Source organism: Phocoena phocoena, chromosome 15, assembly GCF_963924675.1.
Source record: "Phocoena phocoena chromosome 15, mPhoPho1.1, whole genome shotgun sequence".
NCBI classification, from domain to species: Eukaryota; Metazoa; Chordata; class Mammalia; order Artiodactyla; family Phocoenidae; genus Phocoena; species Phocoena phocoena.
The window spans coordinates 79,267,798-79,339,543 of record NC_089233.1 but is presented as its reverse complement, the minus strand read 5'-3'; the positions used below and the strand labels follow the sequence as shown (position 1 = coordinate 79,339,543).

General features: G+C 44.8%; 1 protein-coding gene across 2 annotated transcripts; it reads left to right on the top strand.

The window, feature by feature from the left end:
• The first annotated feature begins 15,662 nt into the window (after positions 1–15,662).
• Positions 15,663–39,926, top strand: ZNF217 (zinc finger protein 217). Of its 2 annotated transcripts, XM_065893110.1 has the most exons (6): positions 15,663–15,866; positions 26,835–28,602; positions 32,308–32,424; positions 32,752–34,266; positions 35,706–35,837; positions 37,734–39,926. In XM_065893110.1, the coding sequence occupies exons 2-5, from the start codon at positions 27,210–27,212 to the stop codon at positions 35,813–35,815; spliced, it is 3,135 nt and encodes a 1,044-aa protein (XP_065749182.1). In that variant the 5' UTR covers positions 15,663–15,866; positions 26,835–27,209; the 3' UTR covers positions 35,816–35,837; positions 37,734–39,926. The 2 variants fall into 2 exon arrangements, with proteins under 2 accessions (XP_065749182.1, XP_065749183.1); XM_065893111.1 differs by lacking the exons at positions 15,663–15,866; positions 35,706–35,837 and having other exon boundaries at positions 27,210–28,602; positions 37,734–37,777.
• The last annotated feature ends 31,820 nt before the right edge of the window (positions 39,927–71,746 follow it).

The window sequence follows — 71,746 nt, the reverse complement described above, 5'->3', positions numbered from 1 at the left end:
ACATAGTGACAAATCATTATAGCAAATTCAATTGTATCTGTTTGGAGAAATTTATGTGACAGAGTGTTTGGTTTTTTTTTTTTTTGAAAGTAGAGAGAAAGAAAAACTATCTCATTACTGTTGTGTTTATGGGTGAGGAAAAAAAAAAAAAGAAGGAACTTGGTAAGAAAATACTTAGCAAGATGGTCTTTAAAAGCCCAGGATCTGAATCTTTAATTCTTTGCTTTTTCTTTTCTTTTTCTTTTTCTTTTTTTTAAAGTTCAGGAAAGATGGTCCTATTATCCTGATTTACTTTTATACTGTTTTCATCCCACTCAACGGCGCTGAAGCTGTTCCTCAAAGCAAGTGGGAACAAAACATAATCTCTTAAAATATTTTTAAGAGGACATGCAGGCTTGGTATTTGTAAAAATATGTCAACAAAATGTGCTAACGACGTTTGAAAAAAAGTTGTCAAAGAGGCCAAGGAGATTAGTTAAGTAGAAGGGCTGATTTAGGACAGGGAGACGGATGGCTAATGTCGTTTTGGCTGACATTTACTGAGTCAGTTTTAAGGTTTTTAAGGTCTCATCACCATCAGCCCATTTAACCCTTAAAGGCGCCTGATGCACTGGGGACTGCTATTCCCATTTTACAGGTGAGGTAGAGAGGCTAAATCATCGGGCTGAGGTCCCCCAGCAGCTGAGCAGTGGAGTCAGGATTTGGATCCAGGAAGCCTCTGGAGACTGTACTTTATTCAGTTCCGGTTTCTGGGAAAACTTGCTGTGTTAGTGTTGGGAGCTGCTGCAAGTGAAGTGGTGAAGTAGCTGGTTTGGGATTAACTATGCTCCAGAAATTTAGGGCAACTGTCTGATCTTTAGTCTAGACCCAGGGATTTTTTTGGTCACTCTGTGCCTGTCAAGTGTATGGTTCAGACCTTAATCTCCTCTCCAGCACTTCTCCCAAATCCCAATATCCTATTGGAGGGCGTGGCTTGAGAGGGCACACCTAAAGTCAGGAGATTCTTCTGTTCCACATCCTTTCCTGCTGCCGCTCACCTCTGACCTCCTCCTTCAGGGGTCGCTCAGGCCTTGCTTGACCTTCAGTTTGGAGAAGATGCCCAAGGAACACTGAAAGGTGGGTTGTCTCCGAACTTCCTGGAGGATCACCCAGATTGAGGTATGTATCCTTTTTTCCAGGGAATTCCACGTACTTAGTCTACATTGGGTGGGCGCTCAGATGATTGAAAGTGCCTCAGTTCTGGAGAGGACAAATCCCTCACCTCTATAAACACACTTCTCTTCTCCAACCCATGAATAAGTACCCTGGCAGGGTCCTGCAGTGGGTGAGCTTCTGTGACCCTGGTCAATAATCTTCATAATAATAGTGTGTCTTAAAAAAAAAAAAAAAAAAAAAAAAAATAGTGTGTCTTAATTAAATGTTTACCATGTGCCAAATTCTCTGCAAAACATTTTACAGGTGAGGATTTATTTATTCCTCTTAAATACACTTGTCAGTGAGTATTCTTACCTCCATCGGTAAAATGGGGAGAACAGAGGCAAAGAGAGCTTAAGTGAGGTGGCAAAGGTGGCACGGCTGGGTAGTCCAGAGTCTTGGTTTGAACCCAGTTTTATGAGCTCAGCCCTTTAACCACTATCCATATGACTGCTCGGAGTTGCAGGTTTCTAATCTGGGCGAAGAGGGTACTGACTCTGCCTGGGTATCCAGTAATGGTGCATACAATGTGCTTGGCCTATAATAAGTACTTAATCAAGGATCCCTATTATTACCCTCTAGTCTCCTAAGGCCAAGGTAAACAACTTAGGGTGAAAAAGAATGGCGTGTGGCAGCATGGCGTTTGGAATTAGACGGGGCGAGAATTGCACTTTTATTTTTTTTTATTTTTATTTTTTGCCGTACGCAGGCCTCTCGCTGTTGTGGCCTCTCGTGTTGCGGAGCACAGGCTCCGGATGCGCAGGCTCAGCGGCCATGGCTCACGGGCCCAGCCGCTCCGTGGCATGTGGGATCTTCCCGGACCGGGGCACGAACCCGTGTCCCCTGCATCGGCAGGTGGACTCTCAACCACTGCGCCACCAGGGAAGCCCCATTTTATTTTTGTTGTAGCACCTCTAGGAAGTCAGAGAAGTTAGTAAGTCAGAAAGCAAGTTAATCTCTGATGGCTATAGTTTCCTCATCTGGCAAATGAATTTAAATATACTTAATTTATATATACATTTACATTTCTATATATTTACATAAATATAGATAGGTTATCAGGAGAACTAAGTAACAGCTTGATTGGATACAGTAGATGTGGAGTCAAGACTCTGGCACATAGCAGGGGCTCAATAAATTATTTTATTTCTCCCTTCTTCTTATCCTTCTTATCTCTTCTATTGCTATTGTGCTCGTTATTGTTGTTGTTATTGTAAACGTAGCCTGAAAATATGAACACACTTAAATATCTGAGTGATTTCAGCAAAGGAGACTATCTGCTTTACTACTTTGGAAGTGCTCTTAATTTTATCATCTGTTTAATAAGCCTCTTAATACCCCCAGCCAGGTCATCATTCCTCTGCTCAAACCACTCCGTGGCCCTCAGGCTCATTCAGATAAAATCCTATCTTTACAAAGTCCCAAAGGCCCCAGGCAATTTATATGCATCCCCTCCATTCTCATTTTCTGAGTTGTCTCTTCTTACTTCACTCCAGCCACTCGGCCACCATGCTAGCTGCCTGGTAGTTCCTTGAGTCACTGGATACACACTTCAAGGTCTTTGCAGGCCAGCCTTTTAGCCTCTTTTCCCAGAACCCCACATGGCTCCCACTGCAGCCCTATTCAGATCTTTACTCAGACATCTCCACCTATGAAGTCAACCTGCAGTAGACTTTTTTTTTTTCTTTTGGCCACTTCTTGGCATGCGGAACTTCCCTGACCAGGTATCGAACCCTCACCCCCTGCAGAGGAAGCGCGGTCTTAACCACTGGTCTGCCAGGGAAGGCCTGGACTAGCCTATTTAATATCCCCCCGCCTCCCACACCTACCCGTTCCATTTCCTGACCCCTTCGCTCCCCTTATTTTTCTCCATAGTACTTACTTAACACACTAGGCTATTAAATGTTCACTTTGTGAGGATAGGCGTTTTGATTGGTTTGCTTTCCTGCGGCATTCCCAGCACCTAGAACAGTGCCTGGTACACAGTAGGTGCTTAGTAAATGTTGTTGAGTAAGAGAGTAAATGCATGAGTGAATGAAAGAATTCAGGGAGCATATTTATTTAATTAAATAGAACAGCTAAATATTGAGACACTTCCTGTGTGCCAGCAGCTGTGACATGGAGGAAACTGGCCTTCCCTTCAAGGAGCGTGTGATTCATTCAGGTGGGCTAAGCATAATCCAGCAGATGTCACAAAGCAGGGGTGAACAGACAGTGACTGAACAAAGAGAGGGCGGTGGCATTTGGAGTGGTCCTTGGGGAGTGGGCAGGATGGCTACAGATTGGCTTTTGCACATACATGGCACATGTATTTGGAGAGATTCAGAGTGACAGTGGGACAGGAAGCCGTCGCAGAGCAAGGAGACAGGTAAGCAGAGAATGGTTTATCAAATGTTTATCAGAATGCAGTAGATGGAGATACTAAACATTTTATTCTCCGTTTTTTTTTTTATTTCCCAGTGTATTCAACACAGTTTGGAATTTCTTTTTAGTAGGCATATGAGTATGCTTTACATGTAAAGAAATTAAAATATTTAGCTATCACCAAACTGTCCTGGATCCTTGCCCACACTTGAGAATTAACCAGCTTTTATTTGTGTATTTCCATATATATATTTCTTATTTATTTATTGAGATATAACTGACATATAACATTATATTAGTTTCAGGTGGTACAGCATAATGATTCAGTATTTGTATATATTGAGAAATGATCAGCATATATATGTTTCGTATGATGTGTGTGTACATATATATTTACATTAATATATGCATACATATATACATATGTATACATACGTATGTGTATACATAAACATGTCTGTGTATATTAATGTAAATATAGGTGTACATGTATATGTATATGTAAATATATTTATATATAATATACACACATAAATATTATATACATGTATTTCCTTGGAAATATATTTACATTAATATACACATACATATACCCATATGTACACATACATATATGTATACATAAACATGCATTGCATATTAAAGTAAATATAGGTGTACATGTATACGTATATATGTATATGTAAATATATTTATATAATACACACATAAATATTATATACATATACATGTATTTACTTTGGAAAATATATTATTGTGCGTGTCTTTTTTTTTTTTTTTTTTTTTTGCCGTACGCGGGCCTCTCACTGTTATGGCCTCTCCCGTTGCGGAGCACAGCCTCCGGACGCACAGGCTCAGCGGCCATGGCTGACGGGCCCAGCTGCTCCGCAGCATGTGGGATCTTCCCGGACCGGGGCACGAACCCGTTTCCCCTGCGTCAGCAGGCAGACTCTCAACCACTGCGCCACCAGGGAAGCCCCTGTGTGTGTCTTTTTAAACCAAAATGGCATATGTTTTTGCAGCCTTGTTTTCTTACTCCACAATGTCTTGGTGATGTAGCCACACAACTTCATTCTTTCCAACTGCTGTCTATATTCTTCAGTTCGGATATACTGTAGTTTATGTGGCCATTTTCCTTTTTGTGAACACATAGGTTGTTTCTAATTTTTCACTGTTTTAAAATGCTGCAATGAACATCCTTGTGTATGCTTCTTTAAGTACCCGAGTGATTATTTCTCCAGGGTAGGTACTGTAATTATATGCTTTTCTGTTTATTTATGTTTTAATTTGTTAAATGTCTATTTCTCCTATTAAAATGTAAGCTCCATGAAGGTAGGAATCCAATTTGTTTTGTATCTCATTCTTTAGTTACTATCTAGCCAAGTGCCTGGGACAGAGGAGTGCTCCCAAATAAATATTTATGGAATGAATCTGGCAGAAAGCTTGGCTGTGGCCGTAGTTTTTCATCCTAAGAGAGGGAGGTATGGCTTCTTTTGGTAAAATTAGAGATTTTTGCACGGGACAGTGGCAGGATGGTTATTTGTGGGGTTCGGGAAAAAGTATTCTGGGTTAGGAAGAAGACAGGTACAGGAGGACCGGTTAAGAGATTACTACACAGATCAGAATGAAACAAGAAACAAGGCCTGTGGAAATAAGAAGGAAAGGGTGCATTGAGAGATTTTGAGAGGACAGCATCTGTAAGATTTGCTAGCTGCTGAGCTCTGACAGGCAATGTGAAGGAAGGCATGGATGTTTGAGACCTAGTCTAGGATATTTTCATCTTACAAACCTATATTGCTTCCCAACTCTGTGAAAAGCACTCTGCTAATTGCTGTTTGGGATATACTTTGCGTGACCTTTCTCCCCTACCTTCAAAGGAGATTTGCAGACTGTTGGGGAAGACAGGCCGAGTTCACAGGGACACCAGGAACGCCAGGGAGTGACTGAAATGGGAGGGGACTAGCCCCGGGGCAATGGAGTAAAATTTGGCTGGTCCAGAATGCGGGGGAGGGGAGGCACATTGGGTGAGGAGGTTTCAACTTTGCCCCGGAGCCACACACGGCTGACTGGTGAATATTCAGGAAATAGGGTGTCAGGCAATGCGCATCAGTGCTGATTTTTATTTATTTATTTAATTTATTTTTGGCTGCATTGAGTCTTCGTTGCTGCGCGGGGGCTTTCTCTAGTGGCGGTGGGCAGGGTCTACTCTTTGTTGCGGTGCGCGGGCTTCTCACTGTGGTGGCTTCTTTAGTTGCAGAGCACGGGCTCTAGGTGCGCAGGCTCAGTAGTTGTGGCTCGCGGGCTTAGTTGCTCCGCGGCATGTGGGATCTTCCCGGACCAGAGCTCGAACCCGTGTCCCCTGCATTGGCAGGCAGATTCTTAACCCCTGCGCCACCAGGGAAGCCCCAGTGTTGATTTTTAGAGGTGACAGAGTTGAGGTTTGACATTGGGTTCAAATGGCCCATTGGCTTTAGTCTGTAAGATAGGGAATCAAACTGTTAGCTGTGTGACCTCAGTCAGCCTACTTAACTCTTCTAAGCCTCAGTTTCCTCTTTTTTAAGGAAAGGCAGTAATAACTCAAGGGGTGATGATTGATCAGATTACAGCTGGTGCCAGGCACGGCGATCAGTGACTGCTGTGATTCTGTGATCCTACCCTTGGCAGAAGGAAAATGGGGGCTTGAAGCAAGAGGACTGTAACTTCTTCATGTTTGCTATGGCTTCTTTGTTTAACCAGGATGAGATCCTTCAGGAGATAATCTCTCAAGGAAGAAACACTTGAAATTCAATAGTTCTTTCGGTTTTACTACTATTTTTGTTCCCGTTGGCATCCCAGCGCTTTTGGAATAAAGTCCAAAGTCTTCACAGGGCCCACCAGATCCTGCCAGAAATTTTGTCTTTATTTTAAGACACGTTGGGAGTTTGGGGCAGGGCCCTGATGTGATCAGATTTGACTTTTGAAAAGATCAGTGCAGATTGTGAAGAGCTCAGTGTGACAGAGATGTGATCGTCTGCATCTCTCCTGGATTGGCAGCTCTGCAAGCTCAGAGTCCACTTTCCTCATAGCTGTATCCCTGGTATGTGGGAAAAATGCTGGGCCCATTACTAGGAGAATGTAATGTGATAGTAGATGGCAGGCACCTGGCGCACAGCATTCGCCCTCATTTTGCATCCGGTATTTTAATGAGCAGCTATTATGTGCCAGACATGGTTCAAGGTCCTGGGGATACACCATGAGGTGTTGGGGTGAGGCTTGGCCGGTGTCTGCACAGGAAAGGAGGCCATTGTGATGAAAGACAGTGAGGGAGGGGGAAAGGGTGGGAGAGGAGCTGAGGTGGAGACCTAGGCAGGGGACCTGGGTATGAGGAAAGTCGTGTATCTGTAGGTAAGGACAGAGGCCCTAGAGGCAAGCGCTGGATTTAGACTCCTGGCTCTGCTGCTTATTGCCAGCTACTTAATCTCGTTGTGCTCACGTTCTTTGTCTATAAAAATGGAAAAATATAGGCCCTGCCTCGCAGGGTCGTTAGGTGGATTAAATGAGTTACCAAATGAAAAGCACACATGAACTCAGTCAACGTTAGAGCTTATCAGCTAAGCCTCTAGGCAAGCTGGCCCTGTTTCTGGCATAGAAGATTTTTGAACTGTCAGTGGTTTAGTCCACCCAACCCATCCCAAGGCAGAGAAATGCAGGAGGCTCTGCTGGGTGTGAGTTTGGACAAGTCCCCACTCCTGATGGAGTTAACAGTCTGATTCAGACCAAAAAATGAACGAAAATAAAATTCCTAATCAACCAACTATATAAACCATTCACTACACCAGTTATCTCATCCAAAAGGGAGAGAAAAGTGAGTTCAAAGACTCTGAATGCGCTTTTAGCAAAGTGCGGGACCTCTTGGGTTTCAGGTCTGATGTAAAGGTCATCAGGGGATCTGAGTTCCAGGTGTACCCAAAGATGAGTCCAGACACAAGTGGAGCCCCCTGCCGAGTTGACACTCAGCAGTCAAGACAAGAGTCATGGTAAAAACAACCCTTTGCTGTTATACAGCACAGAGCTTCCCCTTGGTATGACGGGGGCAACCCCACTGTCCAATGAGGCAGGTCGAACAGAGGTTAGAAGCCCCATTTTACAGATGAGAAAACTGAGCCAAGACCCCAGTGACTGGCCTGAACACCCAAACTTCAGGTCCCTTTTGGCTGGATCTCACTGCGGCTGAGTTCTGGGCATTAGTATTATTTCTATATTCATTTGTGTTGAACACATTTATTGATCCCTGCTATAGATAGGCATCATACTAAGACTTGGAGATACAGCAGAGAACAAATCACAGTATCATGTATTTCTATGGAGTTTAGACTCTAGTGGGAGGAGGACAGGCAGAAATAATTACTATAATGTGTGATGAGTATAATTGCATTGGTTTGAGCTCGGGGGGTACCTGGCAGGGATGCATGATCCAATGTCGGTGGCTGACCCAGCTCTCTACCCACGCTTTCTTCTCCATCTACATTCCCTTCCTGGAGAGTCTCATGCAATTCTGTGATCTTATGTATTCATTAGTGGTGGAGGACTGTGGGAGAAGGTCTGAGGTTGAAATCTAGAAATAATTTCTGGACATCTAAATGGAGCTGGAGTAGACAGCTGGAAATATATTTTGGGATTTAAGGGGAGAGGTCTGGGTGGGAAATATATAAATTTAGGAGCCTTATAGATGGTATTTTGAGCCATTGGACTGGATGAAATACTTAGGGAATGAGTAGGAAAAAGACTAGGCTCCAGCACTGGGCCCTGGGGCACTTCAGAGCCTGGAAGTCTGGGGAAAAGAACCAGCAGAGGGGATGAAGGAGCAGCCAGTGAGGACTGGTGGAAATCAGCAAAGCGCGGCGTCCCAAATCAGGGGAAACGTGTTTCAAGGAAGAGGACAGGGTTGACTCTGTCGAGGGCTGCAGATACAGCAAATAGAATGAGAGCAGAGAATTGGCCATCTTTTTTAAATTAATTAATTTATTTATTTATTTTTGGCTGTGTTGGGTCTTTGTTGCCGTGCACACGAGCTTTCTCTAGTTGCGGCGAGCGGGGGCTACTCTTCGCTGTGGTGCGCGGGCTTCTCATTGCAGTGGCTTCTCTTTGTTGCGGAGCATGGGCTCTAGTCGCGTGGGCTTTAGTGTGGCATGCGGGCTCAGTAGTTGTGTCTCTAGACTGCAGGCTCAGTAGTTGTGACACACGGGCTTAGTTGCTCCATGGCATGTGGGATTCTCCTGGACCAGGGCTCGAACCCGGGTGCCCTGCACTGGCAGGCAGATTCTTAACCACTGCGCCACCAGGGAAGTCCCTGACCATTTTTGATATCCTACTGCTACCAGGGTCAAAAACCAGTCCTTGGGACTTCCCTGGCGGTCCAGTGGTTAAGACTCTGTGCTTCCACTGCAGGGGGCATGGATTCTATCCCTGGTCTGGGAACTGAGATACCACATGCCTTGTGATCAGGCCAAAAAAAACAAACAAAAAAACCCAGTCCTTCCCTCTGTCTTTACAAGGTCCTGCCTTATTATTTCCTTGCTCCCCTGTCCTCACCCGCTGGGCCCCGATGCACTGGCCTCCTTGCAGTGCTTTCCCCAGGTCAGCCTGTCTTCTGCCCTTAGCCTTCTCACCTTCTGCTTCCTGCCTTAGTATGCTTTGCCACCGGACTTCCTGGAGGTCTCTGCTCCTCAGGGAGCCCCAGTCCAAAAAACAGCAGGCACCTTCCCCTCTCCGCTGAGCCTGTGTGTTGTCTGCCTCCCTCTAGAAGGTAAGCTCCAAAACGGAAAGAACTGCGTTTGCTTTGCTTACTGTAAGCTCTAGCTCCAGTGCCTAGAACAGTGCCAGGCCTGCAAAACTCTGGGCTTACAAGCTTTACAGTGTGCCTCAATTTTCCCAAGAGTCTTATGAAAACAGAAATACTATTTATATAAATAATATAATTATATTATTATATAGTTCTTCCAGTTTTATTGAGATATGATTTACATATAGCACTGTATAAGTTTAAGGTATACAATGGAGTAATTTGGTGTATGTATACATTTTGAAATGGTGACCACAATACATTTAGTTAACATGAATCATTTCACATAGTTACAAATATTTTTTTTCCTTGCGATGAGAACTTTTAAGATCTACTTTCTTCTACTAGAATATATTGATATTATATAGCACAGGGAATATAGCCAACAATATAATAAATTTTTTTTTTAATTTAAAAATTAAAAAAAATTTTTTGGCCACGCCACACGGCATGGGATCTTAGTTCCCTGACCAGGGATGGAACCCGTGCCCACTGCATTGGAAGCACAGAGTCTTAACCACTGGACCACCAGGGAAGTCCCTATAATAACCTTAAATAGAGTATAATCTACAAAAATTTTGAATCACTATGTCATATACCTGAAACTAATATATTATAATACTGTAAATCAACTATACTTTTTTGGGGGCGGGCCACACCAAGAGGCTTGCAGGATCATAGTTCCCTGACCAGGGATTGAACCCAGGCCACCTTAGTGAAAGTGCTGAGTCATAACCACTGGACCGCCAGGGAAGTCCCTAAATCAACTATAATTTAAAAAATTAAAAAAAAAAAATTTACCTCACCCTTATCCGCCTCCTCCATCTTCTTCTTCTTCTTCTTTTAAATTTATTTTTGGCTGTGTTGGGTCTTCATTTCTGTGCGCAGGCTTTCTTTAGTTGCGGCAAGCGGGGGCCACTTTTCATCGTGGTGCGCGGGCCTCTCACTGTCGTGGCCTGTCTTGTTGCAGAGCACAGGCTGCAGACGCGCAGGCTCAGTAGTTGTTGCTCACGGGCCTAGTTGCTCCGCGGCATGTGGGATCTTCCCAGACCAAGGCTCGAACCCGTGTCCTCTGCATCGGCAGGCAGATTTTCAACCACTGCTCCACCAGGGAAGCCCCCATCTTCTTCTTTTTCTTCTTTATCACACATTTTATGGATCAGGAATTGAAACCCATGAAGATTAAATAGTATTCTAGGATTAATGCAGCTGTCAAGAGGTTGGAGCAGGAACGTTTGAGCCCAAGATTGGATTATTGGAGAGAAGACCTTCCAACACCTTGTCAGAGGGCCTCCCCCCAGAGAGCCCAGAGTTTAAACCTCTCAGGGGGAATAGAAGCTGATTTCCTGAAAGACTGGAGAGGTAGAACTAGGCAAAGGGAAACGCAGGGCTGGAGCCTCTGGGTCAGAGAGAAGGCCTTGTGGCTGGAGCTTAGAGCTCTAAGCAGAGGGCTTGCCAAGACTTGAGGCTGGAGACTTAGGCAGGGGCCAGATCTACAGGGTTGGCAGGCAGGCTCTGGAGTTTGTTCTTTTTCCTGAGGCAATAGGAAGCCATTAAGCAGGGTGGTGACACGATCTGATTTACACTGTAAAAGATCTCTTGGGCTATCGGTGAAGAACATAACTAAGGCAAACCTAGAAAGGAAGAAGCTTGGAGACACCTTGGTATATTTGGAGGAGTGAGAGATCGTGGTCCTGTGCAGTAGCCTTGTGTTAGAGATTTGAGATATATTAAGATAGAAATTATAGGCCCTGCTGATGGATTAAAGGTGTGTGTGTGTGTGTGTGTGTGTGAGAGAGAGAGAGAGAGAGAGAGAGATACGGGAGGTGGGGCTGGAGATGAAATATCATAGTTTGACTTCCAGGTTTTGGCTTACGTGGGTGGCTGGAAGATGGTTCCATTTATTGAGATGATGAGGAGAATTGCATTTCAATAGATGTTAGTTACTTTTCTCTTCTGTCACCTCCCGCTCACCCCACAGCTCCCCATTTGGAATATTAGATGAGTACAAAAGCTTTAAAGAGGTGCTCCAAAAGTTACATGACCCATGTAATTTATTTTTCTTCTAGTTTTATTGCGATATATTCAACATATGCCATTGCGTAAGGTTAGGGCGTACGGCATAACGATTGACTTTTCACAATCACGAAATGATGACCATAATAAGTTTAGCGAACATCCATCATCTCATATAGACACACACAAAAAAAGAACAACTTTTTCTCCTTGTGATGAGTACTCAGGATTTACTCTCAGCTTTCATATATAACATACAGTGGTGTTGATTATACTAATCATGTTGCATATTGCATCCCTAGTACTTTATATATATAAATATATATATTTTAATTGAGGTATAGTTGATGTACAGTGTTATATAAGTTTCAGGTGTACAACAGTGATTCAAAAAATTTAAAGGTCCATTTACAGTTACTATAAAATACTGGCTCTATTCCCTGTGTTTACAATATATCCTTGTAGCTTATTTATTTTATACATAGTAGTTTGTATCTCTTAATCCCCTCCCTCTATCTTGCCCCTCCCCCTCTTCCCTTTGCCTACTGATAACCACTAGTTTGTTCTCTATATCTGAGTGTTTCTTTTTTGTTAATATTCTCTAGTTTGTTTTATTTGTGACCCGTGTACTTTTTAAAGAAAGTTTACAGTGACAGTTTGAGTGGAGTCAGCCTTGGAAAACCATCCAGGATATTGGAGAAGATGCATAGAAGTTGTGTTTGTAAAGTGGGGCAGGGTACTACTCACCGAACTTGCCAATGGGACAGACACAGCCATGATTGGTTAGTCAAGCTGGGATTGCATCTAAACCTCTATTTATACTGAGCCTTATTCTTGGCCCCTCCCTTTTTTGGTTTGCTTATAAAAACCAGCAATCACATCTCTTCCAGTATTGTTCCGAGTCAGGTGGACCGGCCAACTCAGGGAGAGAAAGCCTCCTGGTTCCAGACCCTGCCTCCACTTCTGCAAGGTAATTTCTGCTACTTATTTTTATCATGTATTATTATGATGTTTTGTAGGGCGTTTAAAATTGTGAGATGACTTGAATGGGATGAATAAACTTAACAGGAAAGAGAGAAGTTTAGTGTTCTCTGGAGTCGCTGGTGATCCCTACTTCATTTAGTGCATTCTGTCCTGTTAAAAGAGCTGCCCTTCTTCATTTCCTTCTCAAATGTCCCTTGTAGTTTGCAGAGCTGGCAGGTTTGCCTAACTTTTTCATTTTCTTTTCCTGCTAACTCCTCACTGCAGTTTTTCAGGTTTTCCTGCTCTGAACACTGAATTCTTTTAAGTCTGTGTTGGCTCCGTTTCAGCTCCAGGGATTTACATACAGTTTCCAAATCGTTTCTCTATAATAGTTCCACAGTAAAATAAATACTTGCGAAAATAAGAAGATCATAACGGCATCCTCCTCTGCTAATGAAGGCTAACTCTCAAAAGATGATTCCAATGAATGTTAAATATAGCAAATTAGAAGGGTTTTTTGTTGTTAGATCTGCGAATGCGGTGGCAGGCAGGAGCTGGAGAGAAAATCAGAAGTTAACTAAAGCCAGAGGGCTCCTATCACTGGGATTAGATCAGAGATAATGGTGCGATTTTATAAGCATACACTGGGAAATAGATCTTAAGGAGGGCTGGTCTGTTTGGATAATTGTGAAAAATGAGGTGTAGGTGATGTGCGTCGCATTAAAAAGAGGTGAAGTGGGGTCTTTCGCTCTCTCCCCGAATAACGTGTGCCGAGCATCAGCTCACATTTGAAGGGACATTTCTGGTTCCATTGTTTGTGTCGCCTGCGTCTCTGCAGCACCTGACTCCTTTAGAGATAGTCTAGCTGGGGTTGGGGGGGGCGGGGGGAAGGGGGGGCGAAACAGGATTATGCGTGGGCGGAGCTAAGTATATGGAGACCAACGTTCGATTTTCGATTTTCATTTCATACGATAATAATGAGTTCCTGGCTTTACTACAAAACCGAATGTTCCTGGCGTCCTCCTGTTGCTTTTGGAGTTTTCATTCTTAATTGTTTTAACTATACACGCTTTCCAAGTAAATCTTAAGTGTGAGTCTCCACCTTCTAAGGGGCCGGAATGTGTCCCACAGACGCCCTTACAGCACATTCAGATCACTCTATGTCCATTTAAAAAAACAGTATGTGTTTGCAACCCAGCACTCAGCCATTGGCAGAATTTTTCAACGACTTCCCAGTTTTGTTGGCACGTCTCCAGGAATAAGGTTCTTTGTAATTCTTTGCTCAAACGTAAGATCGCCTATAAAACGCTTAGCGGATAGAACAGTTAATAAAATTACTTTCAATTTGAAAATCTACAAGGTAATATGGTTTTTTTGTTGTTGTTCTATTTTTTATTTTTTGCCGGGCCGGGGTGGGGGGGGGGAGGAGAGAGAAACAGTAACTAACAAACCATATGATGCTGTTATGCTCACAAAGTGGTAGTTTTGTGAGGGCATAGGGAAAAGTACCATTTTTTGCTCAGAAAATAATTCAGTAGCAACAAGGTCTGAGGGCCAGGAGCCTCATTGTTCTTAGTGAAACGATTATTTGTCAAAACATTTGATTGTTTCCCTATTCCTACTGAAAAGTTTGGACTTTTATTTTGCTCAATTTTGACACTAGGATTTTTAACTATCAGTGCTATTGTGTTTACAGCTTTCAAGGTTTCAGAGTTCAAAGGTTATCTATTAACATGTAGAGTGAGGCTACACTTATGTGAAGACTCAGTTTGGTTTCACTTGTTCATAGTTTCTTTGTTTTGTAGTAGTGCCCGAAGTCATTTGTTTTGGTAAGTTAAATGAAGTTTCTTGTTTAGGAAGAGTGTGTCTATGGACTGTATTTTGGTATGTGACTGTAAGACTTTAAAAAATATTTTAAACAAAGATTTTCATCTTCCCTGAGAAAAGGAACTCTAGTACTAGAAGTGATCAATATCAATGTACTTGAGTGAGGAAAAAAAAAAAGAGTTCTGGCTTAAGAATCTACTTCTGGAACTGCTAATTAATTAAGTGTGAGTAAGTAATTGGTTCACTTCCTTTTTAAAAAAGACTAACCAGACCATATGTGGGGTTAGTAGTTATATATAAAATGACAGCAAAACATCACACTTGGCAAATTCTTCCCCTTTGCTGAGAAACTGTCTCTCAAGTTCCATTTCCTACTTATTAAGGATTGCACTGCTCACCAGCGGAGCATTTATGTAGGGCTTTTTTTGTCCTGATTTATTAAAAATATACTTTAAGGGCCTTTCTTGATATGTTTTAAGTTTTTCCATTTTGGACACACCAAAGGCCAATAAAAAAAACACAACAAAACAAACTTGGCTATTTTGTGGTGACTTAACGTAGCACCCTTTACTTTTGCATTCGTTTGCATCTTGGGGCAGAGAACTTGGTGGATATGATTGTTGCTTCTTTGGTTCCTCCTTGGGGCTTACTTAAAATGGGGGAATATCACTGGCCTTCGGAATCATAACCTTTTCTTTTTTAGTGAGCAAATAAAAAGAATAGTTGCGAAACGCTTTCAATTAAGGGGAGGGGGAAGGCTAGTTTTTTTTTTTTTTTTTCCTCCAGTTTTAAGCCTGGTTTCATCCACGTGGATTTCTATCAAAGCCAAGTGGATTCTTGGCATCTAGGCCAAGTTTAGAAACCTCAAGTTATAGCAGCGCAAGCTCAGCCCTTTCAGAAAAATAGGAACAACTAAAAGTAGTTTTACGGAGATACTAATTTAAAAAATATTTTAATCATCTTATCTTATCGACCTTTCTCATGCTTGAAGAAAATCTGAAAAAATGTTGTTTGTGCACAGTTGCCTTCTAACCTACCCAAATGGGGGTAAAGGCTTTTCGTTTGTTGGTAATGCAGGATGACCCAGGAGTTCGGGCGACCAGCCCCTCCCCTCGCCTGGGCACACCTTGCATGGGAGGGGGAAGCGGCGAGGCAGAGGCCTGGAACTGCGCTTGCGCGCTGCCCTCGTGGCCCCCTCCCCGCGTACCTGTCACTGGAACCGCCGGGGCGCGCGCGGGCCACGTGAAGCCGGATGGCGGGAGGCGGGGGTTGTGGGGGTGGTGAAAGGCGCGCGCGTGCGCGGGAGTGGCAGGGCGAGAACAGGGAGTGCGCGCGCTCGGCCGCTCGCTCGCGTCCGGGAGGCGGGGGTCCGTGGCGGTGGGCGGGGCAGGGGCGCGCCTGCGCAGATCACGTGGACGTGGGGGCGTGGCAGAGGGCGTGGCCGGGCGGCCGGTGAAGGCAGGAGGCGGGGCGTCTCCGAGCGGCCGGGCCGAGGGAGGGCGCAACAGCTGCTCCCTGAGCACTTTCTGACCGAACAGTCCCCCTGCGCCTGACGCGCCGCGCCCCGGCGGCTCTAGGGACCCCCCGCGCCTGCACTGTCCTCGCGCAGACGAGTAGGGGGCGCCCGCGCCTTTGACCCCCGTGAGCACCCCCGCCCCGCTCACCTTAGCCCCGCGCCTGAGGTGAGCCCGGCCCCCAAATCCTCCAGGCGGGGGTGGGGGTGGGGGACGCTCCTTTTGGGGGGGTCTTCAAGGCGCGAAGCCCCGAGGCGCCCTGGGGGATGGCCTCGCTTCTCGCGCAGTGGCCCCCAGTCTCTTTTGGGGGGCCGGTGCGGGCGCGGAATCCGGGAGGTGTCCGCACAAAAGGCCGAGAGAAACTCCCCGTCGCCTCCCCTCCCTCTTGCCTTCCCCGCCCCCTCCCCTCCTCGCCTGCTCCCTCCTCATTCAAACCTCGGCTCGCTCGTGTGGTGTCAGTTCAGTCCCGGCCGCCGCCGAGCGAGGAAATGGCCGAGGAGCCGGAGCCGCAGGTAAAGGGGGCGCGCCCCCCGCCCCCGCGGGGCCCCAGGGGGCTCCTCGTCTCGCCCCTCCGGCGTCCCCCGAGCCAGCCCTCGAGTTTCTCGTGCTCGTTATCTCGTCCCCTCCCCGGACGGCTCCCCCGCCCCGCCGGCCCCCCCCCCCCACCATTCCTACTCTCTATTTCGCTCCTCTAGGGCGCCCCCTCCCCTCCTGGCTTCTGAGCGATTCCACTGGCGAGAAGGTGTCGGGCGAGCCCCCGGTGTGCACAGACTGTGTTTGACCATCACACTTACTCTGGGAAACAGTCTAGATGGCTTGGGGGCGGAGAAGTGCCCCGTTCCCTGGGTCGGGAGCCAGGGGCCCGCCGGAGGGAGCTCGGGGGCTGCGTGGGGGGCTGTTTCTGAAAAGTTGGGTGGCTCCGCCGGGCAGGTCTCCCCGTTTGCCAACTCTGCCGTGGGGCGCGGGCGGAGGGGAGCGGGCCGGCGCGGGGTCCCCTGCTATGGCCCGAGAGGGGCCGGGGCAAGTTGGAAACAGCCAAAACAATGCGTCCTTACAGGCATCCCCCGCAAACAATGGCCGGGACCGTCCGCACGGGCCGGGCGGAGGGCGCGTCTACAGGGGCCAAGGGAGGGGCTTGGCCTCGCCGCGGACCCGGCCGCGCGCCCCAGCCAGCCCTCCGGGCGCCCCCAAATCCGTCCCCGGGAGCCCCGGTCCTCTGCCCACCCCTGAGCAGGCGGTGCACCGGGCTGCGTTTCCTGTATGTGTGATAAGGGTTTTTTTTCCCCCCCCTTTAATTTTAAAATATTTTTTTAACTTTTTTTTTTAATAACCCTTAAATGCTTTAAGAATATATCACTCAATTCTAGTGGGAAACGCAAAGCCAGCTGGAAGCAGAACTAGGAACTCTAAAGGGCAGGAGGGATTGAAATGTTAGCCTAAAAGTGTTTCTTTTTTTTTTTTAAAAGGGAAGTTTCTGCCAGGAGGCGCAGAGTGGCGAGACCGCTCAGTTTCAGATGTAGAGCCCTCTTCACTCTTGATTTGGCCCCAAAATGCGAGCCGCACGGGATGGGGAGGGAGAGGGGGAGGAGGGCGCTGCTGGGGGCCCCGGGAGGCTGGATTTGGGATGGCCCGGGCGGTCTTGCTCCGAGGGGGCCAGACCTGGCCTGCGGGGTGCGCAGGCCGCGGTACCTGCGCCCCGGGGGTCGGAATAGAAGTTCAAGTCCCGCGTTGGAGCCCACATTTTAGGATTCAGGGTAGGGCCACCGAGGACGGGAAGCCGCATTCTTGGGCGGGTGGGTGGGGGTGGGGTGGGTGGGTGGAGGCAGTTTCCCCCCAGGGCTTATTAAAGAGAGCAGGAGAGGGCCACCAGTGGCCACTTCTGGGACCCCAAGCAGCTTGTTCACACTTGGAGCAGTGTAAACTTTTTTTTCTCTCATTTTGTTGCTTTTTCCAAGAAAAGGATAGTCACTTCAGAGTTTGAGGCTTTGCTGTGTTGTTCCCCTTTGAAATTCCTTGAGCCTCAATTTATCTTTCTGGATCAGCCTATATGGCTTGGAGCGTTAAGCTTGAACATTCCTTCACGTGTATTAAAGACAGGCGGGTGCAGTGGTTCTTTGGCCGGTCTGGGGTCCTATGTTATTGACCACCGTGCAAACGAGCAGGTTTCCTAGTTTTCTAGATCGTTTGGAATCATTAAGGTGTATGTTTTAAGAAGCCTAGGTCTGATTTAGTTCAGGTTGATTCAATTATGTCTTCATCGCTTTTGAGTTGGTTGAATGAGTTGACATGAGATTAAGCCCAACAAAAGAAAAGGCAGGGTAACAGCAGCTGCCAGCCAGGCCTGGCCACTAGGTAGGGGTCCTTAGGAGGCCTTTACCTTCTCTTTTGTATGTGTCAAGAAGTACATTTAAAATGTTTTCGACTGTACTTTTTCCCCCCTGGAATGGATGGGGGGATTGATTGATAGCAAATAAGACTTAAAATAGTGAATTTTGTAATACTTTGAGAATGAGTAATAGATCTAGATTTTCTAAAAAGCCTTTAGCGCAGTAGTGACAAGTGTAGAGCAATAACCTAATTGCTTCTTGTCTGAAAAGTGTAACAGTCAAACCACTAGTTTGTGCTTGCTTAGTTAATGTGTGCTAAGAACTTTTAAGGTGTGTCCTTAATGGTAGATGACTTTTTCTGAGAAGTCCTGTTTATTTTAGATACTGTTTTGTTTAGTATTCTAAAGACTGTAGTAGTGCGTGTGCGTGTGTGTGTGTGTGTGTGTGTGTGTGTTTAATCCTGGTGTTTTAGTGGAAGTCGACCCCCACCCCACATTGCTGCCATTTTAAATCAGTTATATAAATCTTGAATTCCAGAGGCAGGGACTTATTTAAAAATTCAGTTGTCAATAGCTACAGGCAAAATGTATCATTTATTTGGCTTGTTTGGTAGAATAGGGTTAATAATCCGATTGTTTGGAATTTTAATTATTTGGCAAGACGAGGGAGGCTGCTCCTTTAGAATTGCACATTGATTTTGCATGCTGGAGGAGGGAGTAGGGGAAGATTATGACTTTTCTAGGTAAAGGACACAGACTTTTTTCTTTCGTGTCCAACTTCTTTCAGTCCTTTTATCTTCACAACACCGTCTAACACTGCCGTTTGACCTTTGCTGTGTGTTTTTAATAACTTGTGAGATCGAAGTTTAGTAGTTGTCTTGGGTTCATATTATTCCCTTTCACTTCTTAATCAAAAAAAGGAACTAATACACCACTCAGATAAAACTTGTAGAAAATGTTTTGCTCCTTTGTCCTGAAGAATCGATTTAGATAACAGCTTGGTTGTTTTTTTTTTTTTTCCAAGTAGGGGAGGAAGAGGGAGGGGTGAAGGTTTTGACTTTCCCAGTAAAAAGGTTTAAGGTGGAGGTCGGTCTGTGTTCTCTTAATAATCCTCCATTTTTGGCAGTGGAACTTCAGGGAGGAATAGCAGCCCCTGTTTTAATAAAAACCCCTTCCAGTGGTCCTTTTCAAGAGGAAATCTGGAAATAAGACTCAGTCATCAAGTCACTTACAAACTGATGAAATAATTAAGGAATATAATGGCCTGGCAAGGACAGAGTCCCTCTGTCTCCTCATTTCAGATAAATGCTAATCACTTCTCTCTCCTTTAACAACATTTATGATGAAATGGCCTGTTTTTGCCACAGCAGGGTTGCTTTGCCAACCCAGAGCACTCTTAATTCTGATACGCTTGATTAGAGCCTCAGGGGTCCCAAAAGATGTGCTGTTTTCCCACTTTGTAAAATTACATTCTTTTCTCACAGTTGTGGCAAACATGATATTGGTTGATAAGAACTTTTGAGTAGTTTTAATGATTCTTTACTGCTTACAATCTACTACTTTAAAAAAAAAGGTAGACTTTTATCTCTCTTAAGACTATAAATGATTGGACCTTTTTTACATCTTACATGAAGCTTTGTTTCCATTTGCTCAAAAAAAAAAAAAAAAAAGAAAAGTCATTTCAGATCATTCCAGCTCACAGATGCCACTATGGCCTGTAAGCGTTTTCTAGGTTGCTGGGTATGACTTGTTTTAAATGGTTCATTTCTAATTTCAGTTTAATTGTGTAGTAGTGTGTTTAATAGATGAATTGGAAAGGTGAAGTCAAAGAACTGAACAATGGCTATGTATTTTCAAGCTTCAGAATTACACAGTAAGAATGAAACACATGAGACAGTTGGATAAACTGATGAGTATTCATTCCTGTAGAATAAAATAAATGTAAGGAGATTTTAAGTTAAATGACTTTATTTGGAATATACTGAGTAGTTTTCAAATTGCTGAGGTGTGCTGCAGAATAAAAAAAAACCTGGAAGGTATTTACAGAACAGCCACTGAAGTGGAATTAGAGGAATCCAATCATATTAAATACTCTAAATAGTGAAGAGTTTAGTTACAGCATGTAAATGAAAGTCGTGACAGTGGAAGAGTCTTGATTTGTATGCCTCATCTTCAGATCTTTGGGGGAGGGGTGCTGACTAGTTTAAATGCACGTGGAAGAAAGAATGAGTTACACAAAGACAGCAGGAAATTTCTTAAATCTGCGGGAGGGAAGCTTGATCATCATAGCTGAATGGCCTCATTTGGGGGCAGTATAAAACCTTCTGAAATGTTGGTGAAATGTTGACTTTTGGCAGTAAGGTGATCTGGATTATTTTTCTCCAACTGATACTATGGTTAGGCAAATTTGCAGTGGTATGTAGGGCAAAGGATTGGGAATTGAGACCATGAGGGCAGATAGAAAGAAATCTGACTTTGAGGAAGTGGGAGGACAGGGACCATCCTTTCCTAAAATCGGCAGCTATTGATAAGTAAGCTCAATGCTTGTATAAATCTATCTTCCTAATAAATAGAGGGGCAGCCCCTGTCAGCCAGGTGCCACCACACGTTGCTCATTTATGCTTCGGCTTGGAATGCTCATTAGAACACTGTATATTTGAACATTTGTTGACGGACTCTTCTGAACATCCCCATAACTTCCTGCCCAGGGTAACAACATAACTGAGTTACTGGAAATTTGGGGCCAGTTTGGTAATCTTGTGATAAAGTTGAGAAATAAAATTACTAAACCCGAAAAGACAGCTTAATAGCTTGTATGAGAGAATTAGTTTAATTCTTTACCCTTTGTCCTCGAGCTTTACCAGAGTTGCTCTTGGCCTGTACGGCCCTCCACTTGCTGTGGGAGAGCAGTCCTGGAGTGAGCTGCTAGTTTTTTAACGGGTTCGTGTAATGTTTTGTGTGTTGGTGTTCATTAGTTTCTAGTGTGTCAGGGAACCTTCTGAATTTAAAATATAGTTCTATGGACTGGAAATTGAGTCCACATATGTATTGTTCCTGAGTCAGCATTAGGAAGAACACTTGTTTTTATATTTCCTACCTGTAACAAATCAGGATAACCTCAGAACAGTTCAATTATACCAGAAGAAGTGTTTTTGTGTTTTTTAAATTAGTGGATAAGTTCTTTTCAGTTCAGTATATAAGTCTACTGAGCAGTGATTGTATTAATTGAAGGGAGACTTTTTTTTCTTATTTTTGAGAGCAAATAGGTGATTTGAAAGAGCCAGACATACAGCTTTAGTATTTACTCAACAGAGATGGGGAGGGGAATATTTAAATGTGGCTAAAGAAAGATCTCATGCCTTAAAAGGCATTGCCCTTGTTTATATATAATCTGAAGTTGGTTAAATTGGCTATAATTAAGAACACTCACCATTAGGCACTGTGGAAAAAGAGGTGTAGTTGTGTAGGGTAATGGGTAATATGATGGTTATAGTGATTTGTATATCTGTGTGTGTTATATACACACAGATATACAAATACATATACACACGTGTGTGTGTGTGTGTGTGTGTGCAGTGTTTTCTTTGTAGAGAGTTAAAGAATACAGGTAGTTTTTTTTTTTTTTTTTTAGTTGAAATCTCTCTGAAGTTAGTCCTGTCCAAAATTTTTGCAAAATACTTAAGGTAGTACTGGTTAAGTGGTAATAATAGAAACTCACGATAGCAGTGTGCTTAAGTAAAAATTAAAACAATTAATTTCCCTTATAATTCTTCTTTTCACGTCAAGATGGAATTTTTAAAAGCCAGTTTACAGGCCACAGTATCTGTTAATATTGATAAAACTAAAACTTAATATGTGGTGTTTTAAGTTCATATTAAGATCGTTTATCAAGCTTAATTAATTTAGGAGGAATCAGGCAGAGTTCTTAATCATGACGCTGAAATATGCTAGTAGGAGTATATTTTTATCCTACTTTGGTCTCTAATCCCATGTAGCACCGAGCACCTACACAGAATTTCAAGAAAATGAGCCTTTATCCCATCGGATCTTCCCAAGCTTTGCCTTTGAACAATCATTTGCTTTCGAATAGATTGTAATGTTGAATGTAAACTGCGAATGTTTTAGTCTTTCTCTCTCGCTTAACTTTTAAACATCTTTCCACAGCTATGTTAGGAAAGTTGGGTTGGCCATCTGCTCAGTGGGTGTGACCTTGGTGATTTCCTTGCAATAGTGTTGAAGGATTTAAAGTTGTAGGTTTTGATTGCCACTGTAGATTACTTTGTAGAGTTCTCTTCACTTGTCAGATTAAGGAAAAAATAGTATGTGCAAAATAGAGAAGGGAAACTATAGAAAAACCGGCAGTTTCCTAACCACATCTTGGAGATAATTTTGAAGTTTAAAGGATACAAATGAATTGGCCGGAGACTAGTAGTTTGTTTAGACTGAATGTTTTAGTGATCATTTATTTGGACGCTTAGGTAACTTGGGTGGTGGTAGGGGGAGTAGATTTGTAGGAATACTGCAAATTACTTGACTATAAATAGAATTTTTAAGTGTTTTTGACAGGTTTTGAGGGCCTTGAATACCTTATCGCTCCATACTATGGTAATAAATATTCCATGCCAAGACATGTCAGATAACCTGTTCAGCCGAGGTAGGGATGTGGGGTCTCTAAAGGCGACAGTTTGAGTACAGCTGTACATTAAGAACAGTATTTCCAAATGAACACTGTCAGCAAGGTGGCATTCACCTCTAATCTACTGTGCTTAAACACAGATTATGGTGCTTTTCATTACGTGTTGTATACTGGGCAGTATCAGTATTTGCTAATTTCAAGGTCAGTAGGTATTGCAGAATTCATAGTAAATTTACTCACAGATGAATATCTGCTTTAAAAAGAGATAAATGGGGCTTCCCTGGTGGTGCAGTGGTTGAGAGTCCGCCTGCCGATGCAGGGGACGCAGGTTCGTGCCCCGGTCCGGGAAGATCCCACATGCCACGGAGCGGCTGGGCCCGTGAGCCATGGCCGCTGAGCTTGTGCGTCCGCAGCCGGTGCTCCGCAACGGGAGAGGCCACAACAGTGAGAGGCCCGCGTACCACAAAAAAAAAAAGAAAAAAAAAAAAAAGAGATAAATGACCTAAAGAACACCAGACTTATATTTCAGGTGGTTGTAGCAGTTATGGCTTCTGTTCTTTTCAAAGCTTATGTTGTGGTGAATTAAAAGTATCTACTTAAGTGATCACAATATAAACCCTAGTATTCGCTCAAAATATTAGGTTATACTGAATAACCTCTTGCCTTAGGTGCCTTAGGTGTGTCTGGCTGATGGTCAAGTGCTGTCATTAACCTGAGTAAAGGTTAAGAAAACTTGTTTTAGACGTTGAAAAACATTTTTGCTGAGCGCCTTTCAGTAAGCTGAGTGTGTTCAGAATGCTCACTTTTCTTCAAACTAAAAGCAGTTAGACTGTAGGTGTTGGTTTATAACGTCTTCCCTACCCCCTCCATATCCAGTTCTTTGTCGAGACAGACAATTCACTTTATCAGCAGTGCCACTGGCGTACTGTTGGCGTCCGTGTGCTCCATACATGGAAACGCCGAAAGTGCTGGGGAGCCTGTGTGTGCACACTTCCTTCAGTTGGAATGGTGATCTGTTGCTGTTACCAGTAATTAGGTTACGATGTCTGGTTTCCTTAAGTTCTGTTATTATTAAAGTCTTTATTATTACAGGCACTCTATAAAGATTTTTGATTTTTGTTGAGCAGACTGATTTTGAGTGTAGTTATTGATGTATAGTTTAAGGAAGTGTTTTGTTTGCATTTAGTTTTCTAAGTCGAGTTGAGGGTATTTGCTCAGAGAGATGTCCCTAGCAGGCCCTGCATTTTGGGTTTGGTAGGTCAATAAGGAGAGTGGTTATAAAGCCAAGTGATGCAGTTTTGCTTCTACTAGTTAACTTTATGGTATGATTATATATGATTCATTTTTTATTATACTCTTAACATTGCAGAAAATGGCAATTAGATGGCAGCCTCAGATAGCTGTGTAGAAGTCTTGATGAACATTCAAGTTAATTTTAATATCAAGTCAGTTACGGTTGGTGACTGTGGCCAAAAATACACGTACTCATTCTCTACCTGTACTGATTATATGTGGTGTTTGAGAGCCTCACCCTGTGCCAGGGACCCTTTCTAGGCACTGGGGGGCAGCAGTGAGCCAGGCCGACAGGATCTCTGCCCCTGGGATCTTACTTTAAAGGGAGTGGCCCATAGTTTTCGTATCTTTTGGGAGAATAGTAAGGATTGCTTGTGACCCTAGTGCTGGGGACAGCTGGGCACAGTTAATGACCATCAGAATCTGTCCCAGAAACTTCCCTGGAGGAAGAAGTCCTTGGGTTTTGCCTGGGAGGGTCTTCTTCCCCAGCTGACTGCACCCCAAGATTCTCTGGCCTGGGACATCCTTTCCTCCCTCCTGTTCACCTTCTTGGGCAAAACTGAAGGTCTTCTTTCTCCGAAGGTTTTTCCCACTACCCTCCTTTACCAATCCTTTAGGTCTTGTGTTGGAAGCTGATGATGACTTAACTTAACCCAGATATTTAACATTTCAGAGATAGAGTTGAAACTAAACTGTCTTTCTAAGACAGGAATTTCCAGTATATGCTGTTACCCCATGTGGGAAATAATAGGGATGTACCCACATCATGTTTGATCCAGATACTGAGTTTAGGATTGGTGTCTTTTGGGGAAAGATTATTTATAGAAAAGTGGAGTTCCCCCAAACTTAAAAATGTCACAGACTAGTCAAATTTCTTATAAAAAAAAAAAAAATATGTTGAGGTCTGACCTGGGGGACTTTGATTTTGCCAAATTAGGACATAAAAAAAAAAAAGCCTGCTATTGCCACTCTTTTGTTTTATGAAAAGGGTATTTTGGCATCAAAAAGTAGAAAGGACCTCAAATAAAGGACAATCTTTATTCAGATTGGAATTAATTCACATAGCTTTGTGTAGAGCTCATTGAGCAGTTTTTCTCTTTCTCATTCAGCTGTTGGCCAGTGAAAACAGTGTTGTCGGGTTTGAGAACTGCTTTTCTAGAGTGTGTGCTGTTACTTTCTTCAGTTAAAATATTACCTGGGACACTAGCACTCAGTAAATATTTGTTGAATGAGTAAATGACTACACAGAAACCCGAATTATCAATCACAGATCCAAATATCATTTAACATCTTGATTAGCATAATCATTAAATATTCTTTTGAGTATGTCTATCCATAAATGTAGATCTAACCCCAGGACCACAGAGTTTTGGAACCTGGCAAGTGGTCCTGTAATTTAACCACCCTCATTAAGTAGACAGAGAAAGGTAAGGTATGTAGTGGTGCCAGCTTTAAGGTTGTGACTTGGCCAGGACTGGAACTCAGGTCTCTGGAGTGTTCTGTTCTGTCCTACCCAGCAGCTGGTAGCCAGCCCATGTGTTTATCCTCCACTGTGATTGCAACAAAAGACTAAGAAATTAAGATAAAACACTTCAGTCCATTCTTTCTGTACCCTAAACTTTGATCTGCAGTCTTATTTAGAAAAGCCTAATGTTAAAGATCTAGTTTACTCAAAACTAAAGATAACAGGGAGTATGAGAATTTTCTTTGAGCGTAAAGAGTGGAAGAAATGTTTCCTCCTCCTCTGAGCCTACAGGCCCTTCCTTGCTCTTTGAGGAAGTGGAGAGAAGGAAAGTTGTGTGTGTTTTTTTAATATAATGTTGACTGTGGTGGGAATAGTTTGCATGTCTTTTTGTTTTCTTGGGTAGAATTAACTGACTTCAGTTAAAGGAGTTGGGACTATTTAAAAACAATTCCTGTGCTTGCTGTAAAGGTGGAGGGTGTTGGCTTTAGAGGTTAATTCTTCTCCAAGAGTGAAAATTAGCTTCTAAATCGGACCCTGTAGAGTTAAATCAACTCATGCATTTTTTACCTGGCCAGTGCATATGTGAAAGGTGGATTAGAAATGAGAGGATCTATTTTCTGATGAAACACTAAGCCATGTTGAACCAGCTATGTTGAGGATTTTATTTTAAATGTGTACATTCACAGAGTAGCTTTGTGTATATTTGTTGTTTGGACAAGGAAGCCCTACCCTGCCTGACGCTGTTAAAAGCAAACTGGGATTTGGGCAGTGGAATGAAGGCCAGAATATCCAGTGAACCAAAATACATCAATATCAGGGTTCTGCTTTGCCAGGAGAAGCAGCGGTTCTGAGGTGTGTTTCTTGAATGGGGATTTTAGGAAAGGGTCCCATTTTCTTGTGCTTATGTTGTTGACTTATGTATGGGTAATCTTTGAGTGTGCTTTTAGGCATTTGTGTTTCTTGTATGATTTGTCTGTAAGACAGTTTGAAACTCTTGGCTTTTGAAATTTTACCTAAAGTGCTTTTATTGTTATTTTTTACAATTCTTATAGTCTCTATACTTATACAGGTTGTTTGTAAGGATACACATGTGCGTTTTAATGGCAGTTAAAACATACTCAGCTGAAATTGACAGTTTCTGTCCTGAAACTTTACATTTTAGATGTAAATCATTAAAGCACCAGGTTTTCAGTTTAACTGCATGAATTTCTGGCAGTTTGATAAGGGTACTGACTGGATAAAATGCTAATGATTTAATTAACGAGCACTTTAACAGGATGCGCTGTATTAGTTAAAAGTGAAGCAGCTGAATTAGGTACATTCTGTGCTTCGTGGGAAGGACCACTGTGAGTCATCGGCCAGCCTTCTCTTTTCTCTGACTGGAGCTATAGCCGTTTCTATTTTTTTTTCCTCTAGGTTTTGGAAATCCCTTGTCTCCAGGTTGCTGGAATTGACTTCTTGCTCAACTGAATCACTCACTTGATGAAGACAAAGAGAACTAATGCTTTGTGCTGACTCATCTCTGAATCCAAGCACTGGGGAGTCTGTCTGCCTGGTTTGTGGAAAGATCCAGTGATTGTTTTTATCACTAAGCTTCCTGAGACTTCTGAAGATAAGAAGTCAGAGGAATATACACTTTCTTTTGAATTTTCATAACATACTTGCTCTAGTTTTGAAGCCTCGGGCTGCTGGGCGTGTGAGTGACAAGTCTTTACAAGTGGCCTTATTCCAACTCCAGAGATTCCTCACCCAGATTCTAATTTTATATACAATCCTCAAGAGACAGGAAACATGCCAACTCAATCCCTCTTGATGTATATGGATGGACCAGAAGTTATTGGCAATTCTCTTGGCACCCAAATGGAGATCGATGATGCCATGACAATAAAAGGGACTGCCGCTGTTCCTTTCAGAGCCACGCAGGAGAAAAACATAATCCAAATAGAAGGGTATATGCCCTTGGACTGCATGTTTTGCAGTCAGACCTTCACACATTCGGAAGACCTCAATAAACACGTCTTAATGCAACATCGGCCTATCCTCTGTGAGCCCGCCGTTCTGCGTGTTGAAGCAGAGTATCTGAGTCCTCTTGATAAAGTTCAGGTGAGAACAGAACCTCCAAAGGATAAGAATTGCAAGGAAAACGAAGAACTTTGCTGTGAAGTGTGTGGGCAGACGTTTCGAGCCGCCTTCGACGTTGAGATCCACATGAAGAAACACAAGGACTCTTTCACTTACGGGTGTAATGTGTGTGGCAGAAGATTCAAGGAGCCCTGGTTTCTGAAGAATCACATGCGAACGCACACTGGCAAATCGGGGGCCAAGAGCAGACCACAGCCAGGCCTGGAGAGCCCGGTGACCATCAACGAGGTGGTGCAGGAGCACACAGCTGAGAGCGTCTCATCTCCTTACAAGATCTGCATGGTTTGTGGCTTTCTGTTTCCAAATAAAGAAAGTCTCATTGATCACAGGAAGATGCACACCAAAGACACTGCTTCCGGTACCCGCAGCTCACAGACAGACACGCAGCAGGAGGGAATGCCGTCTCCGGGGGAAGAGTTGCTGCAGTTCTTAAACCTAAGACCCAGGTCTCACCCTGAGGTCGCGAAGAAGCCGGCCAAATGGATACCTCAGCTGGACCCGTTCACCACCTACCAAGCCTGGCAGCTGGCCACCAAAGGGAAGGTCGCTGTGTGCCGAGAGGTGAAGGAGCAGCCGGGCCAGGAGGGGAGCACCGACAACGATGAGTCCTGTTCAGACAAAGAAGAGCTGGGGGAAATTTGGAATGCGAATAAAAGCCATCCCGAAGGTTCCGGAAAGTCCAAGACAAGTAAAAGCGGTTGTCCAGGTCTCTCACAAGATAAGGAGAAGCCCAGACACCCCGCCGGTGAAGTGCCTTCCGTGGACGCAGACCCCAAGTTAGCCAGTAACAAAGAGAAACCGACGCATTGCTCCGAGTGTGGCAAAGCCTTCAGAACCTACCACCAGCTGGTCCTGCACTCCCGGGTGCACAAGAAGGACCGTAGGGCCGATGCCGAGTCGCCACCCATGTCAGTGGACGGCAGGCAGCCGAGCACCTGTTCTCCGGACCTGCCCCCGACCCTGGAGGAGAACGGAGCCATCGATCGAGAAGGTGGCTCTGAAGACGGGTCCGAGGATGGGCTTCCAGAAGGGCTCCACCTGGGTAAGCTGCTGGGTGGTGCACTGTCCCTCCTCTGCTCGGTGCCAGAGGACACTAGCCGGTTACCAGGGTGGGGAGGTGGGTTTGAGTGCCGGCTGTTTCTGGTGTCATCCCCCTGTTGTAAGTCCCTTAGCCTCTCGGGGCCTTCACTTTCTCATTTCTGTAACAGTAGGGTGGAGTTATAAGGCTTATCGAGGTTTCTTCCTGTTCTAAGAGTGATGTGATTTCATACTTTGCTAACAAGAGACACATATTATTTTATTTTTTTTAAACCAATCTTTTAAATTAATTTTTGGCTGTGTTGGATCTTCGTTGGGTCTTTGTTGCTGCACACGGGCTTTCTCTAGTTGGGCGAGCGGAGGCTACTCTTGGTTGCAGTGCGCGGGCTTCTCATCACGGTGGCTTCTCTTGTTGCGGAGCATGGGCTCTAGGCACGCGGGCTCAGTAGTTGTGGCTCGCGGGCTCTAGAGCGCAGGCTCAGTAGTTGTGGTTCGCGGGCTTAGCTGCTTCGCTGGGGCAGTTTTGCCCCCAGTGGACATCTGGCACTGTCTGGAGACAGTTTTGGTCGTCACCACTGTGTTGGTGTGTGTGCCGCTGGCACCCAGTAAGTGGAGGCCTGGGATGCACTACACATCCTCCCAGGCACAGGGCAGGCCCCCCCCCCGCCCCCCACCCGTCCCAGTAGTGTCAGAGTTGAGAGATGCTGGCCTTCCCTTACAGTTTCCCAGCATTTCTGATCTTAATCTATAAAAACAAGTTATCCTTATATGCAGTGCACTTCCCTTTCTGTCAAGGGCCAGATTTCACACGTTTATTCCAAACGGATATCTGTGGGCACAGATCAGTACTGGGAATGGTTGTCAATCAGAGAAAGAGTATTAGGCCATTTGGTGCTGCCTGGTCCCCTATCCTTTGTGTCTGGGGGCAAGTATTCATTCATAGTTCATTCACTGAAACAATTTGTAAAGTAAAGAGAATGTGAACACACCAAAGATGATGTAAAGATCTCACTTGCTCAGTCAAAATTCTAATGTACCGATGGCATTTATGGGAAACGGAAGCCATCGCTGAGGTCCTGTTGACCTATCTCTTGAGTCCCAGTGGGCGTCATCTAGGGCAGAGCATTCCACCTGTGGTTCAGATCGTGCCCGTCTTCACGTAAACCACAGCTTCTCTACCCATTTAATAATATTTTGTTTGAACAGAGGATTCTGCTGCTGGAGAACACTGAATAAACCCCTGCATTATCAACACAGGAATGATGAGATCATGAATTAGTCTTAGAGAAACGGTATCGTTTACAGACTGGTCTTGGGTTTAAACATGCTGGCCTCTTGCACTGTAACTTGACTGTGTGTTGATGTCTCTAAGAACCCCGTGTGTGAGATCCAGGGTGAATGTGACCAGATAATACATCTTCTCTGAAGCTGGTGCCCAGTTCTTTTTCTGATCACAGGATGGGTGTGAGAGCAGCAGTTTTCATATCAAATATTTAGCATGTTTAGAGTTTCCTGGGAGACAGGAAACCTAGCACTTAGCGTGCTTACAATCTTCATTTTTCAGAAATCTAGAAAACGCATTATGGTGTCTTAATGACATCATAAACATGACTTGAAACCAGCCCTCCAGTTTTCTAAGTGATTCCTCTTAGTGGCAGTGCTGTTCGTGGGCCTGCAGTAATGGGGAGGTAATTAGGCCTGTGAGATAGATGCCCCGGTGCCCTGAAAGAAATGAGCTAGCCGGTCACATTCTGCCAGTAGGTGGTGTGGGCAGAACTGGGTGGAAAACTTGGGCCCAGTCGGCAGGCAGATAGAATAGCCCATGATAGTTGGGAGCGCCAAGACTTGCGTTGAGTCTGGTTCTACCACCGCCTTGTTCTGTGACCCATTTCGTGTTGCTTAACCTTTCTTTGCCCTGATTTCCCTGTTTACAAAATGGGTTCATTGACCCTTGTCTTCCACCTCCCAAGGATGATTTCAACTGCCTATTTATAAAAAGTCCTTTAAAGGGCAGCACAAGCAAAATCACAGGTGGTGCTGAAGGAGCAGGAACCAGGTAGATGTGGACGTTTCATGCACTTTGTGTTAGAATAAAGGCATTTCATAACGTTTGGGATATGATGCAACATACCATAAATCCTGACACATAGCTGGAAGTAGGAAATTGCAGTGAGGTGCAAGCCCAGCTACAGAGTTGGGTGTGATTGTCAGAAAGAGAGTTGGGCATTCTACGTTAGGGAATGGACTTTCATGAATTAATATTATGATGTGGTCTTCTAGTCTAGATTTATTTTATTGTTATGTACTATCAGCCTCGCTTTCTTTAGATTTACTTTTAAGATCAAAAAGCAGAGTAAATAATTTATTGTTTTCAACTTTAAGCTACAAATAGCTTTAATAATCGTTGTTCATGTAAATTATTTTTAAACGTCTTCATGACACCTTTTTAGATCAAGGGTTGTCTCTGCTGTCTTAGCGTGTCTGGAGGTTTAGAGGTGGCTACATTGTCTTCAGGGAAGTTTAGGGGTGACAGAGATTTTATAGTCCTGTCTTTTTTTTTTTTTTGGCTGTGCCTCGTTCCCCGACTAGGGATTGAATCTGGGCCCTCGGCAGTGAAAATGTGGAGTCCTAACTACTGGACCGCCAGGGAATTCCCTATATAGTCCCGTCTTTATTGTATCTGGAGGCTCACCGTGGTTTACTTATAAGTTGCTTTTTAAAATCAGTGAAATCTATAATCTAGACTGCGGAATGTGGAAGGAGCCAGGAAGGGGCCATTTAGTAGGGAATTACAGTTTTCCAAGGCAAAAGGACAAGTTATGCTAAATTTAAAGAGATGACCCGACTTACGTTGTAGTCATATTGTGATTTATGTAATATGACATAATTTAATAATATAAGAGGAGGTTCATCTAGAACTTATGCCCATATATGGCAAGCCGATACTTTAACCGCAGCACGGCTGTCTGGGAGGGCTGCTGTGTCCTCCTCTCATTAGTGGCCCCCCCAGGACCTTCATTTACTCCCCTGTTCTGATCAGGCTGCAGAGAGTGAAGTTTAAAGTTCAACCCCGGGTCATTTGGGGACAGATTTTGAGTTGTCAGGTACATTTAGCCCTTGTGAGTGCTTGTGGGTAATACAACCTGCTTTCCAAAAACGTTGCTAAATTTTGACAAACTTTCCTAGGTGTTTGCCCAGGGCCAAGCTTTTTTATTTTCTGTAAAGATGTGCTCACTGCCCTCTAGTGGTAACTTGCTTAAGGTAAAAAGCTTTTCCTCTGGTGGTTGGGAAAGTCGATGATTTGTATTGGCTGGGTTTTCTAAATTACTTATTCTGAAGAATCTGGATATTCCAGCCTGTGTGCAGGTCCAGCTTGAGTTTGCCAGGTTCTGCGTGTCTCAGACTTGTTGGGAGAGCGGACAGCTGCCCGTTGGTTTCAGTCTATTAAATGGTCCTGTGATCGAGGTAGATGAAGAACTGAATCTTTAACAGTGAACTCTGCTGTGCTCCGAAAAAAAACTGATGCACACTTGCTTTAATACTGCAGGCAACCTCAAAGCAACATTTGGCACGTTTTTAGCCAATACCTAATATAAAAATTATTTTATACTTTCCAAAAATGTTTCTATCAAGAATCTTTAAGTCAGCTCGCCGTGTTCACATACTTGAGCCATCTTCTTACATGAATTATTTTTGTTTCTGTTTTAAGATAAAAATGATGATGGAGGAAAAATAAAGCATCTTACATCCTCAAGAGAATGTAGTTATTGTGGAAAGTTTTTCCGTTCAAATTATTACCTCAATATTCATCTCAGAACACATACAGGTAAGGAACTTCTTAGATTTGTTTACAGCATGTATTAGTTGAGAGGATTATGATGTAGTTCTGTGTCTGATTTTTTGTTGTTGTTGTTGTTGTTCAGATATTCTGAGATAATTTTAAAGTGTGCTTTTTAATTTTTTAAATTAAAGACGTGTTCACGTTTTCAAATATTTGGGGTAGAAAGGGCGATGAAGCAAACAACTCATGACAGATCCTGGATGTGAAGATTAATAGACAAGAAGGGAAAAGGAAAGGACCCCATTTTCTCTGTCTTATTTGTTTCGATGCCTTCCATAAACTTCTGTAATAGAGTGACATTTCTTGTTTTAGGTGAAAAACCATACAAATGTGAATTTTGTGACTATGCTGCGGCCCAGAAGACCTCTCTGCGGTATCACCTGGAGAGACATCACAAGGACAAGCAGACCGATGCTGCTGCTGAAGTCAGGAGCGAGGGGAAAAGCCAGGAGACGGAAGATGCACTTCTGACCGCTGACAGTGCGCAGACCAAAAATCAGAAAAGATGTTTTGACGGTGCCAAAGATGTTAAAGGCAGCTCACCTGCAAAGCAACTGAAGGGGATGGCCCCTGCCTTTCAGAACATTCTGGGCAGTGCTGTCCTCTTAGCAGTACACAAAGATACTCAGGATTTCAGTAAAAACGCAGCTGATGACAGTGCCGATAAACTGAGCAAAAATCCTGCCCCTGCTTATTTGGACGTGTTAAAAAAGAGATCAGCAGTTGAACCTCAGGCACACAACCTCACCTGCAGAACAGAAGTGGACGTGGCCCCTCACCCAGACGGCCGGGCGGCCCATCACGTCCAGGTCGGCCACAGAGAGAAGAAAGCGGAGGTCGATGCCAACTGTCAGGAGAAGCCCTTAAACTTATCCCTCGGGGCTTCCCACTGCTGCCCGGCAGCTTCTTTGGGTAAAAGTGTGACCACGAGTACCACCTGCCCGTTCTGCACCTTCAAGACATTTTATCCAGAGGTTCTAACGATGCACCAGAGACTGGAGCATAAGTACAACCCAGACAGCCACAGAAACTGTCGGAACAAGTCTCTGCTTCGAAGTCGACGGACCGGATGCCCCCCAGCTTTACTGGGGAAAGATGTGCCTCCCCTGTCGAATCCCTACAAGCCCAAGCCCAGGCCCGCCTTCCCAGCGCAGCCCAGACCCCTGCCGCCCGAGAAAGCGAAGCCCAATCCCCCGGGGCCCGGCAAAGCCCCTCTGACTTCAGGGATCGACTCTAGCACTTTAGCCCCCAGCAACCTGAAGTCCCACCGGCCGCCGCAGAGCCTTGGGGGGCCGGGGGCCGCGGCCCGGCAGCCGCCTTCCGAGATGTTCGCCAAAGCCAGCGCGACCCCGGCCGCGGATAAAGCCAAGCGGCTGGAGCCCAAGCCCAAGCCTCAGCCTCCTGCCGGGGCCCCGGCGCAGCCCGCCCCAGGCGGCGCCCTCAATGGCTGCAGTGACCACACCCCCAGGAATGACGGCCTCTGGGCGCCACCGGCCCGGGACTACTTCTGCGGCCGCGGCGCCGAGCCGGACGAGCCGCTCCCCAAGCGGCCAAGGGTCGGGGCGCCGGCCCGCGATGGGGACCAACCCGGCCCCCACTACCGGCGGCCCTTCGACCTCCCCAAGTTCCATGTGGTGCACGGCCTCACGTCGCTGCTGCCCCCCGAGTGCGCGTGCCCTCCGCCCACTTCGCTGCCTGCGCGGCCCCGCTTCTTGGCCACCGGCGAGGCGGACGCGGCCGTGCTGCCCGCGCAGAAGCCCTTCGCTGCGGCTGGAGCCCTGTTCCCCTGCGGCCCCGCGGGCCCTGCGGCCGGGTCGGCGCTGGAAGGTGGGTGTCCTAGAGATGGGGGCTTCTGGGAGGGCGAGACGTTCCGAGACCGGGCAGTGGTTCGGGGCCGCCAAACTCAGCCCTACAGGATGAAAGCTTATTCCCCAGTGTTTCATTTCGCTCTTTTAATTTTCTCCCTGGTTGGGAGGATGGTGAAAAGCGCTTGAGGACCCAGGAGTCTGATGTCAGGTGTCACTTACGCCCGCTCACCTGACTTCGTCACTGTCCAGTTTTCTCCTTTGCGTGTGTGTGTTGCGTCCAGCGCTCCAGCCCAGCCTGGGAGGTGGGAGCCCGGAGGTGGGGTACTTCTGTCCATGTCTCACCACCCCTACTAGACTGTGAACTCACTCAGGGCAGAAAATGCGTTTTATATAACTTTGATATGCAGCCCTGTCAGGTGCCCAGCACAGGGTGGTGCCAGAGGTGCTCAGTAAATACCCATGAGGACCCTTGATCCACCAGAGCAGAAGGCTAAGAACTGCTGGTTAAACAATCCTTTGCACAGCTTGATGTTCAGACTTACAGAACTGTACTGCCTTCTTTAGCCTTTGTTAAATAGTTAAGTGAATTGTAGAAAGCACGGTTTTTCCCCATATTGTCCATTACGCTCATAGACACTTTGGTGTCTTCAACGCCCTTGCTAACTCATGACAGTTTCATAGAGGTGTCTGACACATACCTGTGCCTGCAAAAAAGTAGATCAGAGTGTCGTGGGGACCTGTCCCCCTTGGAAAACATGATGAAACCACCATGCCTTCTTTTGACGGATATAAACTCTGCAGGTTTGTCCGTCCCAAAGGGACAAATCCATTTTGACCCTCTCAGTTTGTATTTATTTCAAATTAAAGATTCTGTGTGGTGACCATGCTCTGTCAAGGATGGCTTGATGCCAGTTGATCTGGTAGGGACAGCACATTAAACAAGTGCTTTCATATAGTCCAGTGACTTTTATAAAGATTCTGATGAAGAGATAATTTTTGCAGCCTTTTGATTAGAAGCGTCCCTTTTTTTCCCCCTCCTCGGCACTTAAAATGGACATGAGTCATAACTGTGTCTTTACTTGAAGAGAAAAGGCTCTGTGTTGCAAGTAAATCAGTCTTTTTTTCCCTCCTCCTCCACACAGTTTTGGTTCATGATACACAAAGCTTTAAAATCCTTATGCTGCCGTTTCCTTTTAGCTTTTTAATTTTTACTGATGACCACCTAGCACTTAGATAATTTTAGCTTTAGTGACTTAAAATTCTGTGCTAAGAAATATCCTCATGGCATTTAAAAACATTTCACCTTGTAAGTAACTTTATAACATGTATGCATCTTATGTGTTCTGGTCACATTATCAGTTAGGAATTTTGAAAATTGACTTCTAACATCCCACACATTTTACCTAACTGTTGAACTTAATTCTAAATGCCCTTTTATGCTTTTTTTTTTTCAATCAGGAAAAAGGCCTGTGTCCTATCAACACTTATCTAGCAGCATGCTACAGAAGAGGAACTATGAGAATTTTATTGGGAGCGCACACTACCGACCAAATGACAAAAAAACTTGATTCCCTATTTTGGGGATGAAAGGTGAGCACATATAATGCATTGATTTTACTTAATTGAAAATAAACCATCTGGCTTATCCAGTATAATAATAAAAAGTAAAATTGCTTTGAATTTGACTTTTGAAGTGTCTTAAAACAGAGTCCTCCCGGTCTCTGCATATCAGCGGCGATGATAATGGTAAAAACAACAATAGCAACTGGAAGTTACTAAGCATTTGTTTCATGCCAGGCGTTGAGTGAAGTGTTTTGTCGCCATCAGCTCATTTAATCCTTCTTACAGCATCAGGTCAGGGGTTAGCCAACTGCCTGCCACCTGTTTTTGTCAATAAAGTTTTATTGGCACACAGCCACATCCATTCCTTTACGTATTGTCTGTGACTGCTTGGTGCCACAGCAGCAGGGGTGGGTAATTGTGATAGGGACTTCATGGCCTGCAAAGCCGAGAATATTAACTGTCTGGCCCTTTACAGAACAAGTTTGCCGATCCCTGGGTTAGGAGGTCCTGTGCCCACTTTACAGATATGGAGACTGAGACTCGGATTATGTAACTTGCTCAGCGCCTTACTCTGCCTACTTTTGGTCGTAGGTCTGCACAGTCCAAGGCCTGTGCCCCAACCCTCCAGTTTAAGAGCTTGTTCAAAGCCTTTATAAATCCTTATTTGTTGGGGGAGGGGAGTGGGACAGAGCAAGTAGGTTTATTTTGACTTTTTGGTTCACATGGCAAATGTATCTAACGGTAGCTACCCCAAAGCCTCAGTGTTCTTGGAGTTGTACACGTGTTAGTTTAGTTACTTCCAAGTTTGGGCAGAGGGCATGATGTCTGTGTGAGAGTCACACTAGGACGCTTTTAAAAATAAATTGAATGGAAAGATTGGGGCTCATGGACCGATCTAGTTCCCTCCCAGATAACTCTTGTCCTGTCAAACCACCACCATATCCCCATGGAGCAGACTCTTGACTGAGTGCCTGCTAGATCTAGGTACAGAGATAAAGGCTCATGGACTAGGGCAGAATTTCTTCTTCTGTTTTCACTGGGACACATGGGGCCCGTCAGCCTCTGCAGCTCTACATCCTTCTCTCCCCGCTCAGGTGATGCCAGTGGTGTGAGACTGGTGTCATTACAGGAATGAGATTAAATCCACTCTGCCTTAAAACCTGAAAACAGAAAATTTATAGGTTGTAAGCAATAGATTATTTGCACTGCATGTAACAGCAGATGGGAACCGTCCTGTTTATCCAGCTCCGGCCTCTTCCTGCAGCCTCTGGGCTACTCTGCTTGCATTTCTCTCTCCTCGGGAACATCCTTCCTGCACCCTCTTTGCCAAACAACCTCGTTCTGAGACTTCAGGACCAGCTCACATATCATCTCTGCAGAATGTTTGCCGGGAACTGGGGCTTCCCTGTTTGTGTTCCGTCTGAGCTGTGGTTCTTACCCATTTGTGCCCATCTTACCTGTGCGTCGGGCTTCCACTCCGAGCTAAGCTGAGGAGGGGTCTCCTTCATTCAGTGGCTGGCCCATCGCTGGGAATTTCAGCCATACAAGTCGATAGGTGTTGGCTGAACAAATACTGTTACACTCTGTGCCGTGAATTTCCCTTTCATAGGGTATAAACTTCCAGAGTTTCTTATAGGTGGTAGTTGCCTTTGGCAACTGTCAGATATGAATTCTGGTTCTTGGTTAAATCATCTTCATTAAATCACTGTTAAGTATATATTAGCACCCCCTAAATAGTGCAGCTTTTATTTATTTAGACTCCTGAGACTTTGGTCACAAAATTTAAGCTTAAATGGAACCCATTGCATTTCTAGATCACTTTAGCTCTATTTATTATACTTTTTTTTTCTTTCTTAAGATTTTTGTATACTGTATTTAGTTTTATCCTAATCATTTTTAAACCTTTCCCCCTCCCCGCCTTAGGTCTTGATGGATATAAATGTGTACTCTCCATGAAACTGAATTAGTTCATCTTTTGAAAAAGCAGATGGTGAAAGCTACTGAAATAAGCTGTGATTGTACTGTACATATATAAAGAACACTACGGTTTTGTAAAGTTGTTCTGTTAACTTTTGTACCAAATAGCAATAAAAACTATAGTTGGAACAGTTGGGTTGTACACAAATGGAGACCGGACATCTCTATTTTGCCCTGAATAATATTTTTTTTAGAATTGACCAAATAAGAAGTGGAGTTTTTTTGCATACTTGAGCGCTGCTGAAAAGAAATCATTTGGGCTGGGGGGTGGGATAGGGAGAAAGTATATAACGCTTGCACCTCAGGTAAAACTGTAAATATATGTTGTAAACCTGCTTGTTTAAAACTGTGTGTATTCTTTTCTCTAATGTTGCTCATCACTTGGAGCATGTTTCTGCTACTTGTCCTCTTTCATTTAAAATGTATGTTTTTTAAAAAAGAATTTCTCAATGATTTGTATTCTGTTAAATCCTCCGCAGTCTGTTGTCTTAACAGAATTGTTAACAGAAGCATTGACCCCCTATGAATATGTGCTGCATGTACGGAGATCAGCCATTCTGAATTTGGTGCCCTTTTACTGCAAATTTCGGTATGTCATCTGAGAAAGACCCAGATCCACAGTCCTTTTCTGAGGGAATGGCATGGTTTGCGGGATTTTTAAGTGTGTGTATCTACAGGGAAACATTTCCTCTGTAGGCCAGCCACACATTCAATAAGCATACCAAATCGTATGTGGAGTTACTTAAATTTGTTTTCTATCAAATTAATCATTTTTGTTGGACAATTCCTGGGTTTTTCTGGCATTTGCCTAAATTCATATATAAGAATATAAACACTAAATTGTACATGTGAATTATATATATATTGGAAACAATTTTAAAAGAAATGAAAGTTTTGGAGTAATTTTAGGTTTGCATTTGGAAGTCTTGGTGTGTCTGGCATTTGGGTTAACTGTGGACACACTCAGGTTAATTACAGACACGTGGATTTTGCAGGAGTGCGTGCTGGCTGAGTTTTCTGGTACTCAGGGGAGAGGTAATCTGTTTTGAGACCTCAATTGTCTTCCCATTTTTGGTTGTTTTGAAGCAGCAGCGTTTTTCTCAGTGTACATGCAATTTGGGTTTTAATGAGAGACTAGCCACCAGCTGGCTTACTAGATGTTTTAAACTTCTATTTTCTTAATCTGCTGTCCATGGCTGAGTGTATTCTGCAGTACCTGGGTTTAGCGACCACAAAATACTTCATTAACAAAACTGTTTCAAAAATAAATTTGCACTGTTAATTTTTCTTGCCCTGCCCTTCTCCATTAGAGCAAGGGTAATGTCCTCAAAGAATCCTGATTTTTTTTGTTTGTTTTCATTATGCAACATGACACCTACTCGATAGAAAAGTCTTAACTCCCAGGTGAAAAGGGAGACCTGGTTTGAGATCAGTCTGCTGGCATCGTGATGAAGTGCTTTGTATCAGGAAAATGTACACTATTTACCTTTCTTCCTGTTCACAAGCTGAGCCATATGTACATAATCTAGATTTTTGTTTTCATAGTTTTGCACTTTTATAGCCTACTTTTGAAGATTAACACATTTGCAAGATGATTGACCTGATCCTTACCTAATCCAATGAGTGTTACAGAAAGCTTGCTGTGATGATACATATAAATCCTAAAAGGGGATACATGATAATAGAGGGCTGAAATTTAAATCTGTATTTAAAAAAAAAAAAAATCACCAAATCTATTTGAAAACAAGTCAGTTCGTGTTATGCTGAAATTTTGGGGGGCTTTCAGATTTCTCCTTTTTAACCACATTTCTGAGTGCATAAAAATATCAGTTTTTTTTCTTTCCACAGCCCTTGTACTCCAAAATACGTTTTTTTCTTTTTTTTTGTCCATCAGTATTAACTATTGGGATACTACTGGTTTTGTGTTTTTTTTTTTTTTCTTTGAGACAACAGTACATATAATAGAGGTACAATCTGTTGGATTTTTGTTTATGTATTTATTTCATTCCAGTTTGATTTATTTTAATTGTTGATACTTAAGTTGTCAAACCGTAGACATTACTTGTTTTATTTATGATATATTTCAGCTTAAAGTTATGTTATTATATATGGATGTAAATATAGATTTGGTGTTTTGCAGTCTTGGGCTTTGGTCTTTTTTGTGTCCCTGCTTTCTGATTTTGTTTTAACTTTTTATAAATGTAATTTTAGACATAAACCGTAATAGATATAATGAGTCCCCATGTGCTCTCAGCAACACTTTGCCAGTCTCTGTGATTCCCCACCCCTTTCCTGAGTATTTTAAAGCAAATCTTAGATATAATTTAATTTCATTCCTCAGACACTTCTAAGTATCTCTAACAGATAAGGGCTCTTCCTGATCACACCTAACTAAACGGAAAACGATTTCTCATAACTGACCTCCATGTCTGTCTGCATTCCCTGGTTGTCTCAGAAACGTCTTCTGACAACTGGTAAGTTGCAGTCAGGATCCAAACAAGATCCACTTACTTGGTTTAGTTGATGGGTTTCTTAACCCGATTTTAATCTTAACCTTCTACCCCCGACACACACACACACAAACACACACACACCCATGACATTTTATTTATTGAAGAAACTGGGTCATTTGTCCTGTAGAAGTTCTCACTTTCTTGTTTGGGTTTATTGCATATTTGTGGTTTCATCTAACCTGTGTCTCCAGCCTCTATATGTAGTCCTATAAACGGGTAAATAAAAGTCTAGAGGTTTAAAGTAGATCTCAATTTTGGGGAGGCGGGGGCTTCTTCATCCCATCGCACTTCAACTGCATCACCTCTGGGCACGTACAGTGTGTGACTGTTAACTACTTTCATGTATTCAACCCTTTTTTTCTGTACAGTTTCTCAAATAGCTAAAGTCCAAAATTTTTGCAGGGATAGGCTGACCATATCTTACCCCGGCTCAGGCAAGTGCTGAAAAAGAAAGAAGGCAAGAGCCCTCCGTGGCTGTGTAATGTCAAGAGGGTGAGAGAGCTGAACTTCCAGAGGCTGCACTCGACCCCCTCCTTGGACAGACGAGGAGCCCGAGGTCCCCAGAAGGCCACATGTGATCCCAAGGCCAGACAGCTTTGCTGGGCGTTATGAGGGAGGCGTCTCTTCTGTTACACTCGGCTCTCTTTCCAAGGGTCAGAGAGAAGTGCAGAATCTCAGGTTCATTTTCAGACTTGGTTAGACCTAAGTCTGCCCTTCCTTCCTCAGAACTCGGCCATTTGTGGTGCCTGGGTGACATCTCTGTGCCAGTGTCTACGACTTGGGCACCTGATGTTAATGCAATTGTACAGCCTTTCAATGAGATTCTACTTCCTAGTGTGAATGGGACATACTCATGTGACAAAAGATTTCCAACCTGTGAGTTTATGGAAAGTTATACCAAAGAAGAAAAAAAAAATCACATTTCTTTTCTGTCCTTTACCCTTATTCGTCACAGTGGAATTGCATCCTCACTTTTGCACACACATCAAACTCCCGAACGTCTATGGCTCCTGTGGACTGTAGCCACAGAATCAGAATCACCTGGCCTGTCTCCCAGCCCGACCTCCCCTGGAGCAGGGTTGAGAAACCTGAATGCCTACCAAGCACACCAGGTGATTCTTATTTACTCCAAAGAGTGAGAAGTTACCTAAGGTTCCTGGATATTCTATTTGGGCAGCTGTAATCTCATAATGATGGTTAAAGTGTCCCTGGGCTTCCTGCCTCACAAGCCGTCATCGTCAGTGGACTGATTGCCATCCTCAGTGCCCCAGGGATTTTCACTTTACCCGGCAGCAGCCCCAGCAGGGATTTTAGGAACGGGTGGATCTTCCCTTCTGTGCCTCTTGACATGGCAGGACCCAGCAGGACCCAGGGTTCAGGGCTCTGTCCGCATTGGTCCAGCCTCAGGACTGTCCACGCCCTGGCCCTGCCCCTGAGCCCAGATGTGTCGCTCACAGCTGCCTCTTGCACATCTGCACCCGGGTCCCCAGCTGGCATCTGAGCTCAACGCGCCCGGAATGATGGCAGCCCATGACAGCCCGTCTTCCTCCCTCTGTGGAATGGACCAAACCCTTTTCAGTCACCCTGGACTCCTCTTTCTCATTTCCCGTCCAATCTAAGAGCAAACTTGTTCCCTCCATTCCTTCAAAACACATCCGGACACATGGCCGTTTCCCGTCACCTCCATTGCCATCACCCTAGACCAAGACACGAGCTTCACCTTGATGACTTCACCTTTTTAGTCTCCCCTCTTCCCTCTTTAACCTCTTCTTCCATCTAATCACGTGGCTGCCAGAACTATCTTTTACAATAGAGGTCATTTTACCCCATCCTTGCTCAAACCCTGCAATGATCTTACATGACTCACAGTATAAAACCCAATCCTGGCCATGGCTTTGCTCACCAGGCCTGACCCCTGGTTTCCCCCATCCCCTCCTCTCGTTGATTACAGCAACCACAGGGGACTTGGTTGTCCTTCTGGAACATCTTAGGCACCTTCCTCTTTCAGCAGTGATGCCCTTGCTGAGTCATGCCTGGTACCTCCTTTATACCTGGTACCTTGGATAATCCACGTTCAAGTGCTCACGCGTCACCAGCCTCCAAGTCTCTCCAGCCCTCTCCGTCTCTGGATCTGGCATTATCTTTCTTCCTAGCACTCAGCACCACCTGCCATTATAATGTGCATTTGTTTGGTCTTCCCCCAGTTGCAGGTGAACTCCCTGAGGGCAGAAATTTGTTATCAATGTATCCCTAGGCCTGTGCAGAGCTTGGCACTCTTAATATTTGTTGGCAGAACGGATGGATGGATGGAAAGATGGATAATATATGTGGTTTATTCTAGCCCAGCAATTCATTAAAGACGGAGAGGTGTTTGCCTAGAATTATGTCAGAATAACCTCATACCTTTGAAATTAATTACTGAGTTCCTTGACATAAGCATTTCCATGGCAACAAATGTAATTCACACTCACCACTGCTTAGTTTATTTTTGCTTATACATCAGTATACAAAGTGAGAGGAGTTTTACCGAGAGGATGATTGTGGGTGGGACTGGTATTTTAGAGGAATAAACGCTAGGATTAATAAATAGCTAGGATTGAGAGAGCTTTGGTCTGGAGTACTTGAATGATTGCTTTTTTACTGGGTGTGCGTGTTTGTGAGGGTGTGAAGGATGTGAAGATGGCTTGAGGGCAGAATTTGATAATCAGGTTGCAGGAGAGCAGAGATAGTGCCTGGAAAAGGGTATTATTCACGTCTGAGAAGTTTAGCCATTCACAAATCACCGATACATATGCAGAAAAAGTTTTCCTAGGTGTATGCCAATCCAAGCATCATTTGTTGTAGGAAAGGTTGACAGAATTCGGCCATTCTGAAGACTTTTGGCTTCAGAATCCCTTTACACCCTTAAAAATTCTTCAGGGGGGCTTCCCTGGTGGCGCAGTGGTTGAGAGTCCGCCTGCCAATGCAGGGGACGCGGGTTCGTGCCCCGGTCCGGGAAGATCCCACATGCCGCGGAGCGGCTGGTCCCGTGAGCCATGGCCGCTGGGCCTGCGCGTCCGGAGCCTGTGCTCCGCGGCGGGAGAGGCCACAGCATTGAGAGGCCCGCGTAACGCAAAAAAAAAAAAAAAATTCTTCAGGGTCCTCGAAAGTTTTTTTATGTGGGTTATGCCTATTGATATTTACCATATTCTGGTTAAAACGGAATTAAAACTTTAATTCATGAGGAAAAACAAACCCACTACATGTTAATATAAATAACATGTCTTTTCATGGTAGATAACAAAATTTCCAAGGCAAAAACATTTTATGAGAAGAATAGCATGGTTTCACTTTTTTGTCACTGTCACTAGTGTCTTACTGCCCTGCATTCAGTCTTTGGGGACATCCCACACCATGTGGCCTCTGGAAAACTCCAGTCGAGAGTGTGAAAATCAAATAATTTCCTGGTATTAGATCTTTTGACCCTTGGACCCCCTGAGGGGTCTTTTGGACCCGGAGGAGGTCCCTGGACCACACTGTTAAGACTTTTGGAATAATACAGTTGACTGAGGGCTTTACAGAAGACAGAGGTATTGCTTGATGCCTCCTGTATACTCCATTAAAAAACCCTGATTTTGCACAAAAGAGCAAATACTGCATGATTCCACTTACAATAGTCCAGTCCACAGAGACAGAAACTAGAGTGGTGGCTGCCAGGAGCGAGGGGTAGGGGAGAAAGATGAAGAGTTTAACGGGGACAGAGTTTCAGTTTGGGAAGATGAAAATATTCTGCGAGATGGAGGGTGGTTATAGAGGCACAACAATGTAAATGTGCTTAATGCCACTGAGTTTTACACTTGAAAACAGTTAAAATGGTAAATTTTGTGTTACGTGTATTTTACCACAGTACAAAAAACCCGTTAATTTAAAACTACAAGCACAATATGTCTTTATGAAGAAGCAAGCTTTGTGTCAATCTATAACATAGAAAGTGAAACTTCCTCCTCTAAAATAACCGCCTTTAATAGTTCAGAATCCATGTCTTCTGATTATTCGTTGAGCATTTACTTAATAGAAAAGCATGAAGGGGCTTTACATGCCTTATCTTAAGGCGGAGAATTTATTCTCACCATTTGACAGATGAGGAAGCCGAGGCCCAGAGAATTTAAGTAACCTGTCCATGGCTGGTAAAGGGGTTGAGCTAGGTCTGTACTTTTAACATAGAGATGGGTAGCTGGCTATAGTTTCCACGTGAGTTTTTGTAAAGTGAATATTTCTGTGAATTAAGCTAAAGCAGTTACTGGGGTTTGATTACATTTGGGACCAAACCAGTCTCTAGTCATGAGGGAGGCGATGAGCACAATTCACTTTTGCCAATTGCATTTGAGAGGTGCGTTCTTAAAGACAGTCAATAATCGAACACTGAATAATTCAAGACTATTTTCCCCATGGAACTGACCAAGACCCCAGATATTCTAACCCTGGAAAGTGCTAAATAAACTACACCACCAGGTGGCGCTGTTGTGAACAAGCTTCGTTTACTCGTCCAACCAGCTTTGCTATTCAACTATTGGGGACAAAATTTCCCAAGACAGAGCAATAGTGATTTGTGTTATTGCAAATGCTGCAGGGACTATGAGACTCTATTAATGTGATTTTATTGAAAAATTTAACATTTTTATAGTTCAACATCCCACGAGCTAACCTTTATGTTCATTACTCAGTGACTGTAACTCTGCAGTAGAATGACACCACTTCTATTTTGATGTTTATTTCCGGGAATGCCCCAAACCCAGTTTAATTTAAAAAAAAAAAAAGGAAGAAAGAAACTGGTCACCATCGTCTTCTCCTCTTTGCCTCAGATGTTGGCTTCAGAGAGAGCCAGGGGCAGGATGGAGATGCCTCTGCCTTCTAGTTTACAGGGAGGATGTGGGGCAGGAAGGTACAGGTTCAAATCAGTGATCCTGGAGAGTGGGGGGAGGGTGTGGTGAAGTCCCAACATTAAAGGAAATCTAGTCCTGGAGGAAGGAGCCTCTCGGCTCCAGGGGGAGCGGACTGACCTTTGCCCTCTCGCCCTCTCCTCTTTTTCTACGAACCCATCCTGCTTTCCTGTCTCCCTGCTTCTCTTCCCTCCCCCCTCTCCCCCCTTCTAAGGTGACTCCATCAAGAACTTCCGGAAGTAGATCTGGCTTACTGTGGCTCGTGCAAAGGTCCTGGGTTACTCAAGAGCAGTGAGAAAGCGCAGGTGGCCGGCTGGCCAGGTGGCTGAGGAGACAGGAGATGGGGACCTGCTGGCTGTTGGAAGGATTTGACTTTTGCTCTGAGCGTGATGGGGAACTGCTGAGGGCTTTGAGCAGAGGATTAACATGATTGGACTCAGTCACAGCCGTATTCCAGCTCCATGCCGGGACATGGTCATTGAGTCACTGAGGCTACCTCCAAGTGGGGTTGAACTTTCATACAGTAGAGACCCTGTGGGGCTGCTCATCCCACCATGTTGAACTTGATTCCCATTCCTGGAAGGCCCCACCTGTTGGTGCATCTGAACCCCATGAGGAAGGCCGGGAGGGCTTCCTGGAAGTGTCACCTAATCTGAGACTTGCACATGGACCTGAGAGGGTTTGCGCCTGCTGTTCCCTTCCAACTTCCCTCTGGAGGTTGAAGGCAGAAAGACCCACTTCAGGGATCATCAGTAGGTGGGATCCACTTGAGTAAGAGAATTTTCTGCCAGGGCAGGGTTTGAAGAGGCTGCAGAGGTGCTGGTTAGCCGGTTAAGGAGTTTCCATTATCACGTGGCCAACAGATGCAGGGTGCAAAGCTGCAGAACGACAAGATCCATGGTTTTATCGACCAGAAGCAGTAAGGCAATGTCAAAAATCAGCAGCAAGACTTGAACTTTTGGTTGAACTTGTATTATCTCTCCCTCATTATTATCGGTTAGTTTTGAAGGTGAGCAGGCAAGTGTAGCAAATTGGAAAATGGAATCCTCTACTGACTCTTTTTATTGCCTTTTGCTGATCCTTAATATAAAGCAAATAATCGTAAATCACAGCCAGCTCGATGGCTTCCTTTCACCTACAATACAAACGACGCCTGGGGTTAAGAAGTTTACAGATTTTCAGAAGTAGCATCCGCCTGACTGGACCCCAGCTGACACAGCGAGGTCTTACTTTATGCACATTTGAAATTGTGAATTAGATACGTGTTAGCGTTCCATGGTACGCACCCAATTTGCAATAGGGTGGATGCTACAAAATTAGAAATTCTCTGAGAATCTTCATTCAGGCAGTGTGGACTGAAGGTTGGGGACACATCATTGCCACATGGTGGCGCCCGTCATCAGGTAAACAGAAACGTGGGTGCTTCTTTGTTGAGATGTGAATTATGTGGCTTCAAATGATGCATTTTCTTCCCTTGAAAAACAAGCAGCTGCTGTGTAGTTCCAAGCTGGATTTGTCTTTGAAACCAAAGGGCATGTGACACAAGAAAACATTAAAAAATTCAAGTGAAATGTTGTAGCTGATAGCGTTTCCTTATGTCATAGCCCTTTCCATGCTGTTGAAATGGCCATTTATGTAAAAATAAACAACATCACACATGCAAATGGTTAAAACAGCCAAATAGTGTTTATAGTGAAAAACGAGGGTCTTGCACTACCTCCCTACTCCCTCAGTGCGGCTCTTCTGATGCAAGACCGTTTTTCCAAGCTTCTACTGGCATTACCAGCGTTATGGCTACTAGCTCTCGTCTCTCGAATCCTCTCCATTCCACTGTGCCAGGAGTTTTAGCTTGCCCGTTGCAGTGTTTCTCAGTGGGGGCACTATTGGCATTTTGGGGGGAACAAAGTTGTGTTGCGTGGGACCGACCATTTATTGTAAGACGGAACGTTAGCATTCCTGCCCACACCCCTACCCAAGGTGGAGGATCTGCCTGTTAACGTGAGAAAAATATTTCCAAGTGTCCTTGGGGGTGGGCAGCACCTCCTTCAGTTGAGAACAGCTGCTCTGCTGCGGACCTTCTGCCTCCCCTCTTGTGAAATGGTGATAATAATGGTGTCTGCCCCGTCTCATCACATCTCTACTTCCACTTCTCAATTTATGTTATTTGTACTTTTTCTGTTCCATGTTCAAGACTGGTGACACTTGATCTGGGTTCTGGAACCATAAGAACCATAAGAACGTTGTCCATACTTATCGAGTTTGATTCTAAAAGCTGAAAAATCAGTAGTTATAACTATGCAAGTGTCTCTATGCCTTTACCTATTCTGGATATTTCATACAAATGGACTCATACAATATGGACCTTTTTGTGCCTGGCTTTTTTGCTCAGCATCATGTTTTGAAGGTTTACCCATGTGACAGCAGGAATCAGTGCTTTGTTCCTTTTCATGGCTGAATAATATTCCATTGTATGGACACGGCACATTTGTTTACCTTCCCTTTGTTGATAGGCGTTTGGGTTGTTTCTGCCTTTTGGCTGTTGGGAATAGTGCTGCTAGGAACTTGCACGTACACGTTTCTGTTTGACTATCTGTTTTCAGTTCTTTTGAGTATATACCTAGGAGTGGAATTGTTTAGTTATATGGGTTATTGTATCACATACACTTTTTTTTTTCTTTTATTTTTCAATAGGAAAACCCATTCTTAGTGTGTTACTTTCCCCCAGACCTTTAGTCTAAACGATATTAATTGCACTTTACGATTGAGTCTTGAATGCCTGGAACAGAGATAAACAGGAGTTGCTAAAGAAATATATTTTATTTTAAATATTATTAAATATATATTTAATGAGTAAATGAATGAATAATAGTGACTGAGGCAACCCTTCATGGCAAAACCCACCAAGACTTCTGTTGTGCTAGTCAGTGAATTGGTACCCTATTAATTACAACATTTGAAAAATTGTTATATAATATGGGCATAAAATTCTCTATGAGAACTGATTATAGTGAATGTTTATTGACTCCTTATTCATGCCAAGGAGCATAGGCTGTATTTTGCTTTTTGTTTCTGGTTTTTCTATCTCAGTCTCACAAGTTATGTGTGGCGCCTGCTGGTCCATTTTATTGATTAGAAAACTGAGCCTGCAGCCATCAAAAGAAACGAGATTGAGTTATTTGTAGTGAGATGGATGGACCTAGAGTCTGTCATACAGAGTGAAGTAAGTCAGAAAGAGAAAAAGAAATACCGTATGCTAACGCATATATATGGAATCTAAAAAAAGAAAAAAGAAAAAAAAGGTCATGAAGAACCTAGGGGCAAGACGGAAATAAAGACGCAGACCTACTAGAGAATGGACTCGAGGATACGGGGAGGGGGAAGGGTAAACTGGGACAAAGTGAGAGAGTGGCATGGACATATATACACTACCACATGTAAAATAGCTAGTGGGAGGCAGCCTCATAGCACAGGGAGATCAGCTCGGTGCTTTGTGTCCACCTAGAGGGGTGGGATAGGCAGGGTGGGAGGGAGACGCAAGGGGGAGGAGATATGGCGATATATGTATAGGTATAGCTGATTCACTTTGTTATAAAGCAGAAACTAACACACCATTGTAAAGCAATTACACTCCAATAAAGATGTTAAAAAAAAAAAAAAGAAAACTGAGCCTGGGAGGGGGTGTCCACTTAGCAGTGGAGCCTAAATTCACACCCTTATCTTAGAGCAGTCTCTACTTAATTGGACTACTTTCTCTGGAACACTCAGAACATAGACACGAGGACAGGTAGAGAGGGAACTTGAGTTTTATTAGGGAAAGCCCATTAGAGCCACTTCCTTAAACGGTGGCCCCCGGAAAGGTTTTTTCCCAGGCAATGGTAATGCAGCCTCTGTCCACACGGGGGCAGTATTTGCTCAGAATAGCAATCGTAAGGGAACAAAGGCCGCAGTCACCAACAGTGGGCTGGCTGCTGGGTTTCTAGGCCAACTTTAGGAAATTAATCAACGACTGTAGATCGCTGGGTCAACGAATATAAAACAGACCAGGCATCAGCTCCGAAAACCACAGCGAGGATTCTCACCTCTTCCATGGGAGGGAAAGGGCTCACAGCACACGCTCTCACATGTCTGCCTGACGATTGCATCAGAGCTGCCCAAGCGTGGTACCTGGTTTACCCCTTCCCTGTGCTGGTTGTCACAGACAGATGAGGACCCAAAGAAAGGGCACCGCTTCCCCGAGGAAGAACTTTCTAACTCGAGGGCAGCCAAGTGCACGACAAACATCTCAAAAGCAGCTGAAAGCGACTGTCCAAGAAGACCTTCCATTGGGTTGGGGAGGCCAGGGTGCTCAGATTTTTGGAATTTCATTAACCAATAACACTGAAAAACTGGTGTCATCATAGGGGTGGATATCAAGTTTTGATCTTGCCAGTTAAGGGGATAAAAAAAAATACAGTTGGCTTTTACTATTGCCACGATTTCATAAAAGACAGGGCAAGACAGTTGGAAAAATATGATTGAAGACTAAAGGGTAATCCTTTAAATTGGATAAAAAAGAGAATTTCATGAAAAACAAATCCGTGAAAACTTCATTAAGACTCGAGGAGACGTTCTTCTAAAGGTGTTAATTCTTTGGGCTTGAGAGAAACTTGTTAAGGAAATCAAGATTCGAAGGGCAAGTAACTCGTCTGAATTTCCCTAAATGCATTGCTTGTTTCTACCAGACTGGAGGAGAGTTCACCTTTCCTGAGCATTTGCAACGGGCTGTGCATTTCCTTTCTTTCCTTTCTTTCTTTCTTTCTTTGCAAATTGAAGTATAGTTGACACAGTATGGTATTACTTTTAGGTATACAACATGGTAATTCCATCGTTTTGTTTTTTATGTACTGACATTTAATTCTCGTGACTCCCCTTTGAGACAGGAACTTGATATCATTCCCATTTTACAGGGAAGGAAACTAGACCTTGAGGCGTTTATGTGACCGGCAGACAGCTGGTGAGGCGGAGGTGCTGAGATTTGAACCCAGAATATGGAGCGAGTATCCCCTCCCCACCACCGCACCTAACCACTGGGCCACAGAGCTTTGCTGCTCCCTGGTTGCTCCGGGTTGCTCTGGAAAGAAAAGACGTGGGTTTCCTGATAAATTAAAAAACAACCACCACCCCAGTAGACCCTCAAAAAGGAAAATCACCCGTACTTTTCCTAGTTTCGAGGCAGCTAGTGTGTGACCATGATTCTTTTCATTATTTAAAAAAAATTGTTTTGTTTTGAGGTTGAACTTTATAAACGAATTTGCATCCTCCCTGGCTCACTTAAAAGTATAAAATAAAGCATTTTCCCCAGTTATCAATATCCTCCATACCATAATTTTTGGAGGTTGTAACATCTCCCATTGATGAATGAAATGTGTATTTTGACGCTACAGCCGTGTACTTAGTGTCTTGGTCTGTTTGGGCTGCTGTAACAAAGCACCACAAACTGGGTGGCTTATAAACAACAGAACTTTATTTCCCATGGTTCTGGAGGCTGGAGGCCTGCGATCGGGGGTCAACGTGGCAGGGTGAGGGCCCTCTCCTGGGTGGCAGACTTCTCGCTGTGTCCTCACATGGTGGAAGGGGCTAGGGTCTCCTTGATAAGGCACCCTCCCACTCTGGAAGTCTTCACCCACATGACAAATCACCTCCCAAAGGCCCCATCTTCTAAAATTATCACCCTGGGCATTAGGATTTCCACATATGAATTTTGGAAGAACAAACATACGGACCACAGCACTTACATTAAGTTGATCCAAGTGTTCATTGTTTATAAAAAAGATTGCATTGGATATCTTTGTGCATTTAGCTTTTTTCACATTTCAGATTTCCTTCTGGCTAGATTTTTTGGAAGCAGAATTATTGGGTCAAAGGCTAGAGTATTTATTAATTTTTTCCCCCAGTTTTATTGAGAAACAATTGATAGACATCACTGTATAAGTCTAAGGGCTACAGCATGATGGTTTGATTTGTACATATTGTGAAATGATTACACAACAGGTTCAGCTAACATCCGTCTTCTCATCTAGATGCAATAAAGTTTCAAGAGAACACAGTGCTCTCATTTGTTTACATGTTGTCTGTGGTTTTTGTGTTACAATAACAGAGCTGAGTAGTGGCAACATGGACGGTTATAGCTGGCAAAGCCTAAAACATTTACTATCTGGACCTTCACAGAAATGGTTTGACCTAGCATCTCTTTAATTAATTAACTAATTATTCTTGATGTACAGTCGATTTATTATATTAGTTTCAGGTGTACAATATAGTGATTCAATATTTTTATAGATTATACTCCATTTGTAGTTATAAAATACTAGCTATATTTCCTGTGCTGTGTAATATATCCTTGTAGCTTATGTTATACATAGTAGTTTGCGCCTCTTAATCCCCTCCCCCTACTTTGCCCCTTCCCTTCCCTTCCCTTCCCCTTCCCTCTCGCCACCGGTAACCTGTATCTGTGAGTCTGTTTCTGTTTCGTATTATTCGTTCATTTGTTTTATTTTTTAGATTCCACAGGTAAGTGATAACATACATACAGTATTTGTCACTGGACTTACTTCACTAAGCATGATACCCTCCAGGTCCATCCACGTTGTTGCAAATGGCCAAATCTCATTCTTTTTAAAAAATTTATTTATTTATTTATTTATTTTTGGCTGTGTTGGGTCTTCGTTTCTGTGCGAGGGCTTTCTCTAGTTGCGGTGAGCGGGGGCCACTCTTCATCGCGGTGCGCGGGCCTCTCACTGTCGCGGCCTCTCTTGTTGCGGAGCACAGGCTCCAGATGCACAGGCTCAGTAGTTGTGGCTCACGGGCCCAGTTGCTCCGCGGCATGTGGGATCTTCCCAGACCAGGGCTCGAACCCGTGTCCCTTGCATTGGCAGGCAGATTCTCAACCACTGCGCCGCCAGGGAAGCCCCTCATTCTTTTTTTATGGCCGAGTGGTGTTCCATTGTATACATATACCACGTCTTTATCCATTCATCTGTTGATGGACACTTAAGTTGCTTCCCGATCTTGGCAATTGTAAGTAATGCTGCTATGAACATTGAGGTGGGTGTAGCTTTCCAAATTAGTGTTTTTGTTTGCTTTGGATACGTCTAGCATCTCTTTAGACTGCCTGTGAGTTCCCCTAAAGACATAATTCTCCTAGAAAGTTTTTGAATATTACAGTAACAAAGCAGACTCTGAGTTAAATAATTATTTCCATAAAATATGTCCAAATTTCTGTTTTAACTCCTTTGTGAAATGAGGCAGAGTATAAATTTTTAAATGTCATAATAAAAGGCCATATGATTTAATCTAATATACATAGAAATATCATCTATAAATTTTCTTATGAGGGAAGAGAACGTATCTCTTTCTGTTTAGTCATTTCTGGAGTCTGTTTAATCAGAAACATCTTTTTAAAATTATATTTCATTTTTCAGGAAAAAAATCTGAATGTAAAGAGGAGGCTTATTTCTCAGGGTCCCAGCATCCTAAAATGTATTGTCTAGGTCCGTTTGGGCTGCTATAACAAAAACACCATAGACTGGAGGGCATAGATGACAAATATTTATGTCTCACAGTCCTGGATGCTGGAAGCCCCACGGTTATAAATACCTTAGTGACAATAAGGAAGCTGAAAGCCAAGAGGCCTGGGGTCCAGTCCCAACTCCATCGCAACTTGCTGGGTGACTTCGGGTGGGCCACACAACCTCTCTGGTCATCCCTGGGGAGATGGAGGGATTGGATTAGAGCAGAGGTGACAAACTCCAAGGCCATTAAGGCCAGTAGGTGGCTCAGATGTGAGTGGACATGTGTACCTGTGAATTGGGCAGGGCGGCCTGGGGACCTGGACCCATTTAAAGGGAGCAGCGGCTACTTAGCTCTGGCTGACCGGTGCCAGGTGGGAATGCAAGTCCATGTCACCAAATCTTCAGATTTTTAAAAAGAAGCCAGAAACCAGGGTATTTACGTGACATCTCCCTTTACAAAAAATACTGGTTCAAAATATAAAAGACACATGTAGGACAGATGAAACACATTTGCAAGCTTCCAACTTGTGTGTTCTGGTTTGGGCAGCTCAGGTAATGATGATGATGGTGGTGATGGTGGTGGTGACAGACACACACAAGCACACAGACACACACCAGCGACGCGCAGAGCTCCCTGTGCCCGTGGCCTTGCTTCCACTCTTCCTTTCAGGCCAGGAGCCCCAGCCCCATGCCGCCGAGAGGGCACTGGCGGGGCCTGTTTGCCAAGTGCAGGGTGAGGCCACGCTTTTCTGCTGAAGAAGGTGCTTCAGGAATTGACGAGTGACTAGTTAATGCTGGCTCAGAGCCGGCTACTCACGGGGCAACGACAATCATACTTAGAGACAGACAGGAAGCCTGAGGTCCCAGCCCGGCTGTCCTCCTCTGCCCCAGAGACCTGACTCTCTCCTCGACACTTCCCGGGCCTCGGGAATGGGATGGAGCAAAGGAATCACCCAGAAGGAGGAAGGTTGCCTGGAAAGCTGGTCTGGGCCTTCCGCGGAGCCGAAAACCTGGGTGTCCGAGGGTCCTGACATGTGAGTGGGGACCTGGAGGGGCATCACAGTCTTGCCAGATTTTCCAACTTTTCCAGAGACTCCAAAAATCCAGGTTTTTTTTTTTGGTGGTAAAAAATACATAACGTAAAATGTACCGTTTTACCCATTTTTAGGGCACACTTCTGTGACATGAAGTCCATTCACATCACTGTGCAGCCATCGCCACCCTCCATCTCCAGAGCTTTTCATCTTCCCACGCTGAAGCCCCACGCCCGCTAAACGCTAACTCCCTGTCTCCCCTTCTCCAGCCCCTGGCAACCCAGCCCCCCATCTACTTTCTGTCCCTATGAGTTTGAGCAGGTGCTTTTGTTGTTGTTGTTGTTTTTGGCCACACTGTGTGGCCTGTGGGATGTTAGTTCCCCGACCAGGGATTGAACCCAGGCCCTGAGCAGTGAGAGCTTGGAGTCCTAACTATCGGACAGCCAGAGAATTCCCAAGCAGGTGCTTTTTCAAGAATGAAATCTCCTCCTTTGAAAAAGTGGACTCGTTTACCACAGGCCGCTGAAAGGTATCCGTGGATTTCCAACGTACTTCACCGAACTGAACTCTCAATTTTCCCAGCAAATCTTTCTCCATCGTTGACCTCTCTCTCTCTCTCTCTCTCTCACCCCAAACCTCACGTGCTTCCATGAGATTGTGTGGAAGGGACGCGGCCAGCAGCCAACCCCATCAAGTCAACATTCCGCGTACATCTCCAAGCTGCTGGCCAGCCCTTCAGTCCTAAACATGCAAAACACCTTCACCTGGACCTGAGCCGGCACGTAATCCTCGAGGGTCTCCCTGCTTCCTGCGGGGCCCTACAGCCTGTTCTCTCCCCAACAGTTTTGGTGGCTTTGGAACCAGGCAGCCTGGGTTCACATTTGGACTCTGTTACTCCTTATTCATGAGATTTTGTGATTTTTCATGCCTGTGTGTCTTAGTCTCCTCAGCTGATGGATGGAAATAATAATGGGACCCAGACCCATCTTAGAGGATTAAACGGGTTCATCCATCTAAAGCCAATTAATGCTAAGTAGTAGCATTGTAGTTATGATTTTGAAATTTATTGTCACTATTCGCATGTCTTATCTATTTCACACTGAAATGGTCCCTTGAGAATAGGGACCCAATCTAACCGATCTTTGTTTCCCCAGAGTCTGTCCCATGCTTTGTACTTTTTTAGAAAGTGCTCAGTTAATGATTGGGAAAGGAAACAGGGGGGAAGGCAGGAAAGAGGGAAGGGAGGAAATTATTTCAGTGGAAGGTCAGGACACACTTTAAGATATCAGGTCTGAAGGGGAGACACCTCCCAGGGTCCCTGGATAGCTGGGGTCCCCACTTTCACTCCAGATCATAGGAATGCATCCCCTTCCTGTTATTGCCAAGTAACAAATACCCCAAAACTTAGTGGCTTAAAGCCACAAACAGTATATTATGTCTCCTGATTTTGTGGTTCAGGAATGTGGGCAGGGCTTACCTGGGCAGTTTTCCTGTTCCTCATGGTGTTGAATGTGATCCCTTGAAGGCTGGTGGATGGGCTGGTCTGGAAGTGAAAGTGGCTTCACTCTGTGTCTGGTGTCCTGGCAAAGATGGCTGCAAGGCTGGGCCCTGCTTGCACTGTCTGTGCCACGTGGCCTCTGCAGCCTGACCTCAGGGAGTCAGAGTCCTTACACGGAGGCTGGATTCCCCCAGAGCGAGTGTCCCAAGGACAGAGCTGCCAACCAGGCTTCTTATGAGTAGCCTCGGAGGTTCCAGGGCACCACTTCTGGTGCATCCTATGGTCAAGCAAATCACTGAGGCCGCTCAGATTCCAGGTGGGGTAGAATCAGATCCCACCTCTCCAGGGAGGGGCAGCAAAGGCCTTGTGGCACGTTCATCCACCATAATCTTTCCCTCCATTGCAGGTCCGTTAAACCAGGGGTCACTAGGTCTCATGGACACTTTTTTCAGCGAAACCCCTGAATGAGGTTTTGTACAGATGTGCAAAATGTGCATTTTTTTTCCCAGCGAGATGAGCTGTCAGGAAGATTATGAATCACTGCACGGTGGTCTTCCTTTTTACTGAGCCTTATCTAATCCCGGTACTCTGCAAAAATTTCCCAACAAAACATGCATAGTCTTGTAAACTATTCAAATAATGCAGAAAAACCTAGCCACTCTTGAATTCTCTGCTCTCCCCCATCCACCCTTCTCCTCAGAGATAATCCCTGCCAGCAGCTGGATGTGTATCTTTCATGATGTTTTCCCATGCATTACATAGATGAGTAAGGTTTTTTTTTTTTTTATAAATTTATTTATTATTATTTTATTGTTGGCTGTGTTGGGTCTTTGTTGCTGTGTGTGGGCTTCTCATTGCGGTGGCTTCTCTTGTTGCAGAGCATGGGCTCTAGGTGCGCGGGCTTCAGTAGTTGTGGCTCGTGGGCTCAGGAGTTGTGGCTCACGGGCTCTAGAGCGCAGGCTCAGTAGTTGTGGTGCACGGGCTCAGTTGCTCCATGGTATGTGGGATCTTCCCGGACCAGGGCTCGAACCCGTGTCCCCTGCATTGGCAGGCGGATTCTCGACCACTGCGCCACCAGGGAAGTCCCGATGAGTAAGGTTTTTAAAAATGCAGATAGCCTCGTTCTCCTCTATTGTTTCTGTAATTTGCTTATTTTTCACTTTTAACATTACGTAGAGGAGATTGTTCACGTCAGTACCCTAGAGTTATTCCGTGTTTACATCCAGCCTCGTCGAAGCCGGCCAGTGGTTGCATTCATAACACGTGAGCCCTTCTTCCACGAAGGGATCTGGAGGTTGTTGCCAGCTCGCACCACGCTGCTGTAAACAGCCTCACTTTGTCCACTAGGTGTTTCTCTTGGGCAGGTACCAAGAGGTGGAGTTGCCGGGTTATTGAGTATGTGCATATCCCATTTGAATTTTTGTTGCTGAATTCACTTCCAACACAGAGGCACAGATTTACATGCGCTCCAGCAGGGTCTGACAATACCGCACTTTCCATACTCTTGCCAAAGTTGAATCTTCTCAGTCTTCTCAATTCTTTCCAGTCTGAGAGCTGAGCATCTGACGATTTTACGGAGCATCGCTATCCAGCTGACAATGAAAAACATGGCCTTTGGGGTCAGGGAGAACTGAGGTCCTGGGTCGGCCACTTGCCTCTAATGATGCTATTAAATCATGTGACCTCAATGAGGTCCATTGCCTTCTTTTTTTTTTTTTTTTTTTTTGTGGTACGCGGGCCTCCCACTGTTGTGGCCTCTCCCATTTCGGAGCACGGGCTCCGGACGTGCAGACTCAGCGGCCATGGCTCACGGGCCCAGTCGCTCCGCAGCATGTGGGATTATTCCCGGAACGGGGCACGAACCCGTGTCCCCTGCATCGGCAGGCGGACTCTCAACCACTGCGCCACCAGGGAAACCCCATTGCCTTCTTTTTGAGTGGGCACCATAATGTCACCTCCTGTTAAAGCTGCAATGATGGGCCCGTGAAATCGTATGGAAGGTGCTCTTAGCAATGTCTGGAACATATCAGGTTCTCAGTTATTGGCAACAATTTGTATTATTATTATTATTATTCCAAGAGGGTTTCCAGTTTAGCAGTTGTAGAGGGGAAGGTGCTCTTGAGGACATCAGCCTTGACAATCAAAGCTGCTCCTCCGTCCTGCAGGCCCTTTAGTGTAGAGGCTCAAATAGCTAAAGTTAAGTCTTACCCTTCAGTGGGATGGTCTGAAGAGGAACCATAGCCATAATAACCAACTTCACTGTGTCTACCATGCTGCCTGTGCTCCAATTAATCCTACCAGCCCCATGAAGGAGGTGCTGTGATTTGACAACCCATTTGACAGATGAGGAAACCAAGGAACAGAGAACGCTCCTGAGATCACATCGTTTGGCAGAGCTGGGATCTGAACCTGTCAATTAGGCCGAGGGCCCATGGGCTTCACCACGAGCCTGTAGAGTTTTCTAGATTGAACTTGATACAGCAGGTGTTGGTGCTTTGACAATGACGTGGACCATTGGTTCCCTAAAGAGGCACTGATGCTCTACTTTTCCATGAGACTGGGCAGCTGTTGGGTCTACAAGTGAGGAAACTGCGTGAAAAACAGAAGCTCCCAGGGTTTGGCCTCACCCCATCCGCCTGTGGTGTCCCCTTCATGTGGCACCCACGACCGCAGGAGGGGAGGGGGAGGGGAGGGGAGAGAGCGAAATCACAACCTATTCTGGCATGGTCACTGGCTCGGGGCGCCTTCTCAGGTGCTGTCCTGGTCCTGAGCTCACAATCATAACCGGTCGTTTGCATTTGTGCTTGGGCCAGTTTGAGTTGGGTTTTTCTTTCATTTTCAACAGAGAGTAATCTCCATGAGGGCATGAACTACGGAAGGACTATTCTCCAATTTATGCTCGTGATCCAGCCTGGGGTTGGCACAGAGTCTGACAAAACAAATATTTGATGAGTGAATGACAGAGTGAAACAAGAATGCCATGGGGGTCCTGGATCTTGAGGTCCTTATGGAATTCCAGAGCCGCTTTTCAGACTCTGATTTGCACAAAAATCACCTGAGATCTTGTGAAAAGGCAGATTGAAATTCAGCAGCTCCAGGCTGTGGCCTGAGATTCTGGATTTCTAACTCATTTTACAGGACCACACTTTGAAAAACAGAGTCTGGATGGCTCTGGTCTCCATGTAAGTCACCAGCCACGTGTGGCCATCGAGCATATGAAATGTGGCTCATTTGAACTGAGATGTGCTGTAAGTATAAAATACACACCAGATTTTAAAGGTTTAGTTTTTAAAAATCTGAAAAACACATTTGATAATTTATATATTTATTACAGGCTGAAATAGCAATATTGTATCATTTTTATATTATTGTTTTAATAATATAGTTATATATATTATATTATTAAATTATAATACTCTAATGACTGTATTATTAAAACTCATTTCACCTGGTTCTTCTTGTTGTTTGAAATGGGGCTACTAGAAATTTTAAAGTACGCGTGTGGCTCACATATTTCTCTTGGACGATGCTGGTCTCAAATGCAGGATCCCACATTTGAGGAAACATGTCTTCAATTGCTGAGGTTTTTTTTCCCGACTGGACCGCAGGCCAGCAAGGTCCAACAATGCAGAAAAATCAAGGAGGAGGAAGAAGACTGAGAAGAATTGTGGGTACTGGGGTTTTCTAGAAAGAGCCATGTGTCAATGGTGTCAGAAAAGGAATAGCATCACCGGTTGCGTGAGAGAGTGGATGAGGCTGGCGAGCCTGTGGAGATAAAGACTTTCTGTTAAACAATTTGATGAGATTTTTGTTCCAGTCTGAAAAAAAACTCTGGCAAAAATTAAAATTTTTTTTAGCAAGAATTGGTAGGGATGGGAGCAAAGGGGACTTTCATGGGCACACTGCCAGACTGAACGATTTCACTCCTAGGCAGATACCTAGAAAAACACATGTGTGGACAAGTCGTCAACTGCAAAGATGTCTGTTTTGCCACACATTGGAAACAGACGAAAGGTTCAACATTTGGAGACCGAATAAATAAATTGTGTTCTGCTTCTAGAATGGGAAGCCATGTTACTGCAGAAAGGAAGGAGCTGGAGCTACCCTAACCAGCATGGGTACATTTCAAACACTAACGTGGAGTGAGAAAAGCAAGTTGCAGGATAAATGCAGAATGATACCATTGGTATGAAGTTTAAAAAACATGCAGAATATTGTCTCTCATACAGGGATAAAAGCGTAAAAGATACAAAGATATGCATGGGAAGGCAAACATCAAATTCAGGATTGTGGTTATCTTAGAGGAGAAGGAGGGAAATATGATCAGAGAGGTGAGAGGTTCACAGGGGTCTATTGTAAAAAAAAAGGATGTAATTATTCATTCATTAAAGAAAAACAGCTACTTAAAGACGCAGTCCATAATGAGCATGTAAGACACAGCCACTGTAATTTTACTCTTAAATTTTCTTCTATTGCTCTGTCTACTGTTTATTTTTTGATAACTTGTTTTCATTTTTGTATGTTTATCACAGCCATACTTTAAAGACTCCAATCAATATACATGGTTTGTTAACTACATAAATATTTTTTCTTTTTCTTTAACTGGGTGGGAACAGAGGTGTTTGCTCTATTACTCTCCAACACATTTTTATAAATCTGAAACGTCATTAAAAAGTACCCATTCATAAAATCATTATAAAAAATGAATCAACCATTATATTCAAATGAATCAAAGAATAGCTTGGTGTCTACAAATTTAGTGATCTTAAACTTTTCTAAAACTGGGACTCATCCGTCTCGCATCTCACTAGCTTCTTTGTTTTCTCGGAGTCGTGACTTTTCTTCCCCATTTCCCACCCATTGGATTCGAGTACCGTCGTGAATTTTCCGAATCTCTGCTGGGTGTGGTGGTGGAGATAGTTTGAAAATTAGGATCAATATTACAATCAATATTACAATTAGGATCAATATTACAAAAAATTACAATATTACAATGGCAGCTGGAGAACTCCTGCCTTTGATATCCGGGTAAAAACGCCTTGACCTCCTCCTTCTCTAAGCTTGTGCTATTCTGAAGCTTTCCCACAGATGTCTGCTGCTTCCTGTGGGGATTTAGGGAATGTGGGGTAGTCCCTCACTCTCTCGGGGTCACGTTGCTGAGTGCGATGCCTATTTCTCCTCCTTGCCTCCCTAAAACTCTGTCTCTCCTTTGTTTAAAACTATAAAAATCCACTCAGATCAATTATTTCCTAGGTATCAAGGGCACTCTTGACCAATTTCTTTGGACAAACAGAGAAGGGTTCGCATCCCAATGTGCAAATATCTTTTAAAGGGATCCGTTGGCATTGCTCTACTTAAAATGTCTATATGGGTGTCTGTTGGTTTTGTCTAGCTTCCTTCCTCTTTATCCTGGTGCTGCAATTGGTATTTTCTTTGGGAAACCAGCTTACCTCACTTTCGGGTTTTTGGGTGGACCAAGGCTCCCTGGGGATAAGACTAGCTAGGTATTTTATAAAGAAGAAGAGGGTGGGGGCTTCCCTGGTGGCGCAGTGGTTGAGAGTCCGCCTGCCGATGCAGGGGACGCGGGGTTCGTGCCCCGGTCCGGGAGGATACCACGTGCTGCGGAGCGGCTGGGCCAGTGAGCCACGGCCGCTGAGCCTGCGCGTCTGGAGCCTGTGCTCCGCAACGGGAGAGGCCACAACAGTGAGAGGCCCGCGTACCGCAAAAAAAAAAAAAAAGAGTGTGACTGCAAGAGGTTTGCATACGGCCATGAAGGTCAAATAGCTAGTGAATGCATGATTTGGAATTTGAACTCAAATCTAACACCAAAGCTTGTGCTCATAACTGCTATGGTATAAGGATATAATGATAATGAACATTTATCAACTCCCAGCCTGTATCTCCATTCCAGACCTCTCCACTGAGCTTCAGATTTGCATAACCAGCTGCATGTACAATATCTCCACTTGAATGTCTAATAGGCATTTGTGATGGTTTTAAAAAAATATTCATGAATTCTTTCATACAATGTCCTTAAAGAGAGAAGCTTAAGTTCTCTCTCCTTGAGTGTGAGTTGAATTGATGACTTTCTTCTAACATAATATTATGGGAATGACAGCGTATGATTTCTGAGGCTAAGTCATAAAAGGCATAGTGACTTCCGCCTTGCTCTCTTGAATCACTCATTCTGGGGGCAGCCAGCTGCCATCATGGGAAAACACTCAACAAGTCCTATGGAGAGACCCATGTGGTGAGGAAGCGCAGCTTCCCACAAACAGTCAATAAGAAACTGAAGCCTCCTGCCAACAGCCATGTTGAGTGTGCCATCTTGAAATCAGCTCCTCCAGCCCTAGTCAAGCCTTCAGATGAGCGCAGCCCGGGCTGATAATTTGACCCCCACCTCCTGACAGATCCTGAGCCAGAACGAACAGCTAAGCTACTCCCAAATTCCTGACTCACAGAAACTGTGAGGTAATAAATATTTGTTGTTTTAAGATGATAAGTTTTGGGAAAATGTACTATGTGGCAATAGATAATCAATACAGCATCTCAAACACGACACGTGAAAAACTGAACTCGTAATCTTCATCCATCAAACACAATGTTCCCTCTGTCTTCTCTATTCAGAAATGGCAATGTCATGATTCTTGTTACTAAGGCTAAAACGTTGAAGATATCCTCAAAACCTGTCTTCATGTCACATCCCAAATCTAATGTAAGAGCAAATCCCCATTGTTCTAACTTTAAACTGTATCCCAGATCCAATCATGTCTTCTCATATCCTCAGTTTCCATCCTGGTCCACCACCATCACCTCTCGCTGGATTCGAGTACCATCGTGAATTTTTTTGCATCGTGATGCAATTACCATCTACCTACATTTTCTTTATCCCTCACACTCCTAGAGTCAGTTCTATATACAGTAGCCAGAAGGATCCTTTAAAATTATAAGCTGGACTATCAATTACTCTGCTCCAAAACCCTCACGATTACTCTTCCTCCATATCTGTGAATGGCACCCTCCTTTCACCTTCTTTAGATCTTTCCCAAAAAAGCACCTTCTTACTTAACGAGGACTTTTCTGGCTCCTGAGCAGTTTCTGTAGTGTATATATTTACATGTCTATTTACTTTCTCTCTCTCTTCTAAAATGACAGCTCTTTAAAGAAAGGGACTTTGTTGTCTAGTTTGTTGACTCTTGTCTCCCCAGCATCTAGAATGATTCTTGCACACAGTAGGTGCCCTAAAATATTTATTGAATAAACACACCGTTGTTTTCCCAAGAGCTATTGTCTTTGGTGTATATCAGAACTCCCTGGAAAGCCAATGAAAAAAGAGAGTACCCATTTGGGTGCCCAGGGCATCCAACACAATCCTAGGTACTCAGCGTCTGATGAAAACCAGGTGATTGTAAGATGCATCCCTGGAAATGTCTATTGCATTTGTCTCCGAATCTCTCAGCAAAATTTGTTATTTCTGCTTTAACAGAGGCAAGGAAAATAGTAAAATATATTGAAATTGGTTTGTATTAAAAACTCCTGTGTAGTTAGGGCAGTAAATTATAGACATAGGATTCAATATGAGCCTTACATTGAATACTCTAGTGTGAGTAGAGCTGTATTGAGTCTTCCTTTGGGGATTAGAGTTCATTTCCCACTTTTGTTCACTACATCATGAGTCTTTTTAATAAAACGATCTCATTGCCTGACAGCCAGACAAGGCTTTCAGTGATGCAAGAGGATTTTATCGGGTGTGCTTAACTCAGAAAATGGTTCTCTGAAGACACTTTATGACCAAATATTTACTAATGTCCCTTAGCAGGCCTGGTTAATTTCAGAAGACCTAAGAAAGCCAATAAATGTGAACAAACTAGGATGTACACACACACACACACACACACACACACACACACACACTCACACTCACACACACACACATCCACTGTTGCCACTCTACTTCAAGTAGATAAAAGCCAAGAAGTGTAACTGAAATAGGAAACCTGATGTTATCATGACCTTTGCTCTTAAAAGTTGTTGGGCAGATGAAAGTGATTAGGATTCGTGGGCAAGTCGCATAGAGATTCAAATCAATCCATCCATCCGTCCATCCGTCCATCCGTCCACTTGAGCAGGTGGGCATTTGCTTTACAATAGTTGGGTTCAAGGTTTAGAATTCATTATTTTTCTAAATTAGGAAAATTCGTTCTCCTCTTTATCCATTAGAATTTGATGCATGCAAGAAACAAACTCGACTCTTCAGTTTTGAAATGGTACAGGGTAGCCGACAAACTACCCACTGAAGGACTGGGCTTGGGGAGGGCAGGACACAGGGCAGCTCTGGGGTTCCAGGGACTGGGGGTGAATTGAGTCTCTCCTGGATGAGAAAGAAAGTGATAGGCCTGCACACCTGCCCACGCCTCGGCACAGTCTGGGAGAGCGTGGTAGGCCGCCTCTGAGACAGCCCCACTGATCCCCACCTCCTGGTATTCATGCCCTTGTGTGACCCCCTCCTCTTGAATTTGGTTGGATCTAATGGCTTGCTTCTAATGGATAGAATGAGGCAAAAACGAGGGGATATCACATTGATGATTAGGTTACAAAACAGTCTGACGTCTGTCTCATTGCACGGTCCTGCTTACCGTGATGAAGCAGCTGCCATGTGTGGGCCACATAAAGAGAATCCCACATGGCAATGAACTGACTGAAGCCTCTGGCCAACAACCAGTGAAGAACTGAGGTCTTCAGTCCCACAGCCCATGAGGAACTAATCCTGCCCACAGCAACTGATTTTACCTGGAAGTGGATCCTGCCCCAGTTGAACCTTGAGATGAGACCACAGCCCTGGCTGGCACCTTGATCGTAGCCTGTGAGAGATCCTAAACCAGAAGGACCCAGCTAAGCCACACCTGGATTCCTGGCCCACAGAAACTGTGAGGTCATACACGCCTGTGGTTTTCAGTTGCTAAATTTTGGGACAATTTGTTATGTGGTGTATTAGTTTGCTAGGGCAGCCATCGCAAAGTACCATGAACTGGGTCATTTAGAACCATAGAAATTAATTTTCTCATGGTGCTGGAGACCAGAAGTCCAAACGCAAAATGTCAGCAGGTCCACACTCCCCCTGGAAGCCCTAGGGAAGGACCTGTTCTTACCCCTCCTCCTGGCTTCTGGTCGCCTCAGGCATCCCTTGGCTTATGGATGACCATCTTCTTTCTGTGTCTCTTCACGTAATCTTCCCTTTGTGCTTGTCTGTCTCTGTGTCCAAATTCTCCTTTTATATGAGGGTACGCGGGCCTCTCACTGTTGTGGCCTCTCCCGTTGTGGAGCACAGGCTCCGGATGCGCAGGCTCAGCGGCCATGGCTCACGGGCCCAGCCGCTCTGCGGCACGTGGGATCTACCTGGACCGGGGCACGAACCCGTGTCCGCTGCATCAGCAGGCGGACTCTCAACCACTGCGCCACCAGGGAAGCCCTCATATTTTTTTTTTTGGTGGGGACACAATCCAACCAAACAATCAGCAATTAAATAACTAACATAGAGAGTTGTTTCCTAAAAAGGAACGTGGGCAGTATTATTAGAAGAAAGAGAAAAACAGATGCTACACTATAAAAAAGACCCCAATATATATTAGAAGTTCCCATCCAGTAACACTGAGGCATCTAATACAGTTGTCACCAGGCACATGTGGCCCTTGGGCACTTGAGATGTGACTGGTCCCACCTGAGATGTGCTGTGAGTACAAAATATACACCAGAATTTGAAGACTTAGAATAAAAAAAAAAATCAATAAGCTTTTATATTGATTTTATGTTAAAATAATATTTTGGATATACTGTGTTAAATGAAATATATTATTAAATTTAATTCCACCTGTTTCTTTTATTTTTTTAAAGTGTGGCTACTAGAAAATGTAACATTAAGCATATATGGCTTGCATGATACATCTGTTGGGTGTAGTTTCCCTAGAGGTTGGGATATTTCTATGCTGTCCTATTTAAGGGGAATTCCTTCCCCCCTTAGAGTTAAACAAAGCTTCCAAGCTCTACAAAACTGGGGAAATGGGTCTCTTGTCTTGATTGCATTGTGATTAAAAGTGAGATATTCTCAAGGTAGCTTTACTCCTTCGAATCCAACTGGCTCACCATCCCGAGATTGAACACAGGGGTCCTTTCCTAAAGTCACCAAGACACGATGCCTTTCATCCTGCTGTAGGGAGCCCCAGGTTTCCATGTCGGCACCCTGACTAGATGATCAGCCCCTCTGGGAGTGATGGGGAAACGTTGCATCACTGCATCTCCTCCATCTGCCCTCCAGTGCTTGGTCCTTAGGGCTGGACCACTGAGGCCTCGTCTCCTTCCCCACCAACCCCTCACGCACCTCCCTTGGAGCTCCTCTTTCCTGGGACCATCCAAATCCTTGTAGCATCTTCTATTTGGAAACAAAGGCCTACTCGTTCCCCCCGGGAAAAGAAACACCAAGGTCCAGGCTGCTTTCAGAGCATGGGGGCAATGGAAGTAATATCTTCCCCTATTTCTGTATCTCAGGCTGAACAAGACGAATTAATAGTTCAATAAATAATCCTTCCACAAATTCATTTGCTCAACAGATATATTTATTGCTGTATTTCAAAGGTCTTTTCCTTGAATTATTTTCATTTATTCAACAAATGTAGGGAGTGGTTACTCTGCTAGGCCCTATGGGGATTAATTGGTGAACGGGCAGACACCACCCTCTTCTTGTGGAATTTACAGTTGAGTGGAGGAGACAGTGTGGAGCAGACATCCAAACAAAAAATTATCAGCTTCTGGATCAGTGCTACTGGGGACAATAGACGTGTTCTCAGAAGGTCCTCCAGTAGAAGCTCACCTAGTGTGTGTGTGTGTGTGTGTGTGTGTGTGTGTGTGTGTATCAAGGAAGGCTCATATAAGCTGAGAGCTGAAGAATGGATGAAGCTGGAGGTAAGGAGGGTAGAGATGAGTAATGTCTTTTCTGAGCTCTTAGACTGAACCACTCACTGTTCATCCATCCATCCACCCATCCACCCATCCATCCTTCCATCCATCCAACAAATACTTTCTGAGCATCTACTGTGTGGCAGGCGCTGTCCCTTACTGCATGGAGACAATCAGCACGTAAACCATGGTTCTCAACCTCAGCACTTCTGACACGTGAGGCTGGGTCGTCCTCTGCTGGGGGCTGTCCTGTGCACTGCGGGAAGTTTAGCAGCCTCCCTGACCTCCACCCATCAGATGCCAGTAACAACACTCCCCAGTTCTGACAATCAAAAATATCTCTGGACATTACCCAGTGTTTCCTGGGGTTAAGGGAAGAATTGTCATTGATATAAACAGATACCTCTATTATATCACATCAGGTGGCAATGTGTCCTGTGAAGAAACATGTAAAGTGGGTTAAGGGGATAGAGAGGGAAAGCATCACTGACAAGGTATCACTGAAGCAGAGATGTAAGTGATATATATGAATGAGCCACGCCCTGGGAAAGAGTGTTCTGGGCAGAGGGAACAGTCAGTGCAAAGGTCCTGTGGTGGGGTGACTTGGGCATGAGGGAGGAAGGGCAGGGAGCCCGAATGGTTAGAGAGGGGAGGAGGGGTGTGGTGGGAGATGAGGTAGCAGCTGAGGGATGGCTCAGGCAGCCCATGGTAAGGTCTTAGGGTTTTCCTCTGTGTGAGATGGGGGCCACAGGAGGGTTTTGTTTTGTTTGTTTTCCTCCTTTTTATTTTTTTCTCTTTTAACTAACTGGGGTGGATTTTGTTCATTTTTTTTTTTTGGCCGCGCCCCAGGGCATGTGGGATCTTAGTTCTCCAAGCAGGGATTGAACCTGTGCCCCCTGCAATGGAAGTGTGCAACCCTAACCACTGGACCGCCAGGGAAGTCCCCACAGGACGGTTCTGAGCAGAGGTCTGTGTGATCTGATTCTTTGTTTTGAAAGGATTACACAGGCTGCTTTGTCATGAAAGACTCCAAGGTGGTGAGGGGGGAGTGAGGCAACCAGTCATGAGTCAGAATGAGAGACGGAAGTTGTGGTAATGATGGAGGAAAGCAGACTCACAGACATAGAAAACAAGCTATGGTTACCAAAGGGGGTGGGGGAGGAATGTGGAGTTTGGGATTAGCAGACACACACACTATATGTAAAACAGATAAAGAGCAAGGTCCTACTGTGTAGCACAGGGAACTATATTCAATATCGTATAATAAACCACAATGGAAAAGAATACGAAAAAGAATATGTATATCTGAATCACTTTGCCATACAGCAGAAACTAACACAACATTGTAAATCAACTATATTTCCAAAAAAATAAATGATGGAGGAAAGCTGAGGGGTTTCCACAAAGCTTATAACTGCCCCTCCTCTCTACTCAGCGTACTCTGCATACCTTGGTCTTAGGACTTAAAACGTGATCATAAATTATTTTATTGAAATGGTCTGTTTATCTGGAGAAAAACTCCTCGAAGGCAAATATCAAACCTCGAACTATCTTTATGCCTCCGAAAGTTGTCACAGGCTCTAGTATCTTCCAGGTGCTGAAGGGGGCCCCTCAGGGCCCCTTGCATTTGAACCTGGGTCTTAGGAGGCCCTGCGTAGGACCCGGGCGGTGATCGTCGTGGTTAAGTGCTCGGACGACACAGTCGGACACAGGTTTCAACGCCGATGCAGCAACCTGTGAGTGTTGTGACTGCGTGCAGCCCTGTCCCCCACCCTGAGCTGCAGATTTCTCATCTGTAAAATGGGGAAGACGATCCCAATCGCGTGGGGTGGTTGTGAAGATTAAATGAGGAGGTGTGATAAAGTGGTTGGCATGGGGTCAGAATGGTCCTCAGGACAGTGGCCTCACCCGGCAGCTGGGAAGACATGCTTATTCTCAGGCCCCCAACTTCTGAGCCTGGGGCAGGCCAGTGTTTTGTCAAGCTCTGCAGGTGGTCAGATGCACGCTTGGGTTTGAAAACCCCTGGTTTGCGAGAGCTCCAGTCTCCTCTGCATCAAAGCCCTCTCTCTTCCCCATGCCATCAGCTTCACTGGACGGCCAGCCTCAAGCCATCCCATTCTTCTGCAGCCCTGGAGCAACCCCGCTTCCACGACCCTCTCCCCGTGCCCCCCCCCACCCCAGCTCAGCAGGCGCACAGAGTTCAACCAAGTTGACAGGTGGATTCTCCTGAGAAGAGCTGATGGGCCCTCTCGTCGAGGCGTGATTGACAGCCCCCTAATCAGTGGGAAGGGAATGGCGCCCCTCTAGAATGATGTTTGCTCTGTAAATATTTGACATTATCTACCCTGCAAACCTGAAAGAGAACTTCATTCCTCTTTCTTTTCCGGGGAATACAGCAAGTCACAGAACACGCTTAAGTATAATTAGTCTGACAAGGCAGTTTCCGATTGGGACTGGGGACTGGGGACCTAGGATGCGGGAACAAGTGTAGGTGTCTTTGTCTCTCTGCTGTTCAAGGTGGATGAGGGTCGCTCACTTGGGGTGTGGGAACCCCAGCTCCCTTAGCTTATGAACCTGCAGACTGTCATCTGGGTGTGTCGTGAATTCTCAGCCCGCAGGTCTGGGCCAGGGCCTGAGGCTCTGCGTTTCTACATTTCTAACGAGCTCCCAGGTGATGTTGCAGCGGCCGGTTTGAGGACCACACTTTGAGTGGCGGGATTCGCAGGACCTTCCTGCTGCTACCTCTAACTTAGTGTCCGGAGACGGCTTTCAGAAGTCATTTAGGGCACGGCTTCTGGTATTAGACGTGGGCTTGTACCCACGTGAATTCTTGCCGTACAAATCACGAGCTGTGTGACTTTGGGCAAGTTAGCTCACCTCTCTGAGCTGGCACCATGGGCTTAATGAGAACACTTACATTTTAGGGCAGTGTGACTCAACCTTTTAAAGAAGTTGCCTCTTTGAGCAACTTTTTTAGACTCCCCTGCATCAGTTGCCTCCCTCTCCATGAAACTTTAATGCCACAGACACAGAACATCTGTTTTTGTACTTTGTGGAGGATCACAAAGCATTGTAGCAGCTAAGATTTTCCTCCAGTTGGAAGTGATGTTACCCCGTTGAGAATGCTTCTTTTAGGGCAATGGTAAAGTCTAAGAGCGGTCATTTCTGTCAAGAACCCGTTACAGGGTAAGTGCTCAAAAATGGTTAAGTATTAGTGTGTATTATATAAACTATACTAAAGATAATATAGTATTATTAATACAATATACTGTTGACCTTTGAACAACACAGGTTTGAACTGCATGGGTCCACTTATACAGTTTTCTTTCAACAGTGAATACTGTAGTACGGCACAGTCCGTGGTTGGTTGAAGCCACAAACGCAGAACCTCGGATATGGAGGGCCAGCGCCCCAAAGTCCCGGGTTATTCAGGGGTCAACTGTATACTATATAGTGTTATGTTATATTATGTTATGTTATATTACATTATATTATCTTACATCATATTATATTTTCCTTCAGTCTAATACCTACAGATTAGGTAGGAATGAAAGACAAAGACAGAAGAAGGCAAAGAAACAGAAGCAAGCTGAGGTGACCGCAAGCTTTAACACAGTAATCCCGGATCTGAGATCAGGCCTGGGTCTCACCTCACATGGCGTGTGATCTTGGAGGCGTCGTTTAACCCTCTGGGTCCCTGTGTCTTCATCTCTACCCTGGACATGACACACTTCTCCTCTCTCGAACGCAGTCAAGAGTCAACGCAAGAACAGAGGGAGGGGGCTTCCCTGGTGGCACAGTGGTTGAGAGTCCACCTGCCGATGCAGGGGACGTGGGTTCGTGCCCCGGTCTGGGAAGATCCCACATGCCGCGGGCAGCTGGGCCCGTGAGCCGTGGCCGCTGAGCCTGCGCGTCCGGAGCCTGTGCTCCGCAACGGGAGATGCCACAGCAGTGAGAGGCCCGCGTACCACACACACGCAAAAAGAACAGAGGGAGGACCATCCCGGCCTTGGTGGGCTGTGCGGATCCACTGGCCTGGGGCCTGGGGCTGGGGATGCAGCAGAGCAGGGTGGCCAGGCAGGTGGCATCAGTTACCACGAGGGCAAAAGGGCCGCTCAGGGGTGACCACAGGGCAGGGGGCTTGTCCCAGCCTGAGGGTCAGAGGAGAAGGCAGGTCACGGCCTGTGCAAAGGCCAACATGGGGGTTGAGAGGACCCCATTTAGCTGGAGGGTGCGATGTGCCAGAGGATGTGCCGATGTGGGTGTCCTGGGCCGGGGAGAGCTGGACCAGGCAGGGTCTCAGGCGGCTGAGGCCGGGGTGTGTCTCCAGGGCACAGGAAGCCAGGAGAAGGAATCAATCAAAGGATGAGGGCGGGCAGGGATGGCTGAGGGTGCAACTTGCTTTTACATTTGAGAACATCCTGTGTTTTCCCAAACTCTTTCCATTTCCCTTGGGAAGGGAGGAGCTTAGTTCTGGAGTCTGGAAAACAAAACCAAGAGGAGACTGGATAACCTAGGAGGATAATGAGACACCCGTTCATATTTCAAAGACCTTTGCTATCACATTTGCTTTTGTGGTGAACTGTCTCCTCTGTTACTCATCTTGCATCCCTCCAAGGCCTCCCTGCTGGCCCCGGGAAGCCCAGGGATGCTTACTGCTCGTACCCAGAACTTAGACCCAGTGACTGTTAGGTGATGACTAAACCATCATCTTTAAAGGACCCGCCATCTGCCAAGCCCCGTGCTAGGAGCTTACACGAGCGTGGCTTTCCCATATCACAGCTTAGGTCTGAATTCCAGGTCCATCGTGTCAAGAGGGAGGCAATATGGGGTAGCTTGGGTCTCCTCAACTCTAAAACGGTAGTGTGGGGTTGTTGTGGGACAGGGACATTTCTTAGCTTCAGGTCTGGCTACTAGGTAAGCATCAGTACCTAGCACATGTTGAGGTATTAACTAGGACTCGTTCACACATTTGTTGGTTCTTTTAACAAGTATTGTCTCGAGCATGTGTGATGTGAGAGGCATGATGGGCTGTCCTAGAACTTGGGGGCACAATGGTGAATCCAACGGGCTCTGGTCCCTACCCTCATGGAGTCTACGATCAAGGGACAGTGTAACAGGGGCCGGCGAATGTTTTTGGTAAAAGGCTGGATAGTACATGTTTTTGGTTTTGCGGGGGGGCCAAGAGCAAAATCAAGTTATAACCACATCACTACGACTTGAAGGGCACGGCAGCAGTGTAGAATGAAGAGGGCCTCACAGACGTCTCTGTCCTAGCTACTGAACTTGGCTGTTTCAGTGTGAAAGCAGCCACACAGTAAGTACACAAATGGTTGTGGCTGTGTTCCAATAAAACTTTATTAAAAAAAAAACCAAAACAGGTGATGGGGTTTCCCTTGTGGCACAGTGGTTGAGAATCCACCTGCCAATGCAGGGGACACAGGCTCGAGCCCTGGTCCAGGAAGATCCCACATGCCGCGGAGCAACTAAGCCTG

Bases quoted from the DNA above. Each gene is read 5' to 3' on its own strand.
- ZNF217 (XM_065893110.1), top strand. From the start codon at position 27,210: ATGCCAACTCAATCCCTCTTGATGTATATGGATGGACCAGAAGTTATT. The intron at 28,603-32,307 runs GTAAGCTGCTGG...TTCTGTTTTAAG, and splicing joins TCCAGAAGGGCTCCACCTGG to ATAAAAATGATGATGGAGGA. The intron at 32,425-32,751 runs GTAAGGAACTTC...TTCTTGTTTTAG, and splicing joins TCATCTCAGAACACATACAG to GTGAAAAACCATACAAATGT.